This window comes from Chionomys nivalis, chromosome 8 (assembly GCF_950005125.1).
Source record: "Chionomys nivalis chromosome 8, mChiNiv1.1, whole genome shotgun sequence".
Classification (NCBI taxonomy): Eukaryota; Metazoa; Chordata; class Mammalia; order Rodentia; family Cricetidae; genus Chionomys; species Chionomys nivalis.
This window is the reverse complement of record NC_080093.1, coordinates 51,980,814-52,050,813: the sequence shown is the minus strand read 5'-3', so window position 1 is coordinate 52,050,813 and position 70,000 is coordinate 51,980,814. Positions and strand designations below refer to the sequence as shown.

Sequence of the window (70,000 nt, the reverse complement as noted above, 5' to 3'; positions counted from 1 at the left end):
GGTGCTATCTGGAAGAGGGTCCTGTCTAGCTGCCTTGTAACCTACAGACAAGTCCCTGTCCCTTTGAGGAGTCATTTGGTGACTTTAACAGGGTAGGGTCTGGCCCTGGCAAACCACGAGAGACAGGAAGGACCTTTTGCCGCTCTGGGTAGCTGACTGCTTTTCTGACACCCCCAGCCAGCTCTGGGCAGCTGACCACGCACTTGGTGTCTTCCAGGTCACTGTGGTCCATTGCGGCAGCTCCTTACTAGTTCCCGATCTCCAGTGCCCATTTCAAAGAGGACTCTGGTTCCATTCTGGCCCCCTCGGGGCTGCCACCACGGTGCCATTTGTCATCCTGCACAGTGGCCTGTGTAGCCAAAGGAAGTTTTATAACAGATAATAAAGTATATATCAATACACATTTTTAAATCCTGCAACGAGGAAGCTGATTCAGTGCCCAGTGTCTTCTCTATATCTCCATGTCCCACAGTGAGAGCAGCCAGGGGCAGCTGGAGTCCAGGGAGGGTGGCCATCAGTTCTTTTTCTGTAATTCTGAGTCTTTCCTGGTTGTCTGGCCACAGCTCTGGGATGCCTTCTGCTCTGCCTGAGTCTGTCTACATGTAGACATCTGTGACCTGTAAGAATGTGTCACTGATGGAGCTGCGTTCCTTTACGAGAAGCCAAGGAGGGCAGGGGGGCAGGGAAGGAGTGAGCAGCATGCCCACCCTGTGCTAGGCATGCTAGTCACACGCCCTGAGTTCACCGAGCTTCATGCTAGGCCACACGATCCAAGGGCAGGGACTGTGGCACTAACCCTGGAGAGGAGCATCTAACTCCACAAAGTCATGTCCCCATCACCCCAGCTGCAGGGGTTGGTTCCCTCCACAAGCCACTTTTGCTCCTTTAAACAAAGAGAGCTCTTGTGGTGGGACAGAGCAAGTGATTCCAGGAGCTTCAGTTAGGCAAAGCTATCCGCTCCTCCCCTGTGCCTGGCTGAGACTGTCTGCTACCCTCTGCCCCTCCCCACTTCTGCTCAGAGACTCCAAGAGACAAGGGAGGGGCTCCTCCACCCTTGCAGTAGAGCACTGAGAACGAGCATGGACCACACCTCCGGAAAAAGACAAAAAGACTGATGATCTCAGTGCCATGTGGGTAGAAACTTCTCAGAGTCCTGGGGCGCCTGGCTGAGGGGCCACCTAGAGATCTCTGGCTCCCCAGAGCTCGGTCAGTCCCCATTCCTGGGAAATCTCTCCTTAAACGTCCTCACTCCTGAAACCCTGGGAGTGAGCTGTGCCCCTACAAGGGGCCTCCCCACCTGGATCCAACTCAGGTTCATAACCCGGGGCCTGTGTGCAGACAGCACCCACCCTGGGGATGCTGCATTGGTGGGTGGGGTGATTCTGTGCCGTGGTCGAAGTCTTGTGGGAGAAGAGGCTTTTCTCTACTCCCCCACGAACCCTTAACCCTAGAGCTCCTCTGCCCTTCCCCAGACCCCCTACTCTGTGCTAATGGAGAAGAAGCAAGAGGACTAAGTGGATGGAAACCACGGAGAGCCACCTCTTTCTTCCACCCTCCCCTGGCGTTTAATTATTTAAGTGGGTTGCAAAGGGGCTGGGCAGCGGTGGGACCAACAGGTGCATGAAGGGTCCCCCGCAGTTCTCCCAAGCTTCTTTCTGGGTGTTTTACAAAGGCAGGACTCCCCAAATATTGCATCCTTTTCTCCCTGAAAACCAGGAGTGAAGCCATTCTCCACCACAGCCCAGCTCCTATTAAGGTACTTCGCGGCTGTGAGGGCTGTTACTCAGCTGGACTTCCTACTAGCACGTGACTCAGAGACGGGTGGAGTGGAGAGAGGGCCACAGGGCCAACAGCACTCAGTGCCTTTTATGCTTCCTGCTACCCAGCAGCTCTGCAAAAGCAAACAAGAAGAGGGTACACTGTCAGACGGAGCAAGGGAAGGACAAGAGAAGTTAGAAAGGCCAAGAGTGAGCTCAGGAAGGCAGAGACCTGCCACCTGCTAGTCACAGGACCATCCTCCGCCCATGCCAGACTCCAGGGTTGGTGACATGCAGTTGAGCGCACACAGGGAAGGAGAAGTGGGGATCCGTTACCACACAGCAGCTCAGTTAGCAAAGTTCTTGCTATAAATTTAGATCTCCAGCACCCATGTCAAAAGCCCGGCATAGTGGGGTATGCCTGTGACCCCAGGCCTGGGATGGCAGAGAGGGAGGATCCTGCTCCATGGCAGGTCAATCGTCAAGCTCCAGGTTCAGTGGGAGATCTCAGATAAAGAAGGCAGAGAGTGAGATAGGAAGGCACCACACGCTGACCTCTGTCCTCCATACACATGCACATACGTGCATACACATGTGCACACATACACACACAGCTGACGATCAGTACCGGCTGTGCTTACAGGCTGATCATTTCCCGTAGGTTTCTGCGTATCTCTACAAGGCTGCTCACACCAGATGCAGGAAGTCAGAGCTCTTCACAGTGACCTCTGACCTTGATGTCTCTTGTCAGCAAAGTGTTAGGAGTCAGATTCTGGGAGATGCTGGGAGTGGACTTGGCTATCACAGCCCCAGGCAAACCCAGTTGAGTCTGGCTGACTTGCAGACCAAGAAAAGGCTGTGAGCTGCCACTGCCCTCTCTTTAGCTCCCACCACACCAAGGGATGCCGGTGCTTCTACAGCCTTGGCAAGGCTTCACCACATGCCTGCAGGGGCTCCCAGATAACTTGGCTTCATTTTCTGAAAACTCACCTCTCTCTCTCTTTCTTTCTCTGCCCCCCCCGTATATGTGTGTATGCATGAGCGTGTGCATGTGTACGCGTGTGTGTGTGTGCATGAGCGTGTGCATGCTCGTGTGAGTGTGTGTGCGCGCGTGCATGTATACATCCACATCCCTATAGAGGCCAGAGAGCAACATTAAGGGTCTTCCCCTACCACTCACCATCTTTTTACATTTACTTATTCATTTGTGGGTGGGTGGGTGACACATGTGTTGGTCAAATGACAGTTTGTGGGAGTCGGTTCTCTCTATCATAGGGGTCCCAGGGATCAAGTTCAGGTAATCATCAGACTTGTCAGCAGACACCACCTCTGCCCGCTGAGCCATCTTGTCTGTCATCCACGTATGTTTGAGATGGGCTCCTTTAGAGGGAAGGAGAGATGAAAGCCCGGAGAAGGGGCCTTCTGGCAGGCTGGCAAGGAAAATGCTCTGGCAAACTTCTGACATCGAACCACAGAGTGCAAAAACATTCTGTTGTAAGCCAGCAGGGAGCCAAAAGTTGGAGAACTCAGAAACAGCCAGGAGCCGTTTACAAAACCGAAACTCATGGAAAACTGAATGAGTCAGCTGCCAGCTCGGGGTTTCCTGACAATTCAAGAGGAGACTCACCTACTTGAGCACATGATTTTTAAAAAGCCTTTGTAATTAATTGAACTGGAACTTTAATGAACATACCATCAAATTTATCCACACCTCCTGAGCCACTGAACAAACCCCCAGTGCCTGGGCCCAGGGTGCCCACACTGTGCCTTATGCGATTGTCGAGCAGCCCAGTCAACAGGCCTTTCTGTCTCAGGACGGAAACATTGTTAATGCCTCTTGGTAATGCATGGGATTTGTGTAAAGAAATTTAGTGATCCCTATCCAGAAAATTCCAGAAGGTACCCTGGCTTCAAGACTGCTGAACCAGCTTCAAGTAACATTCAAGTAACATTCCCTCATCTTTTTTTTTTTTCTTTCCTGCTTGCTCTAGAAACAGCTTCTTCTCCTTCCCATTAGAGGAACCCTGGGAAGGAGGCATTGAACTGACTGAAGTTTCTTTTTTCTTGTTTTTTTAAGGATTATTTTTTAAATGTGCCTATGGGGGAGGGGCTATGGATGTGCGGGCAGGTGCCCTAAAAAGCATGGATTGCCCTGAGTTCGCGTTACAGGGGCTGTAAACTGCCAGTCACGGGTGCTGGGACCAAAGCTGGGTGCTCTGCAAGAGCAGCACGAGCTCTGAACTCCTGAACCGTCTCTCCAGGCCAACGGTTAAGGATTCTGAACCAAAAATGTGCTGATGTGGAAAAAAAGGGTTTAATTTAAGAATTCTAGCACAGGGGGCAGGAAGGATGGTGGCTCGGTGGTTAAGAGCATGACTGTTCTTTCAAGGTCTTGAGCTCAACTCCCAACACCCACATCAGCTGAGTCCCAGCCAGCTCCAGGGGAATCTGTTACCTCTGGTCTCTGTGGCCATCTGCACTCAAGTGCATACCACCACATACAGATAGACACACATACACACATTTAAAAATAATGTAAATAAGTGATAAATAACAACTAAAAGAATTCTGGCTTAATCCCAGCACTCGGGAGGCAGAGGCACGTGGATCTCTGGGAGTTCGAGGCCAGCCTGGTCTATAAGAGCTAGTTCCAGGACGGGCACCAAAGCTACAGAGAAACCCTGTCTCGAAAAACCAAAAAAAAAAAAAAAAAAAAAAAGAATTCTGGCATAGAATATGAGCCCCAGGGCTGGAGGGATGCGTCAGTCAGTCGGTACCGTTCCCGCTGTGCAAGTGTGGGAACCCGCGTTCTGTTTCCCAGCACCCACATGCTCCCATGTAAAAGGCCAGGCACCAGGGTGTGAGCCTGTAAAGCTGCTGTAGAAAGGTGAAGAAGGGTGGTTTTTCAGTAGGTGTTTCATTTCATCTTAAAGATTTATTTAGTTTGTGTGTGTGTGTGTGTGCATATTATTTGTGTGCAGCTCCCCTCAGAGGCCATAAAAAAAGGCATCAGACACTCTCGACCTGGAGTTGTTGATTAGTGTAAGACTCTTGATTCTGGGCACTGAACTCAGATCCCCCAGCAAGCATTCTTTTTGCTTTGTTTTGTTTTTCAAGACATTGTAGACCAGGCTGGCCTTAAAATCAGAGATCCACCAGCCTCTGCCTCATGAGTGCTGGGATTAAAGGTGTGCACTACCATTCCAGACCAGCAAGCACTATTAACCACTGAAACCACTGAGCCATCTCATCAGTCCTACACACACACACACACAAAAAAAAAAAAAAAAAAAAAAAAAAAAAACACACACGAATGCATAGGATTAGACTACTAAAAAGTTCAGTACTACTAAATGCAGGTGTTCCAGGAACTCCTGGACCCCAGTGCCATCAGCTTGCATCCTGCCTTCTGGGGTCCAGCAGAAAAGTGGAAGTGGCCAATGTAAGAAGGGGTCACCACCGAGAGCTAAGAGCATGTGTGTGATCCTCACGCCTCACTGGGATTTGGAGGTCAGGGAGGAATACCCAACCTATGGTGAAGACTCTGAAGCGCAGTGAAGTTGCCTGAACCATATAATCCCTCACCTCACAAGTGCCAGAATAAGATGCCAGACTTCCCGTTGAGTGCTTCTATTTCCCCACCTTCAGCAAGCCCAGCTGGCTAAGTCTATTAGCTGAGCATCCCTCCATATGGGTGCCCATAATGGTCTTTCCCCGCCCGCAGAACCCCTTCTCTTTGAGGCCCCACCCCAACTCCCAGACCCATGATGGGACTCCTAATGCTCTGAGGCATTGGGAAGGGAGGGGCGGCCAGGATGGTGCTAGAAGGGGGGGTCCTCGCCATAATCCCCCAAAGCCCCCAGTCTCGAGGGGGCCTGGGTGGAGTAGGGGAGGGCTGTGCCGGGAGGCCCATTAGCCTTCAGCTAGGCTCCTGTCGACCCAGGTCTCCAGAGAGCGGGCGGGCATCCTTCCTGCCTTTATATCTGGAGCTCCTTCTCACACTTCTCAAAGGGAGCCAAGGTCCTTGAGGATGGGATCCCCCAAATCAAGGCTTTTATGAGATTGGGAGCAGTGGAGACAGACAGGAGTATCCTTGCTTAGTGGAAGAGACACTGAGCCAGAAAAGCGCCGAGTCAGTTGAAACCCCCAGTCCAGGGGAGCTGTGGATACCTCCAGGGACCAGAGCCAAGAGGAATCAGCACCCTTTTCAGAAGGACCGATGAACACATCCAGGAGCAGGTGAAGGGCTTGTTTCTTTTCTTTTCTTTTTGTTGTTATTGTTTGTTTTGTTTGTTTTTGAGACAGGGTTTCTCTGAGTAGCCCTGGCTGTCCTGGAACTCGCTCTGTAGACCAGGCTGGCCTCGAACTCAGAGATCTACCTGAAGGTTTGTTTCTTTTTATGGTCTGGGTGGAGGTGGGAGGCTACAGCAGTGCAAGACCCACTAGAATCAGTGAGAGCCTAGCTCCCAGGCAGGTGTCTCATCCTCTCCAGTCGGGCTTTGAAAACTGGCTCAGGGGTGTGTGAAGTGAGACCAGAGGTAACCGCAGACCAAGGGCAAGGGCGGGAAGAGCAAGACACCAGGTTAGGGAAGAGACAGACCTGGAAGCCCATGAGCTCAGCCTGACACTGAGGCTGACGGACAGTCCTGAATCTTAATGCTCAGCTGACAAAGAACAGGTGAAGGAAGAGCTAGCTGACCATGCTCTCCACCCCCCCCCCCCCGCTAGCGCTAGACCTCCTGCTCCCCAACACACACACACACACACACAGAGAGAGAGAGAGAGAGAGAGAGAGAGAGAGAGAGATATTCCAATGTCAAAATGAACTCTAAACTCAGTCTCATTTTGGAGCATAAGGCTGGGAATAGAGAAAATAATGTTTGTTTTGAGACAAGATCTCATATAGCCCAGGCTAGACTTAAACTCCCAAAGTAGCAAAGGATGACCTTGAACTTCTAATCCTCCTGATTCCACCTTCTAAGTGCTAGGATGACAGCTGGGAACCATCACACCCAGCTTTTGTAAGTCCGGGGTGGAACCCAAGGCTTTGAGCATGTCAGGCAAACACATCGCCCACCGAGCTACATGCCAGGCTCTTTCCTTTCTTCTCACTTTTTTCTTTTTTCCTTTTCTCTCTTCTTTCTTTCCCTTCTCTTTGCTATTTTATTTTATTTTATTTTATTCTTTGAGACCTTGACTATGTAACCCAGACCTGGAACTCTGTTTTTGGTTGTGAGCCTAATCTTTAACAGCTAAGCCATCTCTCCAGCCCAAAGCCTGGAACTCTATAAGGTGCCCACACTAGTCTCAAACTAGTGATCCCCCTGCCTCAGTCTTACAAGTTTTAGGATTACAAGCATGCACTACCACTCCAGCATGGCTCCAGAGCTTCCTGCATGCTGGCAATTGCGTTGCCAGCGAGTCATGTCCTCAGCCCAAGAAAATGCTTTCAAATTTTATTTGTTTACTATGGTCCAGAAAAATTTAAAATCAGACATATTTTTAGGGAAGCTTCAACCATGATACCTCAGCCATATGGCTGCCTAAAAAAAAACGTGAACAAGGTGGATTCCAGTGGACATGCTAACGTGGGAAGGGGAAGTCTCTGGGGCCCCATCTCTAGACAAAGAACTCCAGGCATCTAAGGGATACTGAGAGAGAAGAACACTTTCCCCAAGGGAGGAACCCAAGTGTGTGACTATGTGGTGTGTGTGTGTGTGAATGTGTGTGTGGTGTGTGTAAGTGTGATTTGTGTGTGTGTGTGTGTGTAACAATAACAATTAAAGGGAGGCCAGGAAGAAAATAAGAAATATTTATTTGAAGCTCAACAGCTAAGAAATGGAGACACATGAAGACACGGCACGCATATCTGAAGGGAAGTTCAGTGCTATCAGCTTGTCAGAGCCAAGGGACAGGGCAGCAGGGACCATTCCCAGGTCAGAAGGACAAAGATCCCAGGGGCATGGGTGGCACTTCCATGGCACAAGCAGTATCCTGTTCTTGCCGGAGTGTCTCCCAGAGGCGTGTTCCCCTCTGCTAGGGTAGCAGCAGCTCGCATGGGTCAGGGTGGTTCTCAACTCTGCCTCAGGTTCAAAGTTCTTAGAAAAAACCCCAAAGTTAGCCTAGAGGCCCCCAAAAAGTTGAGTGATCCATGGTTCCATAAGAATCCAACAGGCACCCACAGGCCCTGGCCAAGACCTAGGAAGGGAAGGTCATTGAGGGTGGCTTTACCTACTCTCACATCCCCACTGTGCCTGCTGCTGGGCTCACTGGTGAGGGCACATTCTCCCCTCTCCCCAGCTCAGGGGGAACCTCCAGAAGGGCAGCTGTGTGGCCGTGACAAACATGGCATTCTGCTTTTGCAACATGTGCTCCCTGTGATTGCTGTGACAGTGACCACAGACCCAATGGCTTCAGAGAGTCTGAGGTTGGGCCAGTGGAGTGGCTCCAGGGTTAAGGGGCTTGTTGCACAGTGTGCTAGCTTAAGTTCAACCCCAGGATTTACATGGTCAGAGGAAAGAACAGACTTCAACACAGACCTGCCGAGGCATGTATAGTCAAACACTTGTGTCTCTCTCTGTCTCTCTGTCTCTTTCTGTGTCTGTCTCTCTCTCTCTCTCTCTCTCTCTCTCTCTCTCTCTCTCTCTCTCACACACACACACACACACACAATGCAATAAAAACAAGAAATTTAAGGTTATACTCAGCTGCATAGGGAGTTTGAGGCTAGCCTGGGCTACATGAGACCGTGTCTCAGAAACAAAACAAAAACTTTCTGTGCTGGTCCAGGTCCAGGCTCCTCTATCACCAAAGCACCTTCCTTTCCTTGGTCCCACCTTGGCATCCCTTCCATTTTCCTTGATAAAGAGAGGTCTAGGAAGGGCGGGAAGTCCCCCCACCTCTTGACCCTGACAACCCACATTGTGGAAGGAGAGAACCATCCCCTGGAAGTCTCATCTCTGACCCCCCAAATACATGACACCACCCCCCACAAGAAGAAAACAACTGAATGTAAAAGAAAACGTTTTATAAAGAGTTCTTGAAAAACAAACCTCTGGCAAAGTAAGAAAGAAAACAAGCAAATTAAAAAAAAAATGGCAGAAAACTGTGGCTTTAAAAATCCTGAGTCACTGGGTTGGTGGTGCATGCCTTTGATCCCAGCAGTCGGAAGGCAGAGGCAGGAGGATTCCTTTAAGTCTGAGGCCAGTCTGATTTATAGTAAATTCCAAACCAGCCAAGGCTACATAATGAGAATGCATCTCAAAAATAAAATAGTGGGTGGGGCTGGAGAGATGGCTCTGTGGTTAAGATTGCTGCCTGCTCTTGAACAGGACCCGAGAGTTCCCAGCACCCTCGACAGGGAGCTCACAACCATTTGTAACTCCAGTGTGAGGGGATTTGACAACCCCTTCTGGTCTTCATGAGCACCCACAGACATGTCTTACACATATCAGATATATACACATAAGTAAAATAAAAATGAAGAATAAATCTTAAAATGTTCTGAGAATCTAGGAGAGTACTACAGCGAATTTTATACTGACAAGTGGGAACCAAGAGGGCAAGAGTATTTTGATACACTCTAAGCAATGGCTCTCAAGCAGAGATGATGCCTGAATAGTCCTAATACACTAACAATTGGATGTGGAGCTTTGTTTTGGAGCTCTGAACGTCCAGTCCCACACACAGCAACGACCAGATGGTTTTACCTTCTGCCAAGCCTTCAAAGAAAGCAGGTCTTGCAGGGCACAGACTGCTCTGGAGGCAGAGGAATAGCCACACCTCCAACCCATTTTTTAATTGCAATAGCAACAGACAAAACCAGAAGCAAGAGCACAGCGAGTGGCAATTTCATCCATGAGTGGAGACAAAGGTACCTGGAACAGAATCAGGTCACGGTCAGGTGCAGAGACACATGCCTTCCCCAGCGACGGGGAGATAGAAGCAGGAGAATCAGGACTCCTAAACTAGCTTGGGTTATATGATACCCTGTTTCAGAAAAAGAAAGAAAGAAAGAAGAAAGGAAGGAAGGAAGGAAGGAAGGAAGGAAGGAAGGAAGGAAGGAAGGAAGGAAAAAAGGAAGCCATATCAAACTAGGAAAAGGGAGAGGATGAGGAAAAGGAGATGAAGAGGTGGCTGGAGAGATGGTTCAGTGGTCAAGAGCACTTGTTCTTGCAGAGGACTGGGCTTGGTCCTCAGCGCCCACATGATAACTCACAGTGATAACTTCAGTTCCGGTGGAGCCAATAGCCTTCTGGCCTCCAATGTCACCGCATTCATGTGATACACTACATACACGCAGGCAAAACACCCACATACATAAAATGAAATTAACTTTTTAAAAAACAATGACACTACACTGGGTGTGATGCTATACAGTTTTAATGCCAGCACTTGGGAAGCTGAGGCAGGGGGGTCAGGAATTTAAGCTCCTCCTCAGCTGTACAGGGAGTTTGAGGCCAGCTTGGCCTATGTGAGACCTTGTCTCAACAAAAGAAAGACACTCAGGCCGGGAGGGAGCGGAACCTGAGGAGTGTATTTAGCAGGCAGGTGGGTGTCTGTCTGGTCCTTTGCCAGATTCAGCCACAGTGGGAGCCCGGGGGATGCCTGAAGGAAAATTTCAGCATTCCCATAGGTCCAATGGTCCAGCAACACAGAATTTAACCCAGGTCCCTTTTCCTTCCTTATGAATGAACTACATTAGCAACAGCAGCCCGGCCTCAGGTCTGACCTTCAGCCCCACCATGGACTCTGTGACCTGGGTCTACTTTTCGGTGACATTTCTTGCCATGGTTACCTGTGTTTTGGGCATGGCAGGCAACAGCGTGGTGACTTGGCTGCTGAGCTTCCGTGTGCAGAGGTCCCCCTTCTGTGTGTACATTCTCAACCTGGCGGTGGCTGACCTCCTCTTCCTGTTCTGCATGGCGTCCATGCTCGGCCTGGAAACAGGGCTCCTGCTCCCAGCCAGCACCTCCACCAAAATCTACGAGGGGGTGAGGAGAATCAAGTACTTTGCCTACACTGCCGGCCTGAGTTTGCTGACGGCCATCAGCACCCAGCGCTGCCTCTCCGTGCTTTTCCCCATCTGGTATAAGTGCCACCAGCCCCAGCACCTGTCAGCGGCAGTGTGTGGTGTGCTCTGGGTACTGGCCCTGCTGATGAACTTCCTGGCTTCATTCTTCTGCGTCCAGTTCTGGCATCCCAGCAAGGAGTTGTGCTTCATGATGGACATGGTGGTCAGTGGTATTATCCTGGGGGTTTTCATGCCCATCATGATCCTGTCCAGCACCATACTCCTCGTCCGGGTACGGAAGAACACCCTGCTGCGGAGACGGCGGCCCCGTCGGCTGTTTGTGGTCATCCTGGCTTCTGTTTTCGTGTTCCTCACCTGCTCGCTGCCCCTGGGCTTCTACTGGTTCTTTCTCTACTGGGAGGAGCTGTCACAGAACGTGGTCTCCCTGTATATCTGCTTGTCACGCTTCTCTTCGTGCTTGAGCAGCAGCGCCAACCCAGTCATCTACTTCCTTGTGGGCAGCCAGAAGAGCCACCGGCTGCAGGACTCCCTGGGCGCTGTGCTGGGGCGGGCGCTTCGGGATGAGCCTGAGCCAGAGGGCAGGGAAACACCATCCATGTGCACAAATGATGAAGTCTGAAGGCAGCCCACCTAAGGCCTCCCTGCCAGCCCCTCCCAGCCTTTCCCTATGAGTATCCCACTGGCCTTCAGTGGGTGACCCCAAAGGTCTTGCAGCTCACCATTTGGGGTCACTTTCCTCTATGCCAAAGGGCTCACCACTGTCACCTTGTGTTCCTAATCTAAACTGGGAGATGAGGCAACATTTCTTTCCATTTCACCTGTTTAGACACAGATCCTAGCTTTAGGCTCCATCTTGTGCAAGGTTGTCTGGGAAATAGAGTCTCCAGGTGGCGATAGCGTCTCATGTGGGTGGACAAGAACAATCCTAGCCACCCTATCTTTTTGAGATGGCATCAGTCCTACTTTGAGTTCAGTTGTTGGGAGAAATTCCCTGACAAAAAGCAAGATGGGGAGAAACAGTTTATTTGACTTACAACTGCAGATCACAACCCCTCATTTCAGGGAAATTAAAGCAAGAATTAAAGCAGATAGGGATGTCATGTCAAGAGGAAAAAAAGAAAGGAGAGAGAGAAAGAGAGAGAGAGACAGAAAGCAAATGCATTTATCCATCCCTGCTTGCTTACTCTCAGCTAGCTTTTTTCTCTCTTAGTCTGTTCAGAACTCTCTGCCTAGGGAAGGGTGTTACCCACAGTGGGCTGGGTCTTCCTGTGTCAATCAACAATCAAGACAATTCCTCAAGACATGCCCACACCCTAACTTGATCTAGGTAATTCTTCACTGAGGCTTTCTCCCTATGTGATTCTAGGTTGTGTTGGATTGACAGTTAAAGCTAAACAGCACAGCACCTTGGACTTGGGAGTATACTGGTGACATCACTCCATGCTCAAAGCGCTAGCTCTAATGCACTTGTCATTGAGTGTGCCTGCAGCAGATTGTGTGACTTTTCCTGGGGTGGCATGGACACACACCTACACATCCCAGACAGGGCACTGATGACAGACCAAGGAACAATCCCATCCAATCCCAGTCTGATGATCCAGTGAGTTATTGGCTCACAGAAGTGTGGATCAGAGGTTACTTACAGAAATGTAGGTGACCCTAAAACAGCAACATCTCTGAAAAGTCCCACCCTAGCATGGATGACAACTCCCAGAGGCTGTGCAGATGAAGGGCTCCCTTACTAACCGTCTAGCATCTCCCCAAACCAAGAGCAGCTGGAGTGGGGTTATCTCCAGGGGGGGGGAGGCACAGGAGAAGGGGGAGGAGTCTCAGACTCTCCCACCCTCTTTTCTTGAGAGGACCCCCACAGGCTTCTTCATGAAGTTCTCTGAGGGAGCTTATAACTGCTTGGTCACGGTGGCAATGGTTGTGACTGATACTCAGTGAACAGAACTCCACAAGTCAGCCAGCTGTGTCACTGTCTCTTACCCACATCTCAGTGCCCTTGTCCCCCACTTGACCCCCTGGCTCACCCACAGGCTCTGAATTGACCCATGGTGTCCTCTTGTATCCCTAGTTCCCTGACAGACCCATAGGCTTTTCCCCAAGATGCCTGCACCTGTTGGCCTTGAAGCAGCAAAGGACAGAAACCTGACAGTCAGAGGCTGGGAGGAAGGAGAGAGGGACAAGAAGGAAAGAGGTTGCTGAACAGACAAAGCTCTGCAGTAGGCAGGGACAGCAGGGAGCCTGAGTCAATAGAGGGACACCTCCCAGAGGATCTGGAAGGCTTTATCAAAGGCCAGTAACAGAAATGCTGGTCACCCCACTGTGTATATATATGCATTAAAATGGCACCTTGGACCCCATAAACCTGTATGATTCTTATGTGTAATTAACAATAAAAGAACAGAAAAGAAGAACAAAACAAGAGACACAAAAAGACTTCTGTGTCTCTGACCTAATTGCAGCCTTTGAATCTTGAGTATTGCCTTCGACACTATTCAGTAACAATCTCCAGCCACTGCCCTCCAACTGAAGGGCAACTTAGTGGCCGCTCCAGCCCAGTTATTGGCCTAGGAACCCTTCCTGGAATCTCCCTGGGTTGTTTAGCATGTGGGATTTGTTTTGTTTGATGTTTTTGAGTTTTCCCCCCTGAAATTGAGAAAAAGATTCCCCTTGGAATCAGATCAAGGGGTATTGCATACCTGGCTTGATCGCCAACAGTGAGCACAGCCTCTATCCTTTTCTTTTTAAAGGGTTATTTGGGCCCTGTAGGCCTTTAATCCTTGGCAGGCAAGGGAAGGTGAATCCCTTAGTTCGAGGCCAGCCTGGTCTACAAAGTGAGTTCCAGGACAACCAGGACTCTGTAGAGAGACCCTGTCTCAATGCCCTCCAGCAAGGATTACCCCCTCTAAAAAATCATTTAATTTTATTGTGTACGGTGTTTTTATCTATATGCATGTGTACCATGGGTGTGCCCAGTGCCTGTGGAGGCCAGAAGAGGGCGTCAGATCCCCTGGAACTGGAATTACAGATGGTTGTGTGCCACCATGAAGGTTCAGCCTTCTTTTTTACTTTTTGTTTTGAGACCGAGCCTTACTATGTAGCCCCAGCTAGACGACTGGTATGTAGCCCAGGCTGGCCTTAACTGTAATCCTCCTGTCTCAGCCTCCTGAGTGCTGGGATTACAACTCCTTCTCATTCTTTGTTGAAGATGGGGTCTACCTCAGTTGTTCAGAAAAGCCTTGAGCCATGAGAAACGTGGAGACAGAGAGGCAAGTTTACCTCACGACTTTGCAAAGCGTGACGCCGGCACAAAATCATCGGCCTTATACTCCAGTGCAGGCCGCAGCCTTCCTCCCACCGACAGAACGACCAGGAGGTCACACTCTGACATGGGGGCTCAGTCTTGTCTTTATTCTTTGATTTTTCTAGACAGGGTGTCTCTGTGTAGCCCTGGCTGTCCTGGAACTCACTCTGTAAATCAGACTGTCCTAGAACTCACAGAGATCCTCCTGCCTCTGCCTGCTGAGTGTTGGGATTAAAGGTGAGCGCCACCACAGCACGGCTGTGAGCTGAGGCTTCTGCTCCTCTAGTACCTAGGTTTGACAACGACAACAAACACGGTTGGACTTCCTCTGTGTTTTAAACCTGTTTTATAGCTTATTAGACAGAGGATCCCTTCACCTCTGAATGAAGGTCATTAGGCAGGAGTGGCTGATAGTGATTTTCTACTCTAAACTACTAGTTTGGGTGACAGTAGCTAGGCTAGCAGAGTTTGAGTAGGGTTAGCTTAATTTAGCGGGATACCAGGAAGGGCCCCATATATAATCTTCCTGCCTCTGTCTCCAGAGCAGCTGGGATTGCAAGCTGGCCTGCACTTGTTCTTGATCCAGGTTCAGAAGTGGCCTGAGTGGTTTCCATCGCACTGCAAGGGAGAGGTCAGAGGCACAGGAGTCTGGCCACATAGTGCTGCGAGACAGATGGGAGCTTTAGTCACAGCCCAGACCTCTCAGAAGTTCCCAACACTAAGTACAGTAGATGCTACAGAGGACTGGAGCAACTGAGCAGACGGCAAGAGGTGAGGCTCCCTGGAGGGGCTGGGTGCTGTCCAGGAGTGCTGGAGACTTCCTGGAGGGGCTGGGTGCTGTCCAGGACTGCTGGAGACTCCCTGGAGGGGCTGGGTGTTATCTGGGAGTGCTGGAGTCTTCCTGGAGGGCTGGGTGCTGCCTAGGAGTGCTAGAGGCTACCTGGAGGGACGGGGTGCCTGAGGTTAGAGAGGCGTACCAGGGGCTCAGCAGATAATACCCTGTTTTAGGTCAATATGAGGTATGATGGAAAAATGAAAAAAATCTTGAGGGTGCAAGACAGGAACCAAGACCTTCACCCAGGAATCTGGTTAAAGCCTCTTGCCAGTAAAGAAGTGGAGATTCCAAAACTAACTGTCCAGGCCTTCCCCTCCCAGCTGTGAATCTGCAGTTTCTCATAATCTCTCAGAAACCCTGTTGACAAGAAGGATGTGTCCTAAACCCTTGGCCAACCTACAGGCTTCCAGATTCACCTTACCTGGCTTAATCCATTAGAAACATCACCAGAGTCACCTTATAATCTCCCTTATCATTGGGGGTGGGGAGGGAGAGAGAGAGAAAGAGAAGGTGGAGGAGAGCCCTTAGCAATCATTAAGATGTAACTTGAAGGCAGCAAAGGAATGTGTGCAGCTAACGCTGGGACTTCACAATAGCCCTCCCTGCCTGAGGTGCTCTGACCACCTCTTTCCATCTGCTACACTCTTTAGAAGTCCACACCTACATCTCAGGTGAATGTCACTTTCTCCCAAGGGTCTCTCTTTCTCCTAACTCTAGTGCTAAGCCTGCATTAAAATGTTTGGAACCAGAAGGTGGCTCAGTCAACTTCTTGCAATCACAAAGACTTGAGTTCGGATCCCAGAACCCATGTAAAAAGCTGGGCACAGCAGTCACACATTCCTGTAACTCCGGGCCTGCGGAGAAGGGACAGGGTGGAGACAACCAATCCCTGACGTGTGGCAAGGCCTTCATGAGGTTCAGGCTCAATAAACCCTTTCCCAAAAATAACGGTGGAGCCTAGTGGAAGAAAAACACTAATATCGACCTCCATATTCACACCCACACATTCACACACCTACACCAACAAGTGCATCCCTCACACAAAAGTCACAACTGCTTGTAACTTCAGATCCAGGGGATCCAAGGGCATTCTGTAGCTTCAGCAGGTACCCACACTCATGCACACAAGCACGCACACACACACACACGAGAGAGAGAGAGAGAGAGAGAGAGAGAGAGAGAGAGAGAGAGAGAGAGAATAGAGGCTGGAGAGACAGCTCAGAGGTTAAACACACTGGCTGCCCTTGCATAGGATCCAGGTTCACTTCCAAGCACCCACATGGCAGCTCACAATCATCCATTAGTCTAGGTCCAAGGAATCTGATGCCCTCTTTTGGCCTCTGAGGACACCATTTGCACATAATACACATAAAGACACAAACACATACATGCACCTATATAAAAATCAACAACAATTAAAAAAATTATAGTAGCTGGCCAGTGGTGACACCACACCCTTAATCCTAGCACTGAGTAGGCAGAGGCAGGCAGATCTCCATGAGTTCAACACCAGCCTGGACTACAAAGGAGTACCAGGACAGACAGAGCTGTTACACAGAGAAACCCTGCCTCAAAAAATCAAAATAACAGCCGGGCGGTGGTGGTGCACACCTTTAATCCCAGCACTCGGGAGGCAGAGGCAGGCAGATCTCTGTGAGTTCGAGGCCAGCCTGGTCTACAAGAGCTAGTTCCGGGACAGGCACCAATGCTACAGAGAAACCCTGTCTCGAAAAAACAAAAAAAAAAACAAAACAAAAAAAATCAAAATAACAATAACAACAAAAACAACAATGATACAGAACAAAGTTGGGTCAATCGTGCTTTGAAATTTGAATTATAATTCAATTTTCTTGTCAGAAAATAATCTGCTGATCTATGAGAAAATTATCAGCATGCATGGCCTAAAATGATTGAAAACCACATCACAATTTGCTGTTTTCTGGAGTCTTTGCAGTGTCTGTTGCTGTCCACAACCTACAATCTGGCAGGATCTCACCCCTCGTCACCAAAGCTGGAGTCGACTTCACCTGTGTGACTTCACTCTCTCCCTCAGCATGTCTCCCTTCTCAACTGAGAAGCTTAGGATCACACAAAATGTCAGGGTACAAGAGCCCCCATTTCAGTTCCAGCTGGTCACCAGACCCACAGGTTAGTCAGGGACAGATGGCAGGGAGGGGAGGGTCCTGTAGGCTGCAGCTACTGCTCCCAGCAGCCAGACTGACATCTCAAACCCTAATTCATCTTATTTCTGAGCTGAAACCCCAAGGGATCTTCCTAGCCAAAGCTGAAAGGACACCCCCACTCCCAAAGGCTAGTCTGGGGGAAAGAAAAAAATCCTTCACAATGTACTTCTGTAGTTTGCTAAATTAGAGCATTTTTTGGACTAAGATGGTGACTCAGTGGTAGAGAACTTGCCTAACATGTGTGAGGCTCTGTGTTGGATGCCAGTACCACAGAAATGGGGGTGGGAAGAAGGGAGGGAGGGAGAAAGAGAGAACTTTTGAGTTTTCAAATGCCTAGGGTTCACTTAAAAACCCTCCCTGAGCGCTCTTTGTGAGCTGGGTCTTGCTCCCAAGCCACTGCAGAGCCTGCCCTGGGAAGAAGAGGTCAGGAAAGTACATAGAGGACCCTGTGCAACCACCCACGGAGCCCCCCTTGCCCCATCCACTCTGGAGTCCCTGCTCTCTGAGGGGACTCTGCAGAGACTAATTTCCCTCCCAGATGGAGGAGAGAGGGCTGCAGGCTTCACGGTTCAGTGTTTGAGGGGACAGGGTCCTGCACCCCAGCTCCCATGCCTGGTGCTCAGATGTGTTCCTGAGGCTCTGCAGGCGACTTAGCCAGTCTCCAGCTCACTTAGCCCAGGGCTCCTGTGGCAGAGCTCTGGGCCAAAAAGAGATGAGATCAGGGGAAAGGAATGAGCTTGGCATGGCTCTTCCTCCCTCTCACTTCACACAGTCCAGAGAGACCCAGAGACTCTTTGCCAGGGAGAGACTCAGGCCGAACCCAACACAGGGACACCAGGATGGTCTCAGATACCCTCTGTGAGCATACGAGTGTGTCAGAAATATGTGCGAGAGAAAAAAAAAAGCCTCAACTCAGTGACTTAGGTCCTCCCCTGGTCTGGCAGCCAACATCCTCTTTTCTCTGCTCCTTCCTTCCTTCCTTCCTTCCTTCCTTCCTTCCTTCCTTCCTTTCTTTCTTTTTTTTCTTTTTTTCAAGACAGGGTCTCTTATAGACCGGGCTGGCCTTGGACTCACTATATCCAAGGATAGTCTTGAACTCCTAATCCTCCTGCTGTCATCTCCCAAGTGTTGGGATTACAGGTTTTTACTACTAAGCCTAGTTGTATCTAGTTGTATGTAAAGCTGAGAGCATGGAACCAGGGCTTCATGCATGCTGGGTAAACACTCTACCAACTGAGCCACAGCCCCTTCCTAACTCCTTTTTTCCTCCCTCCCTCCCTTTTTAAAAACTGTCTTTCTATGTTACTCAGGCTGACTTTCAAATTGTGGGTTCAGCAATCCTCCTGCCTCAGCTTTCCAAGTCAACTAGGAGTACAGATGTGTCACCACACCCTACTTACCCAGCTTCCCACCTTTTAAAAACGATTTTTATTTGTGTGCATGTGTGTCTCTGTGTGTACTATGTGTGTCCAGTGCTCTCAGAGGTCAGAAGAGGGCAGTGGGTGGATCCCCTGGAGCTGGAGTTCTAGGTGTCATAAATTACCCAATGTGAGCGCTGGGAACCAAACGCTGGTCCTTTGCAAAAAGCAGAACGTCCTTTTAGCCACTGGCCATCTCTTCAATCCCCAAATCCCTTTTTAAGCACCAGGCTTGATGGGAAGTAAACCCAGTCTTTCCTCCCCAAATGCCAAGTTCAAGGGCAGCCTGGGCTATTTGAGACCATCTTCCCCCAGAAGTTCTTATTGCTGTGCTCTTGGCAGGTGTAACTGGCGAAGGCAGGATCCTAGTGGATTAGAGTGACTGCTGATTGAAAGTGGCTGGTGTCCTTACAGAAGGTGTGTGCAGGGACAGAGAGAGAGGGGAGGACCAAGGCAGACACCATTCATGCTCCTAGGAGGCCAAGCTGCTAGAAACAGGAAGGGACACTGTCCCGTAGAGGGAAGAGGAACTTACTGTTCAGTTACTGAAAACTCCAAACATGGCTTCAGGCTCAGGAGGACACAGGTGACCAGAGCAGGTCCTCAGGAACCTCTTCCTTCCCAGGGCTCAGCTGCCCCACGGTTTGACTCTCAGACAGAGTTCTCTCTCTGCTAGAATGATGGATTTCTGCTTCTCAGATTCCATTCTAACAGCTCAGGGGCCCCAAGAGAAGGGTGGATCCTTCTCTTCCATGTTTCCCATGAATCTCCTGGGCCTGACAGCTGCTGATGACCTGGATGAGAGTCTACTTGGACCAAACTCATGCACTTTTCCCCAAGCTCACCAGAAAATCCACGGACCGGGATCTGCTGATGGGGAGCCTCAGGCATATTATACAGAGCCAGCTGTGGGGTCAGAACCACATCCCCGGCCCCCACCCCCCACCCTGAGAAACACCTGGGCTCCTCTGCTTGGGAGAAGCCACGGACCTTGGCGGGCTGGGCCTGAGGTGTGGCTAGCAGCCAGCTTCCTTCAAAGCCAGTCTCCTTGTGGGAATCTGCATTCCATCAGCTCCTGAGTCACAGCCAAGGCCCAGTGGAGTCGGGGTCCTTAAGTGAGCCCAGAGGGTTGCTCCTCCCACTGCCCCAGCCCCACCGCTGGCCTGTTGTTTGCTGGGGTGAGGCACTGTGGGAGCTGGATGGAGCCTGCTCTCCTGAGCAGCATAAGGAATGTGACTAGCCTGTGCACACACCAACCACAGTGCCGTGGTGTGAGGACTGGGGAGGGAGGGAAGCCTGGGGGCACAAGAAGCCTGAGGTCACAGCTGCCACCAAGCCAGCTGGGACTAAAGCCAGTTGTTTACTCAGGGTGTGGTGACTGGGTGGTAGTTGTCACCTTCATTTTCTGAGGTCTGAGGCCCTGTCCATCCCTGATCTGTGGGTTTCCCAGCTGTGGATGCGAATGGAACCTGCCATCTCTGCATTTAATGGAAGGTGTTTTCTGTCAAGGGCTCCTTTGATTGTCCTCCATTCCGAGACCCCAGCCTAAGAGACACATGGTACCTGTTCCTTTGGGCAGGAGCTGGGTCCTCTGCAATTACTGGAACTGCAGGATGAAGCAGGGATTCTGACTCCCCAGAGGGCGGGAGAGACATTGAATTAGTTGTTCCTTAAGACACCAGCAGAGAGGGCCTCCTCCCGTCCATCCCAGTGTCACTTTGAGATACTGGGTTTGTTCTTGGGGGATTTTCCTGAGGCTTCCAGGATCAAGACTCTATCATGGGTCAAGTATGTTTCCCTAGCTCACATTTGAAAGCCTTGCCTGCCCCCAGCACATCAGAATGTGATTGAGCTTGGAGTGAGGGTGGGGTGGCTACATTAATCTGGCCCCAAGGAGCCTCCTCTGAAGCCACTGGGGTCTTCAAAGAGGAGGATATAAGATATAGGTAGTAAAAAGACATCTGAGAAAGGAAGCGCCCTGCAAGCCCAAGAGAGAGGCCTTAAAAGGAGCAGAGCCTGGGTACCTGAGGCCTCGTCCACCTGTCTAAGCTGCCCTGTGCTAAAAAGCAAACCATTCTGAGGCTAGGAAGGTAGTTTGGTGGGCACAACACCTGTCGGGTAAAAAGGAGGATCTGAGGGTGCATACCAGAATCTTAGCTCTGGGGGGACAGACACAGGAGGATCCCAGAGTTTGCTGACCAGCAGCTCATGTGAATCAGCAGGTGCGAGGTTCCCCGAGGGTCCCTGTCTCCATAAACGGTGCACAGTGACTGAGGAAGACACCCACCAACACCCACCCGACACCGACCTCAGCCTCCACAGTGACTGAGGAAGACACCCACCGACACCCACCCGACACCGACCTCAGCCTCCACAGTGACTGAGGAAGACACCCACCTGACACCGACCTCAGCCTCCACAGTGACTGAGGAAGACACCCACCGACACCCACCCAACACCGACCTCAGCCTCCACAGTGACTGAGGAAGACACCCACCGACACCCACTGACACTGACCTCGTCCTCCGCAGGCACCTATGCACACCCAGCCACTGTCGGAGTCCTGTGCTTCTGTGACTCAGCACCACGAAGCCGAGGCAGGGTGGTGAGCAGGCCAGCCTGGGCTACATAACCAGCTGCTCTCTCGAACACACACACATAAACACACAAAAGGAAAAAAAATCAAAAGGGCAAAATAATACTTTTCTTTGTTTGCTTTATTACAAAACAACAGCTGGAAGCCTTGGAAAACCCCCAAACTGTTTTGAGGTAGGCTTTGTCCTTTTGAAACGTCGCTCTTTATGAGCACAAATGCAGGATGCAGGACTCCCTTGACCAGGGGAGGGGTGTCAGGGGTGTGCTTTCTGAGGTGGTTGTGTATCTTGGAAGACAACCGAAAGGCATGAGGCCAGCTCCCCCAGCCAGCATGGCTGGGGGGCCGAGAACATTCCATCAGAGTCAGTCATGAGGCTTGAGGCGGGAGGGGTCCTCTTGGCAGGGACCCCACAATCTGTGTTGCTTTAACTCAATAGTGTAAGGCTCCATTCCGGGCAGACAAACCCACTCTGGTCCCTCCAACTCTCTGGACCGTGAAGGACACCATACAACCAGTTACAGACACACATTTGAGGTTAGTCACCTGTCACATGTGAAGGGACACAGATGAGTGAGGCAGGATGAGGAGGATCTGGGCTGGACAGGTGTGGCTGGGACCCCCTCAGTGGGGTGAGGGGTGTCCTTGGGACATGTTATCAACAGGCGGGAGACACCCTTACCACTTACTTCACACCGGCATGTTCCCACTTCTCTTCCTTCCTCAGCATTGCTACTTCCTATCCCTGGCTGAGCAGTGCCCCCCAGCCCCAACCTTTGTCCAGGACCTTTTATAGAAAAAGGGTCTTTGCTGATGGCAGCGGTTAGTTCCATGTGCTGGCCTGGTTGGGTTAAGGTAGCCCGTGAGTCATCACTGTGGGCCTTCTTGGGAGGGATTCTAGAGCAAGGTGAGCTTCAGACTCCATGAGTGACATAGGGCAGATCCACCCTCCTCGGTGGGTGTGGGGACACTATGCAGAGGGAGGGGTAACTCTCCCCATCTCCTGCTGGAGCTGCAGCTGGGGGTCCCAGCATCTGCTTTCTCCTCTCGGCCTCAGAGCCCCTGGTCCTCAGGCCTCTGGACTCGGGCCCCACCACTCCCCCTAGCAGCCCCTCCCCAGAGCCTGCACCACACTGTTTAGCTACTATCCTCCAAAACCGTGAGCTAACGTGCCTCCTTTGCTTATAAAGCATCCCGCATTGGGCATTTCATTCCAGCAATGGAGATGGGCCGGCAAAGCTGCTTTGGGTGTGTACATAAATGCTCAGAGTTACCCCAGCCTCAGGCTGCACCCCAACTCAGCAGCCCTGCTCCCACCCTCCCATACAGCTGCCAAGCAATAGGCAGGACTCTCTCCTGGGCATCCCTGCCCAGGGCTCCTTCTGTCCTCCGGTCTCCTGCTGGACACACTGACAATGAGCTCCCCCCCCCCCCAGGCCATCTTCCCTCCCACGGTGACCTCGGGAACACTGTCCTCTCTGGTGCCACACCAGAGCCTGCCCCAGTCTTGGCTTTGCCCTGGTGTGATCCTGACCCTGACCCTGTCTGCGTTCCTGTCACTTTCTCAGGCCCTCGCTGACCTAGAAATAAAGCTGCCCCCATCTCCCTGCTCCCCAGGCTAAGGGGGGAGGCAGAGCACACAGCCAGTGACTTTTTCCAAGGAACTCACCCGGGTCTCACGCTGACCCCCGCTGCCTGGCTCTTCTGACTCCAAGGCAACCCCACACTGCCTTTCCTTTGGACTTCAGCTATTTTTGCCATGGCTGCTTTTGGAGTTGGGGGCTCACTACATAGCTCCAACTGGCCTCAAACTCATGAGCCTCCTGCCATGGCATCCTGAACTGGGATGGCAGCACCAGGGGGCTGTTTCTTCTGAGGAGATACCCAGAGGCCTCTCATATTGATACCACAGCCAAGATGGATACCAGGGACAGCTTCCTTGATGCTTGACCAGGGCATCATGAGGCCTACGTATGTGGTCAGCTCAAGGGGCTGTACATGAAGTTTACGACTGTGTGGGTAGAGTCCCACAGATCCTCATAGCCTTGTCCAGGTCTCTAAGTAGAACCCATTGGGTGTCTGTGAAGAATGTCCTGGAACCTAGGGTCCCCATGCCCACATGAACCTGCTCCCGGTTCCCTAGTTATTCCAGTCCCTTCTGTGTACTGAGTCCCTGGAGCCTTGCATGGCATCTAGGTGGTTCAGAGATATGAGGACACTGAGGGCTGGGCAGCACAATGCCTGTGAGTGTGTTCTGGCCTCTATGGCTACCTGTAGATGAAGCAGGGTCTGCTGGGGGCAGGTCATTAGCAACCATCAAGCTTCCGATGATGAAGAGTCTGGATCACAGCACAGTTGGGGTCCCTCTGCTCTTTGTACCTAGGTGGCCTTCACATCCTGATGGCCAGGGAGGCACACAGGCTGGCAACCAGACTTCCTGATCCCTGCGCAGGTGTTGGACCCTGTGTGAGATGCTCATCCCTCGGTTCCTGGATCATGGAGAGATCTCGGTGGTACTGAGAGAGCAGCTGGGAAAGGGCAATGGGGGAGGGACTCTAGGTATCGGCCAGTGCATGGGGAAGGGCTCTACGTATCAGCCAGTGCAGGTTCATCCATCAGGGGCCTCCAGGGCCTGACCGTCAGCCAAATGGCAGTGCAGGAGAGCAGCAAAGAACTGGCACTGTGTTCAGTCACCTGAGTGGGACAGATGGCTGCACAGGGGGACAACAGGGACTGGCAGTGGCCTGTGCAGGCAGTGGACAGGCTTCGCTGGCCACTTCACTTACCTTGCATGAGAGTAGAGAGGGGCAGGATGGGATCTGTGTTTTGGAACAGCCAAGGTGTGGAGAGTCCAAAAGAGAGGGTCTCCCAGGACCAGCCACGGCACTGCCAGCTCCACCCACCAGGATGCCTGCTGACCAGGAGCAAGGCAGCTGGGCAGTGGCTCCCAGGAGATATGCCATAACCCACTAGGCACTTGGCACCATGCAGAGGTCGTGCATACAGCAGGCATTTCATGTGTGCTTGAGTATGTAAACATGATGCCTTCCCGGGCTGAGCCTGAGTGCTTGCGGCCCATTTGCACATGACCTGTGAATTTATCTCATTATCTTCTTTGAGGTCCTTCTTGTCCCTTCTGCATAGGCCTTGTCTGCAGCCTGAATGGTTTCCCTGTACCATCTTCTACCACTTCCTGCTGCCTCCTCTCCACCGTGCCTCAGGACCTTTGCACTTGCTGCTTCTACTTCTTAGCATGCTCCTCTGCAAGCACAGCTCCCATCCTCCCCTTCCTTGTTTGTGTTTGTTTTCAAGACAGGGTTTCTCTGCATAATGGCCCTGCTGTCCTGGAACACGCTTTGTAGGCTGGTGCTAGGATTAAAGGCGTGCACCACCACATCCAGCTCCATCTTTACTTTTTTTTTTTTTTTCTAAGACAGGATTTCTCTCTGTAGCTTGTGGAGCCTGTCCTGGAACTCACTCAGTAGACCAGGCTGGCCTCGAACTCACAGAGATCTGCCTGCCTCTGCCTCCTGAGTGCTGGGATTAAAGGCGTGCGCCACCATTGACCAACCTATCCTCATTTTCTATAGGTCACAGTTAAAGATCTCCTTTTCAGTGAGGCTTTCCTGACCACCTTCCATGAATTAGTGCAATACACATGCACACACCCACATGCACACACACACATGCACACACACACATGCACACACACACATGCACACACACACATTCAATCACACACACGCACACATCCCCACACTCGCATGTACACATTCACACATAAATGTGCACACATACATGAACACATATTCACAAGCACACACATTCCTTGCTCCTTCCACCTGCCTCACTGACCCCCTGCATCTACCACTCTTCAATGTCCTCTGTGCTTTCGTATTCACAGGACAGGGACCACATCTGAATGGTCACAGCATTGTTCGGGTCTAGGGCAGTGTCTTTGCATCTACCAAGGATGGGTTAGAGGACACCAATGTCAACCCAAGGGTGAGAGTTTGTCCAAATCAGCCTCTGGGTGCCGGCTCTTCCCGTGCCTCCTGTAACTAATTACCAGGTGGGGCTCTACTTAAGTCTGGACCTGGAAATCCTCTTCAGACAGGAACAGCCAGGGTGAATGGGGAGACCAAGGTGGTCAAGGAAGGCTGCATGCTGTCTGTCCCGGCCCATAACCTCCCACATTGCCAAAGGCCATCAACCTTATTGACATCAGTGAACAATCTGGAACCTTCACACTCACTTTTGGGGCTGAGACTTCCAGGCAGCAGTTATGAGCTACATAAAAAGTCATACAGTCCCTACCGCAAGTCCTATCCCCAATCACAGGTGCACACCTTCCAGCCTCCCGACCCGCCTATCGGGACAAGAGGCTGAGCTGTCAGTCCTGAGCACTCAGCAAAAGGCCCCTCCTCGTCTATCTGGCCTGGTCATTTCCTCGGACTTCCTGGGTGACAACCTTCTCCACAAGGTGGTCACCAGGGGTTTTCTGAAACATACTGTCCTCCTCCCCTTCCTGCTCTCTGTGAGGCCCACAGGAAACGGTCTTCTATACACAGCTCAGTAATCAACCTCCACCGTTGAAGGCAGCATCAGACTGTGGTATTATAGAGCCGAGGAGACTGAGGGCGATAGAGACGGGTGAGAGCCAGTCAGAGGCTGAGTGAAGATCAATTGGAGAAGAGGAGGCCACATGGCGGTTAGGACAGAGAGCTTGAAGTCTTGGCTGGGACAGCAGAGTGAGCTGAGGTGTGTGGCTCGGGTCTGGTGGCCGGAGCAGAGCCTGTGTGGGTGACTGACTAGGAAAATGACATCAGGATGGGCACCAGGCACTGCTGGGCAAAAACATGGTCTCAGCCAAACCTGAGCCCAGCCTGACCCCATGGCAGCTACAAGAGACACATTTCCCTCTCTGGGGCAAACTGCCTGTCATTTACCCACTGAGCATGATACATGGTGTTTAGGGCCAGTGCTCAGCTGGGGATGGTGTTACGTGGCCCTGGTAACAGCATCACCTTCCTTCCAGTGTCTGGTTCCACCCTGGGGACCTGAGCCTCTTCCTTCTCCCAGACGCCTCATCCATCCATGGCCCTGTTATCCACAGGGGAGAGCCACAGCCCCAGGCTGTGCCAAGATCCAGATGCGGGTGGTCCACAGCCTCGATGCTGAGATTCTGAGTTCTGGGATACTGAGCCTTCCTTCTTGGGAGCAGCTACAGGCTTTGTAGACTCCTTCAATCACTGGGCATGGTGGCACACAACTGTACTTCCAGCAAGCGGGAAGGAAGGCAGAAGGATCAGGAATTGAAGGCCAGCCTGGGCTACACAGCAAGGTCCAGGCCAGGTCTATCTCTATCTACATGAGATTCTGCCTCAAAATTAAAAATAAGAGCTTGAAAGTGAACATTCAGAGCATCTCTGGTGCTTGACAGCTCCAGAGAAGAAGCAATCCACTATCCACCCAGAGGTGGATGAATTAAAAAAATGTGCTATGTCCATATAATTCCTTGGCAATAAAAAGGAACAAGACTGATGCACATAACCTGGACAAACCCCGAACACAGGATGCCAAGTAAGATGTCTGAGAGGCAAAGGTCGTGTACTTGAATGAAGCTTCCAGAATAGGTCAACTTTCAAGTACAGAAGGTGGATGGATACACGGTTCCTGGGACTGGAGGAAGGCAAAGGGATTAAGCACAGACCACGCCAGGGAGGAGGGGATGAGCTGGAGTGACCAGGACTGTATCTACTAACTCCTGTAGGATCCTGCACTCTCAAAGGGTGCAGTGTGCTGGGGTCACTGCCCCTTGGTGAAGCTTTATGACAGTTACTCCTGGCAGCAGAGGGTAGGGAGAGGGCTGAGCTGGGGATCGAGTGGGTGAGGGCAAAGACAGCCAGTCCAACAGAGAAGCAGGGAACGGTCTGTCCAGTCTCGTCTGCTTTCAGATGCTAAGAGTGTCGGACCTGGTGAGCAGTCAGATGGAGACTCCGGTATGTCCAGATCCTGTCCTGGGAACAGCCACATCTCTGCTTGTCCGCTAGAGGTCCACAGGCCTGCTCCGTATTTCCTCCACTCGGAGAAGTTTCCAGACCAAATAAGGCTGCGGTTCTTGCCAAGCTCCTGGCACAGACTGCAATTCCCTGTAAGTGCCAAGGTTGTCACTTGGGCCCAGAATCTCCTGAAGCAGCTGGGTGCCCAGCAGCTGACTGGGCCACCCCTCTGGGTAATGCCACAGAGGCACACTGGTGATCCTTGACCAGCAGGGGCAGCATCGTATCTTAGAACTGGGGCTGCCTCAACCCCCTGCATAGAGGCTTGGCAGCCAGAGACGTCGTCACCAGAGGCTTGCACTAAGATTTTCTCTAACCTTCACATCTATCCTATGAAGACAGTCCTGTAACGGCCCATTTTATAAATGAGGAAACTGAGGTACAAGTCCAGGAAAACCTGGGGCTGTAGTATGACGAGTAAGTCCTGCCCACCAACGAAGCAGGGCCAGCCAGGGTCACCTGGGCACCTCCACAAGAAACTTCTCACTCCTAACAAACCCAAACCTGTGTGAGTCGCCCACTCCTGGGAAGCTGTCCCAGCGACTCAGAGCTCACAGTGGCTGGATAACACATCTGGCTGCCTTTTCCATTTCCTGGTCTAACCTTGCCCAGCGAGGCTACAAGACATTTTTTTTCAAGCAATCAGACAAACATTTTCCTAATGAGGGCTCTCTGGGATGAGACATGGAAACTTTGAACTCAGCCACCTTTGATGCCAGCATTTTAATGGAGCAGCAGTCAGGGTGAGGAAGAGCCATGAGGGCTTTGTGGGGTGTGGAGATTCGGTGCGGGCACTGGCATAGAGATCTGCATGCAGGGACCAAGCCACGGCTGTTCACTTCCAAGAGTGGCATGGTCAGTCTCCTACCCTGCTTAGTAAACAGGCTTTGTGTGTGTGTGTGTGTGTGTGTGTGTTTGTGTGTGTGCGCATGCGCAGTGTGCATGGAGGTGGGGGAGTCACCTGCAGAAGCCACACGCTAGCATGATGGTGTTGACATTACTAGGACTCCAGATCTCAAGCCTTAGCCTGTGCTACTGTAGCTCTTCCAGGAGGGCCACTCATGGGAGCTGCTCCCAGTGGCAACACGAGACCTGGTCTCTCCTCAGTGGACAGGGACACTGGATCAGCACCACGTTCAGAGTGCATAGATCCTGTAGGACACAGATGTGTTGGGCTAGGGAAACAGCTCCGTGGATTAACTGTTTGCTGCTCAGGCATGAGAACCCGAGTTTGGATCTCCAGAACCAATGTAAAAGCCAGAAGGGAATGGGGCCTGCCACCAAGCCTGTGACCTGAGTGACTTCTGGAAGCCACGTTATGGGAGGAGGGAACTTCCCCGGCCGTTTGCACTTCCGCATGTACTGTCATCTGCATGTGTGCCCCACGCACAAGGAGGGACTCCTGCCGTTGCCCTTACTCTTTTGCACATTACTGTCATCTGAGTGTGCACCCAGCCCCCGCCACGCACACGCACACACACACACAAGGAGGGAACTCCTGCCGTTGCCCTTACTCTTTTGCACATTACTGTCATCTGCGTGTGCACCCAGCCCCCGCCACGCACACGCACACGCACACACAAGGAGGAACTCCTGCCGTTGCCCTTACTCTTTCACAAGTACCGTCATCTGCGTGTGCACCACGCACACAAGGAGGGAACTCCTCCTGCAGCTGCGCTCACTCCTAACGTGCTATTGTCTACATGCGCCCCTCTCCCCCCACCTCCCAAACAAATATTTTTTGTTTAAAGATGTACAGCTGCAGGCACAGCTGGACCAGCAAAGCCTTTCACAGCAAGTGACAGAAACCCAAGAGGGACTTATTAGTTTAGAATTCAGGGAAGGATAGAGGTCAGGGGTGGCTAGAGCCAGGGGCTCCAATACCAGGTCAACCCTCAGCCTCTCTCTTTGGATCCCTTTCTTCTACAGACAGGCTCTGGAAGGCAGGCAGGGTAGTCACTGCCTCTAGCACAAGAGCCAGTATCTTTCCTCTGGCCTGCACGTCAGCACTGGAACAGAAGTGTTGGCCCTGTTAGATTCTGGCCCCTCCGAGTCTGCCCTATTTTGGCAGGGCTGAGGAGATGCCTGTTATCCAGGCAACTGCCTCCTGAGCTCAAACCTGGGGCTCCATCAGGGTTCATACCCACGGGCCAGGGGGGCCAAGCAGCTTCTACGATGAGCCCCACAGCCCTTGAGTGACACTTCCACATGGCACGACATTCCCATTACATCTTGGGAAGAACAGAACTAACCCTTCTTGTGATGCGTGTAATGCCCAACACTGCACCCCTGGCAGTCCACCTGCAGTTCCAACACTACCTGAGCACTGCACTGGGGTGTAACTGCAGCCACAGCCAACAATTCCGTCCAAATACCATGCATGGATGCAAGCAAGGAAGGTGACCATGAGTCGGAGGGGGAGGTGGCATTACCTGACTTTTTCTGAGATGGAACATCTCACCCCAGGGAGAGAGTTCACTGCAGACCAAAGGAAGGATTCTGTCCAAGCCCGAGTGAATGGATGACTCTGTACTGCCTGGAAGTCCCCTGGGCATGGGTGACTCGGGAGCAGCTATAGTCCCCTTGGGGGGTATGTGGGCAGTTGCATTATCTAAGGGTACCCCTACAAGCCAACTGTTTGTCTCTTAAAAACCCTCAAAAAGGAGGGTCTTGGGGGACCTCAGGCAGGGGACTGTTAAGGAACCCAGTTTCTCCTGAGGTTTTGTGCACACATTACAGCTGCTCTGCTTCAGATGGCCATGATCGCGTTCAAAGGCAGGATACAGCTACACAACAGAGAGTAAAGACGGTCCTACCCTGGCAACAGCAGAGAGGTCAAGGTCTGCAGCCACTTGGGGACATCAGTGTGACTTTAGCATGAATAGACTCCCAGGAGGGGAACCTCAGGCCCCAGGCCAGGAAAGCCATGTTTCCCTTTGCTTGAACAAAAATAAGCCTTAAGGAGAGCCGGCAGACAGCAGGGCATGAAGACCCCCGTGGGAGGGACGATTCAGAGCCTGGCTCCACTAGCAAGCAGCTCACCCAGTCATTCTTGGGATTCCCAGCATCTCCCTGAAGCCTGGGTTGACTGTCCAAACCTCCCAATCTGGAACTCTATCTGCCCTGCTAGGAAAGTCAGCTGAGAGGGCACCCTCTCCCTCCCACACATCACAAAACCACCCCAGCAATGACCTTGCCTTGTCCACACTGCCAGACATCACCCACACCATCAATCTTGGATGCCCTGGGGGAGGGGCTACCACTGCCCATTACCTCATGCACAGGGTGACGTCTGAGTCAGAGGGAAAGGATGCTTACCTCTGACACAAGCAAATAGCCACCATGTGCACACTTTAATTTGTAAATAATTTATATTCTCTTGAAACAAGAGCCTGAGGCTAAAATGCATCTGTCGGAGTTCCCATGAGAAACTGTTACAGCACGCTGGAGAGGACACAGTCTGAGGTAAGCAGTGAGGTGCCCTGGGACAGCTCCTTCCCGTCACAGTCACCAAGCAGCAGAGGTCAGGCAATCACAGGCTAGGAGCTGCCCAACCCTGAGGTAACACCCTCCCATCCCTAGAGCACACACTCTACGTCCACTGTGTCACTGAAGAAGACAGGATGAAGGTGGCTACGGCCAGCTAGCAAAGCAAGGCACTCACTCCTCAGGGCATGCATCTGAGCAGGATTAACAGGCTAATGGGGCCTGGCCAGTCAGATGGCGTCTAAGACCAGGCAGGTCTCCCTACAAACAACTCTCTTGTCATGGGAGGAGCAGGGACATGCCAGGTCGAGCAGAGAAATGGCCAGTACCAGACTGTGACTGCTGACTCTGAGGAAGCTGGGCCCAGGGCCTGGCCCTCTGCCCCACACAGACATGTATGAGGACGTGGCCTCATGTTCCCCTCTCCTTCTCCTTCCTCTTGCTTGTCCTCTGGCTACTGAGCTCGCCCAGTTTCTTGTCCAGCCTCCTCTGCAGCTGGGCCCTCTTGGCTGGGTCCAGAGCCCTATCCCTAGTCCCACTGCCTGCATAGAGTACTCCTTCCCGACTGATCCTCTGCCGGGCATGGGCGCGAGCCTTTTCACCACAGCCATGGATCTGAAAAGAGACAAGAGTAGTCAGGGTGAGCTGTGGGCAAGGGAGACTGCAGCCAGCAGATTGACATCAAAGGGACGACCTAAGGCTGGCCTTTCACCTCCCCCAGTCCATCCTTCATAGCTACCCAGTGAGTGGCTGACACCCTGAGGCTGGAGCCCTGGAGACTGTGGATAGGAGACAGCACCCCTTGTATGTCCATAGAGTGGTCAATATGGTCCTTGCAGCTGCTTCTACCCACCAGCTCCACTCCCCAAGCTGCTGCCCGTCTGGTGCTACCATGGCCCTGGGCACACCTTGTGCTGCTCATACCCGACTCTGACAGCCCAGGCCGTCTGCCCAATCCAGCTGGGGCTCTGCTGGGGCCTCTGCTTGAAAGGACAGACTGCCATCACTCCTGTACTCCTCGTCACTCCTGTACTCCCTGTCAATCAGGCCCACCTTCCCACCCCTGTCGGAATCAGCCAAACAACCCCAAACTGTCCTGGTTCCTGCATTTCCTCCTGGGAGCACTCAGTAGTTGGCATCCCCTATTCCATGTCAGTTTCTTTCTCAGATCCCCACCAAGCCCAGGTGGCCTGGGGTAGTCAAAGCCTGCTCTGCCCCATGTTCTCAGAGGTCCTATACCTGATCCTGAGGATTTTAGAGGTGCCACTCAGGCTGCAAGTCAGAGCCCCTCTCCAGCTTCTGCCTGGAGCTAGGTTAGCGGATCTACAGAGTGCAGGATGGACAGAGCTCCTCTCCATAGAGTTCCCACCGCTGTGGCTGCCCCTTGGCAAAGGTGCACTTTGCTCCCCGTGCCCCGAGTGTTCCCATAAGACCATGAGCAGCATCCGCTTTGGCTTTTACAGAAAATGGGCTTAGGGGAGGGCTTAACTGGTCTGGCTACTTCCCCCGCAAGTGTGATGCCCCCACACCCTCTGGGAGGAGCCGTCACCTCGGGCAGGTGGTGGCTGAGGCAGTAGCGGTGGCTACAGTGTATGCAGAACTGGCCCAGTGTGGTGGTGCTGGCCGAACACTTGGTGAAGCTACAGGTGTTGTCAGCCTTAACCACAGCTGACACCAGGGCATCGAAGTCCTCCTCACAGGGTAGAGCCGGGGCTGGACCTGGGGAAGAATGAGGCAGTGCTCAGGCAAAGGGAAGGCTGGAGATCAGATGCTGCAGACAGCAGATGCCCCATCCCCAGAGTCTTTGGTGGGATTCCCCATCAGCCTAGGAAGCCAGGGTCCTCACCAAGCTGACAGCTTGCCCAATACACCGACCACCTCACAATCCAGCCTCAAGGGAAGAGGACACGGCGCAGAGCTGACAGTCTGCCCACTCCACTGCCCAGCCTCAAGAGAGGAGGACACGGCGCAGAGCTGACAGTCTGCCCACTCCACTGCCCAGCCTCAAGGGAGGAGGGCAGGGTGTAGAGTGCCCCTAAAAGTTCACCCTTTCACCCAGAAAATCCTTTTGGGGTGAACTCTCTGAAACACCAACTGCAAAAACAGAACCCAGGCCAGACAGCAGTACCACCAGGGAGGGAAGCTGCCCAACTCGGGGTCCAGTAGAAGCCCCTCAGATTCTTAGCCAGGGGTAGGAATTATTCAACAATGAAGTGTCTAACTTAAACTGTAGGTGTTCAGGGGTCAGGATGGAGCTGTAAAAAATCCAGCACCTGTGAAAGGCTCCAGAACACACAACGAGCAAAAATCTATTCAAAATCAGTGTGTGCTGCATGGTGCCTCTGCTGAACACACAACACACGCGCTTAGTACTGCCGCCACGTCACACCACGAGTGGCCAGCCTCTGTGCAGATTCCAGCCACTGTTAGGAGCTGGCTGCTTCACTGTATGTGACCCTGTTCTCACAAAGGCATCTTGTTCTAACTGCAGACCCCAGACACAATGGGGCCCTTTCTGCCCAGTGCGTCTCAGAATTTACCAAATGCTGTATCTTTGGACTGTGTTGTGTTAGACTGACTGGAGGCAAATTTGTTCTCATCTTTAACAAATGCTCAAATTCTAGTTCCAAAGAACTAAATGAAATTTAGTTCCAAAGAACTAAAATGAAATGTTATGACTTACTAGCAAACGTTTGATTTGTATTTTATATATCCACATACTCAGGGCCAGGTAAAACTTTCTCGGGTGAAGGCAGTGGGATGGCTCACTCATTAAGAAAACTGGCCTCCTACCCGGGCGACCTGAGTTTCATCTGTAGAATGAAGAATACTGACTCCTGCAAGTTGTCCTTTGACCCCCATGTGTGCTATGGAACATGCACCCACATATACACAATAAATAAACGTAAAAGTTTTAACAAAGAGCCTTGGGTGATGGGGGGTGTGAGTGTCAATATTTAAGAAACCCCATTTCTGCCACAGAGAAAGCTCAGAAGCACAGAGATGTAGTAGCAACACGCTGTGGAACTCCACAAAACACACATGTGTGTGAACACAGGAGACAGAGTATTGGGAGGAGCCTGCACAAGCCCTGGCAGACGCGGCCCTGGTCTGTTCCTGGCTCCATGCACCCATGTGCTGGTAGGTGCTGCAGTACCTAGGCACACTAGGGTCAGGTGTGACTGACACCAGACCAAGGTCTCCCAGAAGCCCTGCCTCACCTGTGCCCATCTAATAATAGCTGCTTCTGCCAGTTCTCTCTCTCTCTCTCTCTCTCTCTCTCTCTCTCTCTCTCTCTCTCTCTCTCTCTCTGTCTCACTGTATAATGGGGAAACTGAAGAACTGAAGCCACCCAGTCACTGGTCCCTGCCACATCCTAAGTAGAATCAAGTGACTTAGAGAGGGCCTTGCGAAGGGTTCATCCCATGCTGGAAGCACCCTCAGTGAGCATGCTCAGGAGACTGACAGGAAATAAGGACCCGGCAGAGCAGTCAGACCTGATGGAGGGTGCTACCCAACCCTCCTGCCCTCAGCTCGTCATTCCTGTCAGTTATCCATCCATGGCCAAGGCCCTGAACCTTTGCAGGTCCTGGGGACTCTGAAAGATGGTGGCCTGAGGTAATCCTAGAACCCCAGGAGTAGATGGGGCTCCCAGGCCACCTAGGCCTGGTGGCAGGAAAAGCAGACGTGGGTAGGTCCAAGCTTGCCAGTGCACAGACACAGTGCTTTTCCATTTGAGGCAGGGGTCATCTTGGGGTCGCCAGCACACGGCCTGGCTACAGGAGCCATTGTACAAGTGCTCTGGCATGCATGGAGCAGCGCCACAACCCTGGAGCTGGTTCTGAAGCCGAGAATGGCACTCACCGGAACAATGCCCCAAAGGGAGCTGACCTGTGCTCCTGCTGGCAGGGGCCCACTCCCACCAGGTCTGCCCTCGCTGTGATGGAGCATGTGTGCCAACTCGGGGGCTAGGGTCACTCAGGGGATAGCAGGCCTAGTGCAGGCTGCATGCAGAGCACACAGTCTCCTGGGCCCTGGCACGGGGCAAAAGAACAGTGGGCTCAGCAAGCCTGCAGCTCTGAGACCTGCCCCTGTGCTGCCAGTCAGAACATGCCCTGCCCCAGAGGGCCCCAACTGCCTTTCACCCTTGGGACAGCAGCACTAAGCATGCCAGGGCTTCTTTCTCCTGCTCCTGCAGGGCTCTGGGGACCCACAGTTGACCTGCCTGTTACTATCCCAGGGGAAGCCAGGCCAGGGAGACAGGAGTCATGGGAAAAGGAAAATCCACATAGACAAGAGTCTAACTGGCTCCTGAGTGGAGGGGTGGCAGGTGGCAGGAGACAGGAACCAAGTGGCACCGTGACCTTGAGAGAAGCTGTGGCTCACCTTTTGTTTCTTTTTTCTTTTTCTTCTGTGGAGCCTTCTGTGGTCTCGAACCCACACCTGGCTGAGCCTTGACTGGCTGCGCTTGGCTGCCCTGCTGTCTCTGCAGCCTCTCCAGATGCAGGGCCTTCAGATCCAGCTGTGCGGGGCCATGTGATTGCCCAAGGGGCTGTTCTGCCAGTGACTCAGACTCAGCCTGCGTGGGGCTGGGGGGTGAGGGAGGCTGTGGGGCTACACCACCAGAACCTGCAGGGCTCTTCCTGCTCACTGTGATGCGCCGTGCCTTCCCCTCCCCAGAGCTGTCGTGCCTCAGCCCAAACTCCTCAGCTATCTGGTGAACTCTCCGCCTGTCCTGGGAGCTCAGAGATGTGGGGAACTCCAACCAGGACTCCTCGCTGGCCACAAACTTCTCTATCACAGCCCTGAGGTGTTCTGTGTGGTCTGGGCCTCCAGTTCTGTCAGAGCCTCCTGCACTGGAGCTGGGCTGGGAGTGGACTTGAGAGCCCGGCTGCCTCTCACTTGGCTTCCTGCGACCCTGTCCAGCGGTTGCTCTGGCCTCTTGGCCCCTTTCCTGCTCACTGGCAAGCTTCTTGATGGAGGTGGCAGGGTCCCTGGGCTTGGGGGTGCGGCCATGGCCCTGGGCACCCTCATGGGTGTAGTTCTCAGGGACGATGTCGTCCAGGTACTCAAAGGCTGTGCGTACCTCCCCGTGCTCTGTGAAATAATTCACCAGGGTCTTCAAAAAGGCGTGGTTGTTGACAGTGCGGGAGTCGCAGATGACTGCCACGTGGCGCCGGGCACGGGTGACAGCGACATTGATCCGCCTATCCTCAGCCAGAAAACCAACTTCACCTGAAAACAGGCCAGAGGTGAGAGAGACAGAGATCCAAGGCAGGGAGCAGGACTCTTGTCAGTGACAATCACACTACAGCAGTCTACAGACGCCCCTGCATTCCCTGCACACACTCCCTGGCCTGCCATTGCCAGGGCGGTCAGCACATCTGCTCTGATGCTTGCCCCGCTGCTGACCTGTGCAGTCCAGGCAGTGTGGGAACTGAGAATGCACCACTGCCTGGCAAGTACAGCTTCCTCCCTACGCCTGGACCCAGGACACCATGAATAGCTGCTGTGGACACAGGACAGAGCTCTGTGCCCAAGCCATTTCCCTCCTCCTTCATCCCCAGCCTGCTACCAAAGCCACTCTCAAGTTCACTGTCTAGTGCCTGGGTGCAGCTTCTCACCGCATGGCAATCTACAGACATATAAAAATCAAATCATCCCACAAGCCTAAAAGACAGGCTGTAGGGCAAGGGAGGGGGGCTCCTCCCGGACAGGGTGACCACATCACCTGGGGCCTACTATGGCCCAGTCTGCCTCCCAAGTCACCCGCTCCCTGATCAGACTGAGTCTATTCCCTCTGCTGAGAACACCATGCCCTCCCCTCCCGACACTAGGCTGTCCTCCCAGGATGCTCCCTGCCTGCCAGGGCTCTGCTGAGCCTGAGGGCTCAATACAATGCTCCTTCCTCTGAACACTGATGCTGCCCATGTGGGGAGTTCCACGTGTCTTCATCAGCACTCACTCCCAGGCTGTGCCCAGGCTATGCCCAGGGCTCCATGGGGGCTACGCTAGGTACCTTTCCTGTTGGACCTGACAAAGGTCAGGATCACGGCTTCCTTCTCTCGGCCTTGGAAGCCATCAACAGACTTAATCTCGAGCTCAGGGTGCTTGCTGGAGAGGCTCTGCCTGAGCAGATCCACCTGAAACAAAAGACAAGGCTGAGATCTCATGGCCAAGTCAGGGGCCCCATCACACCGCCGTGGGCACCCTTCAGTGACAACAGCAGCCAACTGTGTGTCCCGGAGGCCTTAGCCTATTTCTCTTCTTAGCCTGGGAGTGAGTGCTGATGTGAAGACACGTGGAACTCCCCGCATGGGCAGCACCAGTGTTCAGACCAAGGAGTGTGGTATTGACCCCTCCGGGTCAGCAGAGCTCAGGCAGGCAGGGAGCATCCTGGGAGGACATGCGAACAGAGCAGTGGAGACCGAGCTGGGAAAGGGTCTCCACTCTCTGAGTTACGACATCTCCTTGCCTCTGATGGTCTCCTATGAGCCAGAATGGGGCCACACTATTTATGAAGACCTTGCACTATACAGGAAGCAAGCTTCTCCTACCAAAGCAGACAGGAGCAGGGGTACAACTTGGGCCAGGCTGATCCGTCAGCATGGCCTCTAGGACTATGTCCACCTGAGAATGCTGGCCTCAAGGAAGGTCACAGCGGGGAACCAGGCTGAGGTCAAGTTTGTAGCAATATGAGGTGCGTAAACACATACAGTCTCTTTCCGGTGTCCTTTGGGCCCCAGACCTGGTCACAGTGAGGTCCACTCTAGCCCTAGACTTTGCAGTCATAGATGCCCACAAACTACACTGTCCTCTCAGCCTCTAGTCAGCTGAGTCCAATGGCACAAAGAAACAAAGGGGTCCTTCACACCTGAAGGTTGTAGGGTGCGATGACAGCAATGTCACTTGCATGGACCCCAGCATCCACCAGCGCTTGGACGTGCAAAGTGACGAGGCGAACTTCGCCTAGGGAGGAGAGACGGCAGCGTTCAGTGAGGGCCATGCTATCCAGCCTCTGTTACTGAGCTGTGGGAAACACTTTCTGTTGTTGTGAGCAGATCTTATGCTGGTCCATGAGCAGGGAGCATCCTGGGTGCTGGCCAGCTGACCAGAGGGTGAGCAGGCTGGCAGATGAGCTTCACAGGACCTGGGTACTGCTGCTGGCTTAGGGAGATGAACCAAGCAGCCAGGTTGGTGTTTAGAGGACTGTGGGAAAGGCTACCAACCCCAGGAGCCCAGGTATCAGCTATGCCCAGGAAGAGCACACGGATGCTGCCCAAGCCCTTAGAGTCCAGACAGGCCCAGAGTTCATCGGGAGCCTGTCCTCATCTCTGCCACCACTGTCTCGCTAAAGCAGACACCTGGAGTGACCCATTTTACTTCATTTTTAAATATGTATTTTCACTTATGTGTAGATGTGTGTGTCTGAAAGTGTGACCACATGTGCCTGGGTGACTGCAGGGCCAGAAGAGGCCATTAGCTATCTTGAGCTGGAGTTAAAGGCAATTGTGAGCTGTCTGATAAGGGTGCTGGGAACTGACTTTGGGTCCTCCAAAAGAAAAGCAATGATTTTAAATGCTAAGCCGCATTTCCATGGAGAAGGACCAGGGATCCAGGCTGGTGACTCACCTGGGTTTCCCTTGGACTGGCTGTCCTCCTCGTCCAGCTCCAACAGCCCACAGCCGGCCGTGTCTATGAGCAGCAGGGGGACACTTGTCTCCTCTGTGTTAGCCACACCTGGGAGGTCCCTGGCACAGGGGTAGGGAGAAAGTAGGACCAACCCCCTTCACAAGAGCACTGGTCCTTCCCACCAAAAAGACAGAAGGGTTGCCCAATGGGTCCGATGCCAGGGAGACCCAGGCAATATCTAGAAGGTGAGTGTCGGCAGCCTCTGCCACCCCAATCCCCTAACAGGACAGACACACTTCCCTCCCACAGAGGGACAACTGGGGCTGGAGTCAGGCAAGCAGAAAGATCAGGGGAAGCAAGAGGCCGGGTCACTCACTTCAGGAGGTGTCCCGCCACAGAGGGATGGGCAGTAAGCTGCCCGTGGTACATGGCCTCAGAGGCCCAGCGTGTGATGGCCTGGTGCATTCGGTACTGTACAGTCAGCATCCTTATCACAGTAGAACCATGCTTCTCTGCCAGGCGCTCCATCAGGCTGCGGGACAGCCCAGCCAAAGCTGCCCTGTGCCCAAGAAGGAAAAACAAAAACAAAAGAGTGCTGAGTCCACACGTGACACCGTGGGAGGGCAGGGAAAACTGTCCTCAATCTCAGGACCCAGGACCTCCCCAGCTTTCCACATGATGGGAGGGAAGGCTGGGCTGGGCTGGGTATTCAACATACTCACCACCACCTAAGAGCACATCCACCCCTCAGAGCAGCAGGACTCGGCAGGTGGCAAAGACACAAGAGGGAGACAGGGTCCAAGCAGATCTGAGGGCTCTGTGCTGCTCAGAGGATGGGAGAAGAACCCTGAGGCACCATCTGCAGTGGCCTTGAAGGGCAGATAAGGCAGATACGGGTCCTCCCTGAAGCCTTGAGACCTGAGAGCTTAGGTACAGTCTGAGGCTGCCCACCTATGGAGACTGGCACAGTGCCTCTCTCCACATTAAAATGTTCAAGACCATGTGAAAGCTTCCCCATTCCATCTTAGTGTGTCTCTAGGAATTCACGTGGTCCTTCAAGTTGAGAATCAACTGATACTTTTAAATATGTATTTTTAAATTTTATGTGTATAGGTGTTTTGCCTGCACTTTGTGCTGTCTTTGTAGCCCACATGTGCCTGCAGAGGCCAGAAGAGGGCATTGGATCCTTCGGAACTGAAGTTACAGACAGTTATGAGCCTCCATGTAGCCACTGGGAACCAAACCCGGGTCCTCTGGAAGAGTAGCCAGTTCTTTTAATCACTGAGCCGTCTCTCCAGTCTGTGATTCAATTGATTCTTAAGGACCACTGTTACCTAGGTAACTAAGGTCAATGTGAAATATAATCTTTTTGTACACTGTGAAGATGTGTCGCTCTCATTGGTTTAATAAAGAGCTAAATGGCCAACAGCTAGGCATGGGGAGGTACATGAGTGAGAGAGTCAGACAGAGATAACTCCGGGAAGAAGAAGGGAGGAGATGCCATGAGATGCGGAGCAAGCAGGATGGGAAGTACGCAGATGAGGAAAACGAGCCTCCGGGCAGCACACAGATTAATAAAAAGGGGTTAATTTATGTTTTAAGAGTTAGTTAGAGACAAGCCTAAGCTATTAGCAAGTCTCTGTGTGGCAATTTGGGAGCTGGCTGGCAGGACAGAAAAGTCTGCCTACAGGCCAAAGGCAGGGCATATGCCTGTCATACCCCTATAAACCAGAAGTGCACAGTACAGTCACTGACATCACCTAACTTTTCTAAGGGACACACACGGTCCATCTTTTCACAGGGACAGCCCAGATTCCACCCTCAGTTCCTTAGAGGACAGAGTCACCAGTTGTCACACTCTGAGAAGCTACCAGGCACACACCATGAGCTTTCTCACTCCTGCTCAGATCCATGCCCTTTCCATCAGGACTTTCAGGCTCCCTAGAATCCTACACTCTACCCCATCAAAGTTCCTCCCCCAAGCCTGGTCCTGAGGGACTGCTGAAGGTGCTTTTCTTCACAAGACCCTTGCCTGAGCACCCCACCTAGGGTCACCCACTCCTGGGAGCTTCCCACAGCACCTTTCCAAGCAATCCCTCCCCCACCAGAGTTCCAGCTGCACCAGAACCTCAGAACACATACAGAAAAGAGACAATTTCAACTGCACCAGGAACTGGGGCAAAGCCTCCTCCACTGCAGGGAGGCCACAGTGGGGCTGAAGGCCCTGGCTTCTGGAAGTAGTGATTCTGCTAGTGATTACTCATATGTCAGATCCTGCACACAGGCCCACAGTGGGCTTTCTAGGTGGGATGCCAAGCAGATAAGACAGATAATCATAAGACACTGGCAGGATTCAAGCTGAGAGAAACCACACGAACCCTGAAAGGGACTGACAGTACCAGCTGAGCAGAGTACACAGTAAACCACATAGGATCTATCGAATGGAGGGTAAAGCTACCCAATGCCCAGGGATGCAGTGGTCCAGACAGAGGGGACAGTGAGGCAGGGGGCACATTGAGATCTGGGGAGGCAGCGTGGCCAGAACAGTGAGTGGGATGAGAGGACAGACAACGTGAAGGGCTGGCCAGCATCACTTCCTCCACTCAGGAGAGGCTGAGCTGAGCTACTCCACCAGTCCTGGTGAAGGTACCTAACATGCACACTGCAGAGCCCACAGCAGGCTGGGAGCTAACTGCCACAGGCCAGCATGCCCAGCCCAGAGGGGTTTTCCTAGCTCCACCATTAGGCCTGCCCATCCTTCACAGGCTCTCGGAGCAACAAGCCTCCAGTGAACACAGGAACAAGCCAGCTCCACGCTAGGACCTGAGGACACAGAGACGAGGGTGACCCAGCCCTCACCCTCACACAGCACACAGTTCAGCTGATCAGCTGTGTAGACACCCCAGTTCAGCACAGGGAGGAGATACAGGTGAGGGCCATATGATAGAGGAACACCCAGAGCTCATGGTGAACTTGGGCATGGAGGCTGGTGCTGTGGGACAGTAAGGAGTTAAGGGGCCTGCAGTGCAGGCAGACAAGTGTCTTACTTGTGAGAGACGGTGGTAGGTGGCAGCTGTTTATGGTCTCCGGCTAGGATGCACTTTGGGGCCTTCAGCAGGGGAATCCAACAGCTGGCTTCCAGGGCCTGGGCACACTCGTCCACCACCACCATATCAAAGTGGTTCTCAGGCAGCAACTTCAGAGGGCCATCGGATGATGCCCCTGGAAGGAAAGGGAACCAAGCTGGCTCATTCATTTTTGCTTCATGACCTAGCTTATCCTACAACTACTATGTACAAGGCCTCGGAGAAGGCTCAGTGGAGAAAGAAGCTTGCTGCCAAGCCTAACGACCCGAGTTCAAACCCCGAGACCCACATGCTGGAAGGAGAGAACTGACTTCTGCACAATGTCTTCCGACCTCCACACATGTCCACTCCCACAAATACACACACGTATATAAAATAAGTAAATAAAAATATCTTATTTAGGATTTCAACTAAAATTTAAAAGGAAGAAGAAAAAAATACTAGCAGACATTAGTGGAAGAACACACATCCACACAAGAATGGTGGTGCACACCTGTGATCCCAGCCCTTGGGAAGTGGAGGCAGGAAGATAGGGAATTCCGGGTCATCTTCAGATAAATCAGGTTTGAGGCAGCCTGGAGCCACATGAGATCCAGTCTCAAAACGCACCAGAAAGTTGGGGGCTGGAGAGATGAGTCAGCAGTTATGAGCACGTGCTGTCCTGCTCTTGCAGAGGACCTGAGTTCGGTTCCTGGCACCCACATGAGGTGGCTCACAACTGAAACTCTATAACCCCAGTCCAGGGGTTCTGTGCATGCATACACACCCACCCCACACACAATTAAAATAAAACTTAAAAAAAAAATCAAATCCCCAAACAAATAAATAAAACCTCTTTGTGATGGTAAACTGGGTAATTAATCAAGGAGACAGGACCTGTCATTCACATCTCTGAAGGTGGATTCAAAGCAAGAGCTGAGAGCTTGGAGAAGCACACAGTTGTACACCTTCCCCTCTGAATCTGCAACACTGTCTCTCTGTGACTGAGCCAACAGAACAGGTGATCGACACCCTGACTGACAGACATTCATAACAACCCACTAATACAACAGCTTCCTGTCCCATGGAGTACACACTGAGCATTCCAGATGACTGATCATGCTCTGGACCACGAAGCAAGTGTCTCAATAGACCAATCAAGGCATCACATGGAATTGGATATCATACACAAGGAGCCAAACTGAAAGCCAGAATCAGGAAGGTAGTGCAGGAACCCCCACCTATTTGGAAAGGACAAAACACTGCTAAATAACAGAGTCAAAACAGAAACCAAGATTTCATGACACCCCTCTCTCTCCAATAACAAAAAGCAAATCAGCACTTTGAAATGAATGAAAACAAAAACATGGATCTCCAGGGACGCCACAAAAGGAGTGAGAAGGAAGGAAGTTAGTTGCGATGGCACACACCTACAACCCAGCACTCACAGACTCAAGCTTCACTGGGGCAGGAGCATCACTCAGAGTTTGGGGTCAGTCTGAGCTACACAGTGAGCTCCAGGCCAGACCGGGCTTCAGAGTGAGACCTTATGTTGCCTCTTCTAAATAAGTAGGGAGAGGGTCAGAAAACATTGATGTGGGATAATGCTCTTGTACACTGGAAAGATTTGTCACTCGTATTGGTTTAATAAAATGCTGATGGAGTCTTTGTTAAATCGAGTAGAAGACCCTGATTTTAACCCACAAACATATGAACACCTGATTTTTGATAAAGGAGCTAAAAGTATTCAATGGAAGAAAGAAAGCATCTTCAACAAATGGTGCTGGCAGAACTGGTTGTCAACCTGTAGAAGAATGAAAATAGATCCATATCTATCGCCATGCACAAAACTCAAGTCCAAATGGATTAAAGACCTCAATATCAGTCTGAACACACTGAACCTGATAGAAGAAAAAGTGGGAAGTACTCTACAACATATGGGTACAGGAGATCACTTCCTACGTATATCCCCAGCAGCACAGACATTAAGGACAACATTGAATAAATGGAACCTCCTGATACTGAGAAGCTTCCGTAAAGCAAAGGACACTGTCACTAAGACAAAAAGGCAACCCACTGACTGGGAGAAGATCTTCACCAACCCTGCAACAGACAAAGGTCTGACCTCCAAAATATATAAAGAACTCAAGAAACTAGACTTTAAAATGCTAATTAACCCAATTAAAAAACGGGGCACTGAACTGAACAGAGAATTCTCAACAGAAGAAATTCAAATGGCCAAAAGACACTTAAGGTCATGCTCAACTTCCTTAGCGATCAGGGAAATGCAAATTAAAACAACTTTGAGTTACCATCTTACACCTGTCAGAATGGCTAAAATCAAAAACACCAATGATAGCCTTTGCTGGAGAGGTTGTGGAGTAAGGGGCACACTCATCCATTGCTGGTGGGAATGCAAACTTGTGCAACCACTTTGGAAATCAGTGTGGTGATTTCGCAGGAAATTTGGGATCAACCTACCCCAAGATCCAGTAATACCACTCTTGGGAATATACCCAAGAGATGCCCTATCATATGACAAAAGTATCTGTTCAACTATGTTCATAGCAGCATTGTTTGTAATAGCCAGAACCTGGAAACAACCTAGATGCCCTTCAATGGAAGAATGGATGAAGAAAGTGTGGAATATATACATATTAGAGTACTACTCAGCGGTAAAAAACAATGACTTCTTGAATTTTGCATGCAAATGGATGGAAATAGAAAACACTATCCTGAGTGAGGTATCCCAGACCCAAAAAGAGGAACATGGGATGTACTCACTCATAATTGGTTTCTAGCCATAAATAAAGGACATTGAGCATATAATTTGTGATCCTAGAGAAGCTAAATAAGAAAGTGAACCCAAAGAAAAACATATAGTCATCCGCCTGGATAGGGGAAGTAGACAAGATTGCCGGGCAAAAACTGGGAACTTGTGGGTGAGGTGGCATGGGGTTAAGGGGAAATGGGGTGAGAAACGTGAGAAGGTGAGGATGGGGGGAGCTTGGGGGAATGGGATGGTTGGGATATAGGAAGGGTGGATACGGGAGCAGCGAAATATATATCCTAATTAAGGGAGCCATCTTAGGGTCGGCAAGAGACTTGACTCTAGAGGGGCTCGCAGGTGTCCAGGGAGATGTCCCCAGCTGGTACCTTGGGCAACTGAGGAGAGGGAACCTGAAATGACCCTATCCTATACTGATGAATATCTTGCATATCACCTTAGAACCTTCATCTGGCGATGGATCGAGATAGAGACAGAGACCCAATTTGGAACAACGGACTGAGCTCTTAAGGTCCAAATGAGGAGCAGAAGGAGGGAGAACATGAGCAAGGAAGTCAGGACCACAAGGGGTGCACCCACCCACTGTGACAGTGGAACTGATCTATTGGGAGCCCACCAAGGCCAGCTGGACTGGGACTGAATAAGCATGGGTTGAAACCAGACTCTCTGAACATGGCGGACAATAAAGGCTGATGAGAAGCCAAGGACAATGGCACTAGGTTTCAATCCTAATACATGAACTGGCTTTGTGGGAGCTTAGCCTGTTTGGATGCTCACCTTCCTGGACCTAGATAGAAGTGGGAGGACCTTGGTCTTCCCGCAGGGCAGGGAATTTGGTAAGAACACTTGCTGCATAAGCACAAGAACCTTATTCAACTGCCCAATGCTCATATAGACAGCAGGGAGTGGCCCACAAGAGCCTATAGCCCAACACTGCCAGGGGTAGAGGCAGGAGCACTGCTAGGGCTTGCTGGTTGCGAGCCTAGCTCCAGGTTCGTGTGAAATGCTGTCTCAGATACAATGCAGAAAGCAACAGAGCAGGACATTTGACATCTTCCTCTGGCCTGTGCTTGGGCATGCATACCCATGTGTGTACACGCACACACACACACACACACACACACACACACACACACAAAGAGAAGATGCCCAGAATAGCCTGTGTCTGTGAAAGACATTGATTTCGTAGTTACTAGACACAGCAAATCCCAGCCCAGAGGCTCTGTGAGGCCCAGGAAGGACAGCAGCTGTCGCAGACTCTGGCCAAGGCCGTGTGGCAGGAGGGCCACGCTCTCACCTGTGTTGGTGGCTAGGACCACATCTGCCGCAGTGAGGCTCTGGACCATGGCTGCTTCTTCTCTCTCCTTCAGTTCCTTTCTTAGCAGTTTAATTTCATTCCGAAAATTACTTTTCTCTCTCTTATCCTGGGTCTTTTTGTTCTTGCCCTAGGAGAAAAATCGCTAATTATTCCAACAAGACTCTGCACTTCTTTTCTGTACACGCTCTCGGGCAGTCAGAGATGCAGCTCAGCAAGTTCCTGGGGCGGGGCAACACAGCAGGATCTTCATGAAGGAAGCACACAGTCCACCTGCCGGAGGCCAGTCCCCACCAAGGGGCACGAAGGGACAGTTAGCTGCTAAAATTGTGACCACGGCAACAGACAGGCGGTGCTCCGACAAGAAAGTGTCAGGCTAGACTTGGGTGGGAACTTCAGTCAGAGGCTGAACTCACCGCCGTCACATGTGAACAGGGGTGACGCATGCACTGCCTGAGCCCCACAGCACACTCAGTGCTGTCACACGTGGGCAGGGGTGATGCATGCACTGCCTGAGCCCCGCAGCACACTCACTGCTGTCACACGTGGGCAGGGGTGATGCATGCACTGCCTGAGCCCCACAGCACACTCACCGCCGTCACATGTGGACAGGGATGACGCATGCACTGCCTGAGCCTGAGCAGCACACTCATCCTTGTCCACCTCCATGTACACCATCTGACCCCAGGCTGACACCTAGATCTGCATCATACAGTCTTCAATCTCCCAAAAAGTGGGAGGACTCCTGCCCTGACATCCTCTCTGCTGCCATCATTCCCCAGTGGTGAGGTCACCAAGGAGAACCAAGATGAGGCAGGGGGATTGCTGATGGGAGGACACAGCCCAGCAAGAAAACTAAGGAAGACTTGAACGTGTTTGTGAAATAAGAGATCTGGTTTACAAGCACCAGCTCCTGGAGTAGAGCCACTCCCTGGGAGCCCATCGCCACCTTGCTCTCCAAGCCCTGTGCCCCTGGTATGAGAGGTGACATGGACCAACAATTCCAGAAGGGACTCACTTTTCTGAGTATTTTCTGGCCAGTATTAGCCAGCCCACCTTCCCAGCACTGGGAAGGCACCAAGGAAATGTTTGTTTTGGTTGCTTTTTCTTCCAGGGCCAGAGAGGAAAGTGAGGGCTGTGCACACACCGGCACCTGCTTTGCCCTGCGCCACCCCCAAGGCCAGGGAACATTTCCTTCAGGACAATTTCTCACCTATTCCACACTCCCAAAGCAGCTGGATCCCTACTAAATGCTCCGTGCACTTCTCCACCACAGCAAGCTGTCCAAACTAAAGAGAGGCTCAACACTAAAGAGTGGTCCAGTTTGTCTCAGGTAGCCCAGACTGGTCTTGAACTCCCTAGGCAACCCAGGATGACTGTGAACTTCTAATCCTCCAGACTCTACCTCCCAAGAGCTGGGATGACAGGCCTGAACAACCACGCTCAATTTTATGTGGTGCTGGCAATGAACCTAAGGTTTGTGCCAGCTAGGGAGGCACTGAACCCTGAGCCATGCCCACGGCCCTGGATTATAAAGTACTAAGTGAGCAGACAGATTAGGAGGAGGAACCTGGGCAGAAAGAACAGCCACTCTTTAAGACTGAAGCTCAGACAAGCTCATGACAAGAACACTGGCTCCACGATACCTACAAAGACCTGGTCGATGTCCCTTCTGATATCAGCAACAATCTGGGCGCTGTCACTGCGCGCTAGCACCGCGTCCAGTGAGTGCTGCTGGGCGGACTCCAGGAGGCGGGCGGGGTGCCCCAGGCGCAGAATCCGCTTCTTACACAAGGCCAACCGCTCCACCAGATTGTCCACAGCAATGTTGGAGGGAGCACAGCAAAGAACCTGGGGAGGTGAAGCATGCAGTGAGGCTTCTACCAACTTCCTTCCTTATTAAAACCACGTACCAACTGGGTGGTGGTGGCACGCACCTTTAATCCCAGCACTTGGGAGGCAGAGGCAGACAGATCTCTGTGAGTATCCTGGTCTACAAAGTGAGTTCCAGGACAGCCAGAGATACATAGAGAAACCCTGTTGCAAAAAACCAAACCAAAAGAACAAAAACCAACAACAAACAAACAAACAAAAACCCACCTACCAACCCACTAAACAAAACAATAACTCGTAAAGGACAGAAAGTAGGCACTAAGGCAAGAGAGTAAATACCGTGGGTATTCAACCCAGACACAGCTGGATAACTAGAACCTAGATAGCCACCATCTCTGCATCCCCAAGCGCTGACACTGTCACCTGATAGCCACCATCTCTGCATCCCCAAGCACTGACACCATCAGCTGACTTGTGACTGCACAGAAGACTCTAAAGCTGCTAGTGCAGTGGCACAGACCTGTGACCCCAGTGTTCAGGAGGCTGAGGCAGGAAGTCAATGTGGGTTCAAAGCCAGCCTGAGCTATACAGTGAGGGGAGACAGAGAGAGGGGGGAAAAGGGAAGGGAAGAGGGGAAAGTGGGAGAGAAAGATTCAAGTGGAGGAAGGTCAGAGAAGCCAGGGAATTGTCCCTCCTCAGTTTTGGCCAGAATTAAGCCATTTCCTTTACCAGCTCCTGTCCACCAGTGTTTTGGTAAAATGGCCACTAACAGCACTGAGTTCAGTCAGTTTTGGCATGCCTTCGGATAAGAGTCCCTCTCCCAGCAGCAGGTGGTTGTTTTGGAAAGGGACCCTACACTTGCAGCCAGTCAACAGTATGGGCTCTCCCGTCCCAACTTTTGGAGTTGGCAGCCCATGAGACACACCTCGCTGGCAACTTCTGGCTTCTGTAGCTTGTCTGTCTACCTTGCTTACACAGTACAAGTGAGATTGCAGTGTGCTGATACACTGGTAACTTCTGGCTTCTGTAGCTTGTCTGTCTACCTTGCTTACACAGTACAAACGAGATTGCAGTGTGCTGACATAGAAAGTCCTTGTCAGCTATTTAAAATCACAGCCAGGCTGTAAGAAGCATGGGACCTGTCCTGGGGGTCAGAAGAACGAGTTGGGTGCTGATGGCTCCCGAATGGGACCTGACCAGTCTGTAAGAAGCATGGGACCTGTTCTGGGAGGTCAGAAGAACCAGCTGGGTGCTGACGGCTCCCGACTGGGACCTGAGAACTGGAACCCTGAGGACAGTCGAGGACTTATCCAGCATCATATTCTGGGATCAGACACTTCACTCTGAGGTGAGGAAGTTGTCCAAAACAGGAGCAGCACCCACAGGGCTAACTCCAGCATTCCTGCGACAGCTCCCTGTGAGCAAGTACAAGCATAGCTCCGGCTTCCTGCCCCTTTTAATTAATTAATTAATTTATTTATTTATTTATTTATTTATTTGCTTTTGGTTTTTTCAAACAGGGTTTCTCTATTGCTTTGGAGCCTGTTCTGGAACTCACTCTGTACACCAGGCTGGACTTGAACTCACAGAGATCCACCTGTCTGTCTCCACAGTGCTGGGATTAAAGGTCCACCACTGCCCAGCATTCCTGTCCCTTTTCTATACACTGTACATTGCCTGGCAATGGTTGGCCATGTGTTTCTTTCCTGAGCTCCAACAAAACTAAATAAACCCATTTTACTTAAAAAAAAAAAAAAATTCAGCATGTAATCAGGGCCCAGGGCACTGTCCACAGCACCAAACACACCATTTTCTTGTCTGACATAAACAAGGGGGATCTCTCTGGTGGGCTCCATCTTGCCTTTGTAGCTGCAGCTGTTGAGTGCAGAGCCCATCGATCCAACTCCTACCCCACATGTTCTGCCATCTCCACTGCCACTCCACAGTTCTGGTGTACCCCCTGTGAACACCAGTGAGCACTGAACTGGAAAGCACCAGCTAAAACCACCCCACCCGCTTTCCATCAAGAAGTCAGCCTTTCCTGCTGGTTCCAAACATCCACAAAGACACTGGCGGAAACACAGGCACAGACTGTGGAGGTCACCCTGTCAATCATCCTCTGGCTCATGCAGTCACTGTTATACAACTAGGCACGGCTCTATTTCCTGGTTACCTTTTCTATACTGCGCGTCTACCGGTCCCCAGAACTCAGGTGTCTGTGGGGTACTGGCTGCATACGCAGGAATGCCTGGAGGACCAGGACACCCCACACTGATATGTGCAAACAGTAGCATGTGACGGCGCTTCATGGCTCCGAAAGGCAGGAGAGCATGCATGGTGCGCATGGATCTTGTGGGTTAACTGCACATTTGATTGACACACCATCTGCCGCAGGGCTCTCAAAGGGCCCTGGTCAATTCCACGGTACCTTTGTGAACCTAGACTCTGAGCAAGAGCACAGCAAGCATGGAAATAGAGGGAGCCTGGGCTGACAACTAAGGTTGAGCCATCTTAAGGGCTCCCAAAGCTTCCCTGTGCCTCCAGACAGGCACTCCTGCAGCAGCCCAACACTCAACCCGCAAATGCCCTGTCCCAGCCCTGACCAGCCACGCTGGACTGTGAGGGGACCCTGATGAGTGACAAGCACAGCACCCTAGAGCTCATGGCTGGATGAGGAGGGAAGGCCCTTTGCCCACCTTTAAGCCTTGCTTCACAGCTTGGAGGATTATTTCCACCACGGTTGTAGTCTTCCCAGTGCCAGGAGGCCCGTGGATGATGGCAAGTTCTTTCTGGGCCAGAGCAAAAGACACAGCTTCCTGCTGGGAAGGATCCAGGGCCGTGTTGTAGAAAGTGAGTGGGGCTGTGGGACAAGAACCATTGTCAGCAATCAGGAATACGGAGTGCACAGAGCAGGCTGGACCCCAGGTTGAGCTACACAGCACAAAATTGGCTTATTTGGGATTCACTATGTTGATCAAGCCAGCCTCAAAACTCAGAGGCCTACCTGAGTTTTTTTTTTGTTGTTGTTGTTGTTTTAAAAAAAAAAAAAGGAAAAAAGAAAGAAAAGAAAAAACAAAATAACCAAATAACCCAAGGTCTCCTATCACCCAGGCTAGCCTCAAACTCTCTAAGTTGGCGAAGATGACCCTGACATTCTGATCTCCTGCTTCTACCCCCTGAGTGCTGGGATGCTGGACACAGGCTACACTACCACATCTGGTTTAGTGGTGCTGGAGATGGAACCCAGGCAAGCACTCTAGCAATTGAGCTACCGCCCCAAGTTCTACTTTTCAAAGCAATATTTCTACAGAAACAAGATTCAACACCCAGTCTACTATTGATTTTCCCTCATTTTATGAGAAAGTACCATGACATAATCCAGTCAATGGCTGTTGGGTGCCACAGCAGGGTGAGTTACAAAAGAGATCATATGGCTCTAAAGTTTAGATGTGACAATCTGCTTCTTATGAACTTTGCCAACAGACAAGAAGGAACCATTTCTGTTTCTCAGGGTGTACTCATTTCCATCACTTTATCTCTCTTAAGTGACCAGAAAACGACAGAGACAAAGGATGGTGCCTTTATTTTGGATAATGGAAGACTCAAATTACTAATGATGCTTTCTTAAAAAGCATGATATGTGTGCACACATGCATGTATATGCATTTGTGTGTGTGTGCATGTCTGTCTGTGTGTTATGTGTGTGTGCATGTGAGACAGTATCCTTGTGGAGGTCAGAGGACAACCTCAGGTGCCATCGTCATCTTCCACCTTCTTGGACCCAGCCTGCTGTCCAGCACTGCGCAGCCGGGTCAGCTGGCCCGTGCACACCCAGGGACTTAGTCTCTAGCCCCTTCTCAGAGGAGGAGCGCTAGGATTACACAGGATGACCATCTGGGTTCTGCGGACCTGCACACAGGCTCTCCCCCTCACCAGCAGGCACTTGACCCACTGAGGTACCCCAACCCAAATGGCCTCTTGTGCTTAGCTCCATCCCAGTGTCCACCAGAGACACCCGACAGACGAGTGCACCAAGCTCTCATGGAAAGGGTGCTGACCTGAACCTGTGAGCAGCAACAAGCCTATAAACTGTCAAAAGAGCAGGATGAGAGACAAAGCACACACTATCAAACAAACCCAAGTTTCTGGCACATTCTACATTCTATCTAATTCTTGTCGATTAGATAACAGTTGCCATCAGGACACACCAGTCTTTAAAGAAAGCTAATATATTTTTGAGGTGGGTATCGTGGCATAAGCCCATAATCCTAACACTCAGGAGGTGGGAGCAAGTCAGGAGTTCAAGGTCATTCTAGGCCATATAGTAAGTTTGATACTAAAACCAGCCGGGGCTACACAAGACCTATTTAAACAAACAAACAAATAAAAAGATAAAAGTATCATTTTTAAAATGTGGTGTGGTGCTGGGGAGACTGCTCAGTAGGCAAAGTGCTTTGCCACACAACCATAAACTCCTCCACCACCATGTAAAGGCTGGGCACAGTGAAGAGCATCTGCAGGGCCAGCACTGGGAAGAGGACACAGGTGGGTCCTGGGACTCATTGGGCAGTCAGCCTAGCTAGTCAGGGAGCTCCAAGTTCAGTGAGAGGCCCTCCCTTAAAAACTCAAACATAAGCTGGCGTCAGTGACAGTTCAGCGGGTAATGGCACTGTCACATAAACTGACAATCTGAGTTCAATCTCTAGGACCATGTAAAGCAGGAAGGAGAGAACCAACTCACAGACGTGTTGTCCGATCTCCACATGCACACACAACACACAATCATAAATAGAGAGAAATCAGGCAGAAAGGGATTGAGGAATACACCTGATAGCAACCTCTGCCCGTAACACCCAGATGCACACTCACACAAACACGGGCACACATATAACACACACAGTGTGTTGGCACACATCTATAGCCACAGCACTCGGGAGACAGAGGCAGGAGGATCACACGCTGAAGGACAGTCTCGGCTATGCAGCAAGTTCTGCAATGAGAACTTCTTCAGTACTGCATTCTGGGAAATTGACCTAGAGTCTGCAAGTCACTCAGGGAAATAGCATCCAAAGATGGCAAGGCAGAGATCTCAAACTCAATGTAAATTCTTGCTAACAACCCAAAGACACATTGTCCTACATAACTTCAGGTAAGAAATTAAAAAGTTGGGGCTGGAGAGTTGCCCCAGTCGTTAAGAGCATGCACTGCTCTTGCAAAGGACCCATGGTTGGCTCTCAGAAACCCTGCTGATCAATTCACAACCACCCTAATTCCAACTCCAGGTGATCCAATGGCTTTCTGAGTTCCCCAAGCACTGCATGCACACACACGCGCGTGCATGCGCACACACACGCACACACACATACGTATGTACATGCACACACGTTCTCTCTCTCTCACACACACACACAAATAAATCTTAAAAAATAAATTAAACACTCCTCACGTATTTCAGCGGTAGGACTTGGGATGGAGCCACCCAAAAGGACGTCTATGAGTGAGGATGCTGGCCCAGAGTGGTACTTCTTCAGTGTCATCAGGGCTCTGTGAGGAACCACAGCCAAAATGAGGAGCTCTCAGGGACCGCAGTTCAAGGACAGCATCACCTGAGTGCACCCAGGAGACAGGCCACTCCCTCCCTCAACACAGATAAGGGCACTCATGAGTCGCATCCGAAGAAAACACCCATCTGATCTTCAGCCTGAAACACTCACTTTTTCAGTCGCTTGTAGGTGACATCATTGGCGAGCTTCAGTAGTCTGTAGGTATTCTCTCGGTCCAGGTTCAACTGGAAATCATGGGACTCATCAAAGGCCACTGTAACTGACTTTTGGGTGATGCGGGTCAGAACCCCAGTGGCCAGCTGGCTGCTTTCATTAGCATCATATAGACCCACAATATCACCTGTGAAAACAAACCCAGCTAAATATTATGGAATGTGATCCTTTCCAGTATATTTCAAATAAATATATATGATCTCAAACAATATATATCATCATGCATTTATTCATCTGTGGGTGTCATGGTCCTTATATGCAGGTCAGAAAACAGCTTGCGGCAGTTGGTTCCCTCTTCCGTCATGTGAATCCTGGGAACTGAATTCAAGCACCTTTCTCCCATGTGTGAGTTTCCCCTGTGCCTTGAATCTTACTCATCTCCTCCATGACTTTAGAAAGACAAGAGGAATATGACAAGGATGCTCTTGGGGTAGAAGCTGAGCTGGGTGTCAGACTCCCTATACCCCACCCTGTGCAGAACCCCTCATCTCAAGATTGCTACTTCCAAGTGACTGAGACTTCAGACTGCCCCTCAGAAGACGGACAATAGCCATATCCCCTGAATTTAGTCAACAGCGATGTCCACACAGCAGCACTCCAGCTTGCTGGTGTTCCCCATAGAGGCCCAGTTCCCGTTCCCACCACCCACGACACCAGTCACTCCACACGGCTTCAGGGAGGGCAGTGCACATGCTCCATCCTGCCCCAATTCCCGTTCCCACCATGACACCAGTCACTCCACACAGCTTCAGGGAGGGCAGTGCACATGCTCCATCCCGCTTCTTCATCTTCTTCATGCCTAACTCTTGCTGGCTGGGCAGGCACTCTTGCTCCCATCTTCCAAGGGGGCAGACTAGATGTGGCTCCCTTAACAAGGTCAAGCTCTCAAGTTCTGCTTGGTCTCACACCCATCGGCAGGTTCCTTCACCGCTTTCCCATTCCCCTCATCTTACCTTCTTCAAACCCAGCAGGGGAACTGAAAACTCTTGGGGCAAGTCTATAAAGTCAAAGGCTGCCACTCAAAACAGGACAGCACAGGGCTGGAGAGATGGCTCCAGAGTTAAGAGCACTGGCTGCTCTTCCAGAGGACCTGGGCTCAATTCCCAGCATCCACATGGCAGTTCACAACTGTCTGTATCTGTAACTCCGGCTCCTGGGGATTCACCATCCTCACACGGACATACATGCAGGCAAAGCACCAAAGCACATAAAAAACAAAACAAACCAGGACAACACAGGTAGCACTGCTGGTTCTCAATTTTCAGGTCTGAGGACAACTTAGCATCCCTGGGGTGTGGTCAAAAAACTCCAAAGTGCAATGCAATGGCAGCGTGTTTGCTCAGCATGCCAGAGGCCTTGGGTTCCATCCCAGGCACTTCGAAGAGAAAGCTGCCAATCTGGGCAGCCGAAAAGCAGTGTATTAACAGTCAAACGTGGCAGTGCATACTTGCGATTCCAGAACTCAGTAGGGAGAGACAGAAAGCTCACCACAACTTCTAATACAGTCTGGACTACACAGAAAGTTCCAGATGGACCAGGGGTACAAAGTGAGTCATGTTCCTGCCTCCAAAAACCAACAAAATGTCAGGCATAATGGTGTAGGCCTGTAATCTCAGCACTTGGGAGGTAGAGGCAGGAAGATCAGGAGTTCAAGGCTCAAAGTCATCCTCGGAGGCACAATAAATTTCAGACCCCATCAGCAAACAACAATACCAGCCATGCTAACTGTCAGATTTCTAAGCAGGAAATTTTCACTGTAGTGCTTCATACTCCATCTGGGTCTGTCCTCCAGCCTTTGGGAGACAGGCCTTAATCTGAACACCGGCAATGGCCTATTCAGGCCTTCATCAGACACCTACCAGAAGTGAAACTGTTGCTGGGAAGCACCACCACAGGCCCGAATTTCCTGGGCTCAAAGGTGACCAGTCGCTGCCCGTACAGCCCGGTGCACTGGCTGGATACCTGCAGTTTCAGCAAACATACCCCTTGGCTCTGAAGCTCTTTCAGAGAACTGTGCTCCTGCCAGGACCTAAAAGACAGTCAGGATAGCAGTTTCACTGTTTGTGCCTGCACCCTTTCCTATTTTCACTTGTGCAGGAAAAGTAAGCAAGGAAAGAGTGCTGCTTATAGGCATCAAATATGCCCCAGAGGAACTCGGAATCTGCTCCGCTCCAGCCCTGTTCTTCCCACAACTCCCAGGACTGGTACTGCCTAACCTGCTCCTTGCATGCCAACACAGTCTTCCCTGCCTATATTCAATCTTTCAGCAAGTCCTGCAGGGCCTCCCCCTATACCTTACTCCCTCTCTGCTTCTTACCCCCAACACTCTAACTGTGGCTCAAGGTTCTAGCTTGACTTTCAGTAGATCACTTCGGTCTCATAGCAAACACGTGGTGTGGAAATCTCACGCTTCTACAGATGAAGTAGGGAAAAGGCAGGTACATAATTCCATAGTCAAGCAGCCAGAGCAGCAAAAGACCTTCTTACTCATGACGACTGGCTGACTCTCAATCAATGGTCGCATCTGCACTCGAACAGCCTGGCTGTTCAGGTCCTGTCTCCACGTAGGTTACCCTGGGCCAGTTATTTCGCCAGCCTTTGTCTTTCCTTAGGCAATGCATTGCAAGGATGGCACCTCAGTGCCGAAGTGCAGGCTCTGCCTACTGCAGGCCTGTAGACGTTCTCCAGAAACAATCCGGCTCTTCAGGAATGCTCAGACACCATAACACGGCTGCGTCCACTTTCCTCTAGTAGGCTGTGCTCATGAACACTCTCCTCTCCGGTTCCCGGAGAAATCTGTCCCACTCCATTTAGCTCTGATCAACCCCAAAACCCCAAAGGGGATCGTGTTATGTTTTTGTTCACCGCTCCGAGGTGGCGTGGGGGGGTCTCCGGTAGCACAGGTTTGGCAAATTGGCAATGTAGCCAAAGGTGACCTTAAACGATCCTCCTGCCTCTAGTCCCGGAGAGATGGGACCGCAAGCGTGCGGCCCTGACACCGCTCTGCAGTCCTCGCCGAAGGCTGACTCCTCTTGCTGCCCACTGGTCCGGCCTGGCCCGCCGCCAACACCAGACTCGCTCTGAGAGACCATGAAGGAGAGCTGCAGAGGCCCAGGGACCCGAGCTGCACTTACCTGCGCTCCTCCACCTCGGCGTCCTTCTCCAGCTCCAGCAGCTCTAGCTGCTGGGCCACGAAACTCTCCACGGTGGACGAAGCCATCTCCTCGGTGGTGAAGCCCCAGATTGGTGCTTCTTGCTCGGCCAGTTAGTCCTGTGGGACCCGTATTCCCGCCAGACCCTGTCCCCCACCGGGCCAGTGTACCCAACGGACTTGTACTCCCTGTCGGGGCAGTGAATCCCGACGGACTCGTTTCCTGTGTTCCCCTGCTAAGCCAGTGATTCCAATAGGACCCGTGTTCCCCTCTTACAGGTGTTCCCCACCGGGGTAGTGAGTCGGCGCACGAGTTCGTGCGACTTCCGCTTCCGGTTGGGACTGTGGGAAAATGGTGGCGTCCATAGTGGCCGCGGCGTTACCAGGAGCTTTCGGGCGGCTGGTGTCTGTATGTAGCCGCAGCATCCTGGCACCCTCGGGACCCGGAGCTGGTGAGACCAGGGAGTCCTGGGGAGGGAGAAAACAGAAGCGGTGCGCCCGCCGTCTGCCGCACGTGTGTCTGAGTCCGCCTTGGTGCCAGGTGTGTGTTGGTTGCGTGCGTGGTTAATAGTGCACCGGATTTGGAGTATTGGGATGAGAACGCGATTGCTTCAGTTCGTTGTTTAATAAGAAAAACGCTATTAAGCTTGTGTGTAGATCTTATATTACAAAGATACAAACAGGCTCAGAGAAGTACCACCCAGGGTCATATAGAGGGGACTTAAGAGAGAAGAGATTCAGAAGCCGCTATATATGGAGGTTTTTGATGCCTGAACGTGGACATTTGTCCTCGGGCTGCTAGCCACCCTCGGATCTGAAAAAATGACGTTGAAGGAAGGAGTGAGTGGTTTTGATGTTGGTGTCTTAGACCATGGATGAACCATCTTGAAACAGAACTAGTACCTAAGTGGTGTGGCTTTAATTTTGTTGGCCATGCTTTTTGCTTTGAGTATGTGTTGTGTGCATGTATGTGTGCAAGTGGCTGCACATACCATTGTGGAGACTGGATGACAATGTGAGGTGGCCACTGTTTGTCTTCTACCTTTTTTTTTTTTTTTAAAAAAAAAAAAAGACTTATTTTGATGTTTATTTTTGTGGGGGGTGTCTTATAGATGCATTTTAGTAAAGGTGTTTTTGGAGTCTAAAAGAGATCAGATATTAATCCCATAGATTTGAGGAGAAAAACTACTAACCCAGATCATCATGGACAAATTAATTAAAGCAAACTTTTTTATTCATGCACACGGCTGCTTTCCCCAAGGCAGGGTTCAAGAGGTCAGCGTTCAGGCATGGGTGAGATAAGGGTTCTTATAGATTAAACCTGTCTAAAAGAGAAATAGAGCTCACACAAAGGTGAACTCAGCACTTGGGATCCCATGCCTTTAATCCCAGCACAGGAGTGATATGGCCAAGTGGAGAGAGGAGTATAAGGTGGAAGAAGACAAGCTCAGGTGCTTTCTGAGGATTCATGGAGACTGATGCAGTCTGAGGATTCAGTCTGAGAGACAGCATTCAGTCTGAGGTTTCGTAGAGAGGATTTATAGAGACAGGATCATCCCTTTGGTCTGAGCATTGGTAGAGGTAAGAACTTTAGTGGCTGGCCACTCTACTTCTCCCTATATTTGACTCTGAGATTTTATTATTAAGACCATAAGTTGGATTTCATGCCTAAGATGGAGTCAGGCCGATTCTATCACAGATCCCCTGGAACTGGAGTTACAGCCGATTGTGAGCTGCCATGTAGGTTCTAGGAACTAAACTTTGTCCTCTCCAAGAGCAGCCAGTGCTCTTAACCACTGACCCATCTCTCCATCCCCTCCCCACCTTATTTCTGAAGATTTCTCACTAATCCTGGAGCTGACTCTTTTGGCTAGCTTGATTAGTCAACAAGCCCCCAAGATCCTTTTGTCTCTACTCCTGAGTGCTGGGATAACAAGCAGGTGGTGCTGTACCTGGGTTTTTATTTTAATGCTGGTGATCCCAACTCAGGTTCCCTCACTATATAGCAGGCACTTTATCCAGCAAGCCATCACCAGTCCTCACCTGGACGTTTTCAGAGGCAGGTTGTGATACAGTAGGTCAGACCAGACATGAGCAACAGATCTGTGTATTTCATCACAGTAACTACCCACCATGTTTCTCTTGTTCTTACAGCCTCCCTCTGGTCTGCTTCTCGAAGGTTCAATTCACAGAGCACTTTGTATCAACAAGGGTAATAATACCAATATGTGGGTTTGATGGGTTTTCTATTCATCTGTAGAAATGTTACTTTCAAGTCAAAACTTCTCAAGCCGGGTAGTAGTGGCACATGCCTTTAATCCCAGCACTCAAGAGGCAAAGGCAGACAGATCTATGGGTTCTAGGCCAGCCTGGTCTACAGAGCAAGTTCCAGAATAGCCAAGGCTACATAGGAAAACCCTGTGAAAAATAAAACAAGAAAACAAACCAAAATGCTTCTCTAAATTTGAGGCTGGGTGTAATGGTAGTCTGTTAGCACATGCTTTTAATCGCAGCACTTTGGAGGCAGAGGCAGATGGATCTCTGTGAGTTTGAGACCAACCTGATCTACATAGCAAGTTCCAGAACAGCCAGAGCTACATAATAGACCCTGTCTTTAAAATTAAAAAAAACAACAGCGAAAAAATTCTGTACATTTTGATGTGGTTGTGAGGACTATAGTGAGCTCAGTGATAGTATGTTTGTCCAACATAGTTGAGGCCTTGGGTTCCACCTCCAGCACAAATGTGCCTACACACACACACGTAGAGTTTGATCCCAAACAAATAATACATGCATGCATGCATAAGTTACATATATGCATACTCCCAGAACAGCATCTGACATAAAGATTTGGCCAAAACTGTAAGGAAACCTGCTATGTGAATATTCTCAGCAGCAGAAGCTTCTTTGATTGTTAGAAGGACAAATTACAAAAGAGTCCAAAAACATGAAGAACCCCCAAGTGGCATCTCACTGAGCGGCTCTTCTTCCGGTTCCCCTGTGGCAGGTCTAGCCCTCCTGCCAGACTCCATTTTCCCAGCTCCCTCTTTCTGTATTCTTCATCTGGCTCTGTCCTGCACAGCCACTGAATCTAATGGCACCCAAACAGAGACTTTTAGAGAACAGCTCCTTCCAACTAATCCCGGTCCCCCAAGGTCACTGCCTGGCCACAGACCATGGAGTTCATATTCCTAGAGACTCTGAGAACTGGTATGGTGGGAAAGTGTCCATTCATTGCACAGATGGGCACCGAACTGTTCTGTGTGGTTGTGAGTAGCACAGACAGACAAGGCTTAGGTCTGAAGTCTGCACGTTCCCCTGGGGACAGAACAGCTGGAACTCCTGCGTTAGTGATCTAGAGCCAGCATTAGTGTTCTGGGTCTCATTACCCCTCCATAGCAGCTTGTGCGCACACACCCTTCTGACACCACACAACTGTTTCTTGGGCACTTGAAGCTGCCTTTCATGTGTGTGTGATGTGAGTTTATGAAATGGCTTTGCAGAAACATTCCTAAGACCTCCCTGAGTTCACCACCCTGGGAAGAAGTGGTTCTGCCAGACCGTGCTGAAGAGACCAGACACCACGCAGGTAAGACTTTGCAGGGGCCAGGCAGAATGGCCTTTATAGTCCTTGCACTTGGGAGACCCAGGCAGGAGGATTACTGAGTGTTCGAAGCCAGCCTATACTCTATTTCAAAAGCCAGAACAAAAAGGGAAATGAATGAGTAGCACCTAGTGTCCACTCTCATGAGCCACTGAGTTAACCATTGCCATGGAGCAAGATAGCGGGTTCCTGAGTGCTCTGAACCACAGCACATGTGAGCCCAACATTTAAGGTGCACACTCATTTGATAAATAGTCCTCTGGCGTCTGCGTGAGGCAGTCGTGATGGGAGTGGGGAGTGGGTACACCTCCGTCTCCAACTATGTCATGTGTTGGTGAACACCTGGTATCCCAGCGCTCAGAATCACAAGTTTATGTCCATCCTGGGCTACGTATCAGGAAAGGCAGCCCAGCTGTGCCAGCTGTAGTCACATCTGCATTTCCCAGAGTTAGAAGTGCCCATTGTTGCGGACAGTCTTCTGGCATTTAAAATAGTTTGAGATATTGTTCAAGATAAATACAGTCCTGCCTAGGGCTCTTGTGGACTTGGTGAGAGGACTTTCCACAGCTATCAGAATCCATGAATGTCCCCCTGATGTAGAACAGCAAAGTGTTTGTGTGCAGCCTGTGCAGGCCCTGCCTGTCCTATCTGGAGCATGTCTGTCACTGACCTATGTGCTCACTCTACAGCACTGTTCAGGGCACCACCACCAGGAGAGGGCTGCATGTGTTTGGTTTTGATGTTTTTGTTGTTGTTGTTTTCTGAGTATTTTTGATCTGTGCTTGGCCAGTTCTGTGACTGTTGAGCCAAGGACACTGAAGGCTCTTCCTCGTTGAGCCTTCACCAGTAATGTGAGGAGCTGCTTCTGGCCTTAGCCTGTCTCCAGGACAGGAATTGTCATGTCCATCCTATGTGTCCAGCCCTTGGCCTAGGGTTGGGTCTCAGTGCTCAATTGGTGCTGTTCATGGCAAAGTTGAGGGCTAGGGGACTGTGACTTGAGCCAGAGGGTGATAATGGGAGCAGAGAAGATGAAGTGGGGAGAGCTGTCAGCTCAAAGAGACAGAATTCTGGCTCCTTAGCTGCAGGACTGTCCTTTCACTTCTCAGACTGCATACACCGTCACCCTGGGGTGTAGCCCAGGCTAGACTCAAACCACTAAAATCCTCCAGCTTCAGCCTCCCAAATACTGGAATTATAGGCATGTGCCATTCATGTTCAGCTTGCCCACCGGTTCTTGATTTAAAAAAAAAAAAAAAAAAAAGGCAAAACAAAGTGAGGGTTCTGCCCCAGAACTGCACTCCTGCCCACACTCTTGAGAGCACCAGCCTAACCCTGAACCTGCCCACTGGGTGGGTAAGCAGGGCTGACGGACTGCAGGGAGCACCCCTCACAAGTGGATGGCCAGGGCCTGTCCGGGGAATGACTGCCACCTGCTGTCCTGCAGAGGTTGTGAGGAAGGTGAATGAGCTGATCGCCACGGGCCAGTACGGCCGGCTCTTTGCTGTTGTGCACTTTGCCAGCCACCAATGGAAGGTGACCTCCGAGGACCTGATTCTAATTGAAAACGAGTTGGACATCCAGTGTGGAGAGAGGATCCGGCTGGAGAAGGTGAGGTGCAAGTTGTTTGGTGGATTCAGGGACTCGGGCACCAAGTGTGCATTGCTGAGAAACAGGAGTCCAGTCACGGTGGATGGGGAATAGGATCAGTGCGGGGCAGAGCAAAGGGGAAACCAGGGCTGGTGGAGGGTGAGCAGGCCAAGCATGCCTCCATAGAATTTCAGTCACCAGTGTAAAACCGCCACTGGAGCTCAGAACGAGCTTTCCAGCATCTGCTGTTGCAGGGAGGCCGGGAAGTTCCAGCAGGATGCTGTGTGGGCAGCAGCAATGGCAGCCAGAGCCTCTTAATGTTGTTGTTTTACTCTTTACTCTTTTGGGGGTCCGCCACCCAGCTCCCAAATAAACACACACAGAGGCTTATTCTTAGTTATAAATGCCCAACCTTAGCTTGGCTTGTTTATTGCCAGCTTTTTTTTTTTTTTTTTAACTTAAATTAACCCGACTGCCCTTTGTCTCTGGGCTTTTTCCTTTCCTTACTTCTGTATATCTCACTTTCACTCTTACCCTGTGGCTGGCTGGCCCCTAGCATCCTACTGTCCTCTCCTTGTCCTCTCATTGCTCCTCCTTGTCTTCCAGATTTCTCCTTCTAGCTACGCTCTCTGCCTGCCACCCCACCTAACCTTGCTCCTGCTATTAGGCCGTTCAGCTCTGTATTAGACCATCAGGTGTTCCAGTCTTACTCTGTGGTTGGCTGGGTAACTGGCCCCTGCCGTCCTCATTCCCTTGTTCTCTTGTTGCTCCTCCTCTTCCTCATTTCTATTTATACCCTCTCATCCTGTTTGTCCTCTCTGCCTGCTAGCGCTGCCTTGTCCTTGCTCCTCCTCGCTGTTGGCCGTTCAGCTCTTTATTAGACCAGCAGGTGTTTTAGACAGGCAATGAATCACAGCTTCACAGAGTTAGACAAATGCAGCAGAAACAAAAGTAACACACATTAAAATCATATTCCCCAATAGCTTAGTGTGATCATTTAGTTTTTATTTGAGACAAGGTCTCCTGTATCTCAGGCTAGCCTCAAACTTGCTGTGAGGACAAGACTACTCCTGATCCTCTAGCATCCACCTCTCCAGGGGTGGTGGGGTCAGAGATCAGCTTGCAGAGGTCATTTATCTCCCTGCATTGTGGGCCCTGGGCCTCTCTGTGTTTTCAGTTCCCTATCCAGTTTCAGCCTGTGGGCATCACTCACTCCCTGCTCCCTCTGGTTTCTGTGACCTTGGTGAGGAGCCATCATTAAACATGCTATATTTTATCCTATCAGGTTCTGCTGGTCGGGTCAGACAACTTCACACTCCTCGGCAAGCCACTCCTCGGGTAATGAGCTGCTAAACGCTGGGCTTGGGCAGGGCCTGGCCGATTGACAGACTGGACACAGTGTGGTGGGGCCCGGTGGGGCTTACTGCACATCACTGTGAGAGCTAATGCAATATCCTGTTCCATTCTGGAGGGTGCTTGCTGACCCAGAGGCGTCCAGCCGTCCATCACAGTGCAGCTTCTCTTTCATTTATTTTATTTTGGTTTGTCAAGATAGGGTCTTTCTCTGTGCCCGCTCTGGCTGTTCTGGAAGTCTCTTTCACAGAGATGCACCTGCCTCTACCTCACGGCTGTGAGATTAAAGCCTGCGCCACCATAGCCGGCAGCCATGTAGTCTTTCATATTGTCCGAAGGGTTTGTGGTTCAGCTCAAGGGGAGAGTGCCTGCCTGTTAAGCTTGAGACCCTGGGTTTATGTCTCAGCACCACAAACAAAATTTAAAAAAACAAAATAAAGTTTTCTTTGTTGTCTTTTTGAGTTTAACTGTGTAGCCCTGGTTAGACTGGAACTCACAATGTATACTAAACTGACCTTGAATTTGTGGCCATCCTCCTGCCTCTGCCTCCCAAGTAGTGGGAGGCCATACCTGACCAAAAGATTTTTTAAATACTCTTCATTATGCTTTCTTACTATTTTCATGATGTTTACAGTGAACAAACCAGATGTAGCACACATGTCTGCTGTCCCTGCACAGGAAGCAGAGGCAGGAGGATCAGAAAGTCAGAGTCACTCCCTGGATGTAAGGGGAGTTCAAGGTCGGTCTGGGCTGCATGAGACCTTTGCAGAACCAGGAGTTCTCTGGGCTCCACCAGGGTGCCAGTAAGGCTGACGCTGCCCAGGAGGGGCATTCTCCGACCACTGCCCAGTTGTCCTTTCCTTCCTCTTTTCTAGAAAGGATCTCGTGCGTGTTGAAGCCACAGTCATTGAAAAGACAGAATCATGGCCCAGAATCAACATGAAATTTAGGAAAAGGAAAAACTTCAGGAAGAAAAAAAGTAAGTACAGGACAGTGAGTGTGTTGGGGCCCTGTGCTCCCAGCACAAGTGGTTGTAGCCTGTGTTCCCTGCCAGGTAACTGGGCAAAGCCAAGGTGATGTCATGCCAGTGTTTGCGGGGTGAGGACCCCAGTACTACTCACATTACCCCCAATGCAACAGAGCAGCTATGAACCCAGTATGGCACCTACCTTGAGACACTGGGGAACAGCAGTGGTATTTTGGGTGGTTTTGGAAAACCGGAAGCAGCTCCCACATGCGCCGGGTATAGTTGACACTCATGGCACAGTGGGCTTAGGTGTGTGGAGCTGAGGCCAGTTAAACCGTGTAGGGCAGGAGGGAGCCCAGCGTCTCTTGCCCTCCAGTCATTCTCTCTTTTCTGGAGTAAGGGGAGTTCCTGAGGGGAAGCACAGGGAACCCTCAGTGCAGATGCCACTGCCCCTCTTCCCTGAGGGAGCGCCTGGTTATTAGGCTCTAATGGTGTGACCCATCCTGTTACCTGCTTTGATCTCATGTAGACATTTGATATTGTTCTCAAAGCATGATAGATAGAGGGACACAGAACACCAATCCCTGCCAGGCAGAGGTGCCCCAAGGGCAGGGCCCAGGATCAGAGTGGCTGCAGAGTCTGTCTGTAGGGTGGCATAGCAGAGGTTATGGACCAGACACAGTGCTCAACCTGGGTTCCCAGCACTAAGGAGGCTGAGGCAGAGTGCCCAGCCAGCCTGGGCAACACAGCAAGGTCCTGTCTCAAACCAAGCCCAGGACCAGTGAGATGGCTTGCAACTAAAGACACTTGCCAACCCCAGAACCCACATAGGAAGAAAAGATTTTACACATGTAGACTTACACACGCACACACACAGTGGCAACCTGCATGCACATACACAATAAACGCAATAATAAAAATTTTTTTAATCAGCTTCCTCCCTACATCACCCCCAAAATAGTAAGAGTGGCAGATGCGAAGCTGTCCTAGGCAGTGGGATGTTATCTCGTGTATCCGCCCAGTCAGGAACGCCATAGTCTGTGTAAAGAGGGAGCCAGCCTTGCCCATCCCTGGCCCTCAGAGTGAGTTCCCTCAAAGCTTTAAGGCCAGTGCAGCTAGAGGAGCAGACCCTAGCTAGACCTTAGGCTGCTGGGGTTCCAGCATCTGCAACTGTAGGTGGAGCCCCTGGGGTGAGTGAGATGGTCAGTACACATCAGATAAAGACTGGGGGAGGGGACATGGCCAGGAGGCAGGCAGCATGCACTGTTGGAGTGAGCTGGGACAGACTGTCTGTGAAGGAGATGAGGCCCAGCCTGTGACAAGGTTCTCTTTTTCAGTCATCGTGAACCCACAGACCATCCTCCGGATTAACACCATAGAGATTGCACCGCGTTTGCTGTGACCACAGAGCGGATATCTAAGAAGCATGAAAATAACCTCAGGTCTGCACTCAGGATGCTGAGGCAGGGAAATCACAGGTTCCAGAGCAGGCTGAGCTACACAAGACCCTGTCTGATAATAAAAACAAATAAAGTATTTTGTAGGAAACTGAGCCAGTTCGTGCCTGATTATTGGTGGACATCCACCGTGTTTGAACGGCCATCATCCTAAGCCATAGCAGCAAGCCTGGAGAAAATGACTGACCAGCCTTCACTACAGCCCTGGCCAAGCTGGCTACCTGAACAGACAAGAATGGTATTCTTGCCGGGCGGTGGTGGCACACGCCTTTAATCCCAGCACTTTAATCAGGAGGCAGAGGCAGGCGGATCTCTGTGAGTTCGAGGCCAGCCTGGTCTACAAGAGCTAGTTCCAGGACAGGAACCAAAAAGCTACAGAGAAACCCTGTCTTGAAAATCCAAAAAAAGAAAAAGAATGGTATTCTTAGCAGAGGGGGTACTGATTCCTGGGAAAGAGGGCAAGACCAGGAATGGGTTAGCAGCTGGGATTGGGTATGTGGCTCAGGTGGCAGGCCACTTCCCTAGTGTGCAGGAAGCTCTGGGTTCCATCCCCAGCTCTCAGAGGCTGAGGCAGGAAGATCCCAAATTCAAGGTCATCCTTAGCTGTATAGTCCCGGTCCAGTCTCAGCTACCTGACCCTGTCTTGGAAGGAAAGAAGCTGCTCCAGGATGGAAAGCTACAAGTGGCTAGGTGATCGATACCGAGCGTCAACGGCTCTCCTTTTGCCTCCATTGCTCCATCAGGTAGAGGTCACAATACAGGGTCGGTGTTCAGCAGCCCCAGGATGGAGGAGGGCACATTGCTCTCTGGAGACAGTGACAGTAAGGATGGGACAGAGGGGAGCTCTGATCCTGGGAAGATTTGGCTACAGAGCTGTGACCCTGTGAGTCAGGCCCATCTTGGGAAGGACCACCAGGAAGGTCCCTTGGGCTCAGAGGATCACAACCAGAACCCTGGAATCAGGGAGGCGCTGCAGGCCGTTCACAGGACCTGCCAGTCTTCCACTGATGCAGCCTGTGTTCAAATCTCAATGATTTTCCTAGCTGCCATAAGGAATCACCCTCAGAGTTGTTTTTGAGTCACAGTATCACTCTATGTAGCCCAGGCTGACCCTGAACTTGAAGCGATCCTCTGTCTCAGCCTTCTCAGTGCTGAGTTTACGTGTGCGCACCACCATTCCCAGGGTGCGCGTTTGGATTGGGGTGGGAGACAACTCCTGTACAGCCACTGGCCAGGTTCCTCTGCATCTCCTGTGTGCAGCGGGGTGGCGCCCCACTGGCCAGCTCTGTTAGAAGCCTGAAGCGAGGGAGCCTGTAACTTGGATCAATCTCCTCTTTCCTGTCTGTCCCTCTGTTGGGGGACCAGGTTGCACGTGTGCCACGGAGAACAACTTCTTTCAGGACTCTGACCTACATTGCACTTCTTTCAAGACAGTTTCTCCACTATTATGTAAGCCAGGCCGGCTGGCCATAGAACCCATGGAGACCCCTGTCTCTGTTTTTCTGTAGGTGTACTAGGATCGCAGACATGGTTTATACATGGTTCTGGGGGTCTGGACTTGAGTCTCCAGCTTGTGCAGCAAGTGCTTTACCCACTGAGCATCCCCAACCCAGCTGCTTGTACTATTTATGTGTCTGTCTGCATATGGGGAGGACAAAGGGGTTTCAGATCAGCTAGAGCTTGAGTTGCAGGCAGTTTGTGTGTTTGCCAGACATGGGTGCTGAGAATTGAACTCAGGTCCACTGCTAGAACAACATATGCTCTAAACCACTGAGCTGTTGCTCCAGCCCGTCCCAGAACATTTAAAAGATTTCTCTTGCTATTCATTGTAGGCGGAAGTTCCTGTCCCTCCCATCGGTTCCCACATAACCAATACAGAGGCTTGATAGTAATTATAAATGCTCAGCCGATAGCTCAGGCTTATTACTAGCTAGCTCTTAGAACTTTAATCAGCCCATTTCTTTTAATCTGCATTCTGCTGTGTGGCTTTTACCTCTACCCCATCTAGTGTGTCCAACTCATTCTATGTCTGGCTGGCAATGCCTCTGACTCCACCTTTCTTCTTCCCAGCATTCTCAGTTGGGTTATCCCGCCTATACTTCTGCCTGGCTACTGCCAATCAGTTTTTTATTAAACCAATCAAAGTGACAATTCTTCACAACGTACAAAAGGATTATTCCACAGCAATTCATAGCTCATGCTGGACCCAGGAAGTCATCTCCCCTCCTGCTAGCTCAGTACCATCACTGAGCTCTACCAGCATGTATCAGTGCTTCTCAGCCTTCCTAATGCTGCACCCCTTTAATACAGTTCCTCATGCTGTGGTGACCCCCCAACCATAAAATTATTTCATTGCTCCTTCATAACTGTAGTTTTACTATTACGAATCATAAATGTCTGATACACAGGATTTCTGATATGCGACCCCTGTGAAAGTGTCATTCAAACCCCAAAGGGGTTGAGACCCACAGGGTGAGAACCACTAGTCTATAATTCTTTGACGTGTACATGTTTATACTTTTCCTTTAAAAAAATTTTTTTTGACACAGGGTTTCTCTGTGCAGCTCTGCCTGCCCTGGAACTTACTCTGTAGACCAGGCTGGCCTTGAACTCACATCCGGCCTCCCGAGTGCTGGAATTAAAGGCGTGCACCACCACTACCCAGCTCATTGTTTTGTTTTTATGTCAGCCTGGCCTCAGACTCCATACATAGCAGATAATGATCCAGGCTGTCTAACCCCGCTGCTCCGCCAGGATGACTGGGCTCACTGGTGTGAGCGTGGACAAGAACACACCATTTCTGCAGTGCTGGGGGTGGAGCCCAGAGCTTCCTGTGTGCCAGGCAAGCACTCTGCCAACTGAGCTGTATCCCCAGCACTGTTGTTTGGTTTGTGGTTTTTAACTTTATTACTAGTGTGTCTGTGTCCGAGATTGGACAGATGTGTCTGAGTCCATATGACAAGGCCCCATCTCACCAGCTTGTTTGTCCATTTTTAAGACAACCTCCGGCAAACTGGTGGGATGGCTCAGCAGGTAGTGGCCTGTCGCCAACCCTGATAACCTAAATTCAATTTCCTAGACACTGACTCCGACAAATTCCTCTGAGCTTCAAACAAAGTCAAATGGAATTTAAAGGTTTTATTTATTTGTTTATTTATATGTAAATGTGAGTTTCTGTGTACCATCTGTGAGAAGGAGATCAGAGGAAGCCAATGAGTCCTTTGTCCTGGAGTTAGTGGAGTTGTGAATTGTCCTGTGGGTGTTGGGAACCAACCCCTGGTCCTCCACAAGAACAACAGACACTTTCTTTCCTCATTTTTTGAGACGGTTTCTCTGTGTAGCCCTAGCTATTCTGGAACTCATTCTGAAGACCAGGCTGGCCTTGAACTCGAGGAGTCTGCCTGTCTTTCCCCCCCCCCCAACCGCCTGGAGATCAGTAAACACTCTTAACTGCTAAACTACCTCTCTAGTCCCAATATGTATAATTTTAAAAATAAGCCTGTAATCCTAGTACTTAGACGGTGGAAGCAAAAAGATCAGAAGTTCTAAGCCAGCTTTGGCTCCATGGGAAATTTGAGGCCAATCCTGGCTATGAGAGACCCTGTCTCAAAATAAATAGAACCAGACATAGTGGCATATGCCTTTAATACCAGTCCTCAGGAGGCAGAAGCAGATGGGGTTGTGTGTTCTAGATCAGCCTGGTCTACATAGCAACCTATCTCAAAAATAATTAAAGTGAATTAAAACAATCCTCAATTTCAATCTACCAGTGAGCCAGATATAGCCCTCATGAACAGTTGGAACACCTTCTCCAGTAAAATGTGGCAGTCTGGAAGGTCCCAGGTCACCCTCAGGAAGGTCGTATCAGGCAAGGCTAGTGAACCAGAGTTTTGGGAGAGACTCTAGCCTATGTTTATAGACACCCACTTGGGCCTGGCTCTCAAAGCACTCCCCGTGTGGACTATACTGTGACAATACAGGTTCACAGTGGCCACAGGGCTCACAAGGGGTCTGTCCCAGATGCCACAGGGCCTCAGCTTTCCTTTTACGTGTGGTTCTGGGGACCGAGCTCACAACAGCAGGTACTGTGCCCACACCCCAGGCCTACAGCAGCTCCTCAAGATAACAGGACATTAGAAGGTGCCATGCCCTTTGACACACATCCTGGATAAGCCCCACCCTGTATCTTGATGGCTCAGCAGCTCCAAGTGCAGAGATGGGAGATGGTGCAGAGGCATAGATGACTTGGCAATATGTCGGCTTCCTCCTCTCCCATCCAGGTGATGGCTTCAGGGAGACAGTTCTCCACTGGGGTCCTGGAGATCCAAGAACACAGGTATGGGCACCTCTGACCAAGCTGCTGGTGAATGCTAACAGCTGGCAGCAGCTTACCACATTGTCTCAGGAAATGATTTCTGAGCAAAGGTCATTGTGTCCTTTTAAAGTAAAAGCATGGGGCTAGGGAGATGGCTTGCTTAGTACCCTGCCTGTCATACAACCATAAGGGTCTGATTGAACATCATCTACATGATACATCTCCAACATCTACATGAAAAGTTAGGTACTGCCCCCAACAACCTGAGTTTTATCCCCAGGACCCACATAGTAGAGAGAGAGAGAATTGATTTCCCCAGGTTGTTTGCTGACCTCCACAAACATGCCCTGTCACATGTGGGCCCACCACACATACATGCACACACACACTCACTCTCTAAATAAGTAGGTAGATAAATAGATGGATGTAATTTTTTTAAAGAGCTTGGCAAGACAGCACATCAGTAATCTCAACGCTC

At 51.1% G+C, this 70,000-nt stretch overlaps 4 protein-coding genes across 4 annotated transcripts in view; 3 read left to right on the top strand and 1 right to left on the bottom strand.

The window, feature by feature from the left end:
- The window catches only part of Mrgprf (MAS related GPR family member F), a 9,407-nt gene extending 9,013 nt beyond the window's left edge, over positions 1-394 (top strand). Inside the window, exon 3 of the mRNA XM_057778664.1 lies at positions 1-394. This exon is cut by the window's left edge and continues 1,401 nt beyond it. The gene's annotated coding sequence lies outside the window, so the exon portion shown is untranslated.
- Positions 395-10,447: 10,053 nt separating this feature from the next.
- On the top strand, positions 10,448-11,410 carry Mrgprd (MAS related GPR family member D). Its single transcript, XM_057777008.1, has one exon. The coding sequence runs from the start codon at positions 10,448-10,450 to the stop codon at positions 11,408-11,410; it is 963 nt and encodes a 320-aa protein (XP_057632991.1).
- A 19,138-nt stretch (positions 11,411-30,548) lies between these two features.
- Positions 30,549-56,459, bottom strand: Ighmbp2 (immunoglobulin mu DNA binding protein 2). Its single transcript, XM_057779946.1, has 15 exons — positions 56,223-56,459; positions 54,948-55,117; positions 53,026-53,215; positions 52,758-52,855; positions 50,008-50,171; positions 47,129-47,329; positions 45,461-45,608; positions 41,358-41,532; positions 38,687-38,869; positions 38,311-38,429; positions 37,553-37,647; positions 36,698-36,821; positions 35,065-35,913; positions 32,228-32,397; positions 30,549-31,293 (listed from the first exon to the last, which is right to left on the bottom strand). Exons 1-15 carry the CDS (start codon positions 56,306-56,308, stop codon positions 31,090-31,092), a joined length of 2,976 nt encoding a protein of 991 aa, XP_057635929.1. The 5' UTR covers positions 56,309-56,459; the 3' UTR covers positions 30,549-31,089.
- A 99-nt stretch (positions 56,460-56,558) lies between these two features.
- Positions 56,559-65,296, top strand: Mrpl21 (mitochondrial ribosomal protein L21). Its single transcript, XM_057779808.1, has 7 exons — positions 56,559-56,691; positions 58,394-58,451; positions 59,743-59,828; positions 61,288-61,451; positions 62,716-62,768; positions 63,659-63,762; positions 65,088-65,296. The coding sequence occupies exons 1-7, from the start codon at positions 56,592-56,594 to the stop codon at positions 65,150-65,152; spliced, it is 630 nt and encodes a 209-aa protein (XP_057635791.1). The 5' UTR covers positions 56,559-56,591; the 3' UTR covers positions 65,153-65,296.
- Positions 65,297-70,000: the final 4,704 nt, after the last annotated feature.

Coding starts and splice junctions, on each gene's coding strand:
- Mrgprd (XM_057777008.1), top strand. CDS start 10,448: ATGAACTACATTAGCAACAGCAGCCCGGCCTCAGGTCTGACCTTCAGC.
- Ighmbp2 (XM_057779946.1), bottom strand. CDS start 56,308: ATGGCTTCGTCCACCGTGGAGAGTTTCGTGGCCCAGCAGCTAGAGCTG. Junction 38,870..41,357: donor CCTACCACCGTCTCTCACAA/GTAAGACACTTG, acceptor TCTTGGGCACAG/GGCAGCTTTGGCTGGGCTGT. Junction 37,648..38,310: donor CCAGTCCAAGGGAAACCCAG/GTGAGTCACCAG, acceptor TCTCCTCCCTAG/GCGAAGTTCGCCTCGTCACT.
- Mrpl21 (XM_057779808.1), top strand. CDS start 56,592: ATGGTGGCGTCCATAGTGGCCGCGGCGTTACCAGGAGCTTTCGGGCGG. Junction 61,452..62,715: donor AGAGGATCCGGCTGGAGAAG/GTGAGGTGCAAG, acceptor TTATCCTATCAG/GTTCTGCTGGTCGGGTCAGA. Junction 62,769..63,658: donor CTCGGCAAGCCACTCCTCGG/GTAATGAGCTGC, acceptor CCTCTTTTCTAG/AAAGGATCTCGTGCGTGTTG.